This window comes from Chelonia mydas, chromosome 24 (assembly GCF_015237465.2).
Source record: "Chelonia mydas isolate rCheMyd1 chromosome 24, rCheMyd1.pri.v2, whole genome shotgun sequence".
NCBI lineage: Eukaryota > Metazoa > Chordata > Testudines > Cheloniidae > Chelonia > Chelonia mydas.
Genome location: NC_051264.2, coordinates 2,380,882 through 2,452,970, shown reverse-complemented (window position 1 = coordinate 2,452,970; position 72,089 = coordinate 2,380,882). Strand labels below are relative to the sequence as shown.

The 72,089-nt window shown below is 42.8% G+C and overlaps 2 protein-coding genes, 2 long non-coding RNA genes and 1 other non-coding gene across 5 annotated transcripts; 2 read left to right on the top strand and 3 right to left on the bottom strand.

Annotated features, from left to right (window-relative positions):
* The first annotated feature begins 37,814 nt into the window (after positions 1 to 37,814).
* LOC114019046 lies at positions 37,815 to 42,037 on the top strand. Its single transcript, XR_003564194.3, has 2 exons — positions 37,815 to 37,860; positions 41,143 to 42,037. It is a non-coding gene; the product is annotated as an uncharacterized LOC114019046 (transcript).
* On the bottom strand, positions 39,015 to 40,251 carry LOC122463775. Its single transcript, XR_006287403.1, has 2 exons — positions 40,177 to 40,251; positions 39,015 to 39,173 (listed from the first exon to the last, which is right to left on the bottom strand). It is a non-coding gene; the product is annotated as an uncharacterized LOC122463775 (long non-coding RNA).
* A 2,712-nt stretch (positions 42,038 to 44,749) lies between the features above and the next one.
* LOC122463774 lies at positions 44,750 to 51,558 on the top strand. Its single transcript, XR_006287402.1, has 3 exons — positions 44,750 to 44,858; positions 49,402 to 49,476; positions 50,685 to 51,558. It is a non-coding gene; the product is annotated as an uncharacterized LOC122463774 (long non-coding RNA).
* An 8,934-nt stretch (positions 51,559 to 60,492) lies between these two features.
* LOC119564171 (claw keratin-like) lies at positions 60,493 to 62,171 on the bottom strand. The gene is made up of 2 exons (XM_037883133.2): positions 62,148 to 62,171; positions 60,493 to 61,286 (listed from the first exon to the last, which is right to left on the bottom strand). The coding sequence occupies exon 2, from the start codon at positions 61,263 to 61,265 to the stop codon at positions 60,765 to 60,767; it is 501 nt and encodes a 166-aa protein (XP_037739061.1). The 5' UTR covers positions 61,266 to 61,286; positions 62,148 to 62,171; the 3' UTR covers positions 60,493 to 60,764.
* A 4,683-nt stretch (positions 62,172 to 66,854) lies between these two features.
* LOC119564269 (claw keratin-like) lies at positions 66,855 to 68,533 on the bottom strand. The gene is made up of 2 exons (XM_037883614.2): positions 68,510 to 68,533; positions 66,855 to 67,648 (listed from the first exon to the last, which is right to left on the bottom strand). Exon 2 carries the CDS (start codon positions 67,625 to 67,627, stop codon positions 67,127 to 67,129), a length of 501 nt encoding a protein of 166 aa, XP_037739542.1. The 5' UTR covers positions 67,628 to 67,648; positions 68,510 to 68,533; the 3' UTR covers positions 66,855 to 67,126.
* Positions 68,534 to 72,089: the final 3,556 nt, after the last annotated feature.

The following is a 72,089-nucleotide window of genomic DNA, read 5'->3' as shown; positions in this document are numbered from 1 at the left end:
GCTAAAAAGAAAGTGCTTGGGTGGCTAATTTATTTGCTAATAGACCACTTCAGGGTTCTTCTACTTTCCTATGAAATACTTGGTGCTCGACATTGTCACAGAGAGGGTACTGGGCTAGAAAGACAGATGGTGTTATCTCATATGGCAACTCCTGAGTTATATGTAGATCTGGTGTTTTTAAATCCAGATCAATTTTAAAAAGGCTGATGGCACCACTGAATTAAAAGGGACTCTACAGATGATGTACACATGATGACTGTGTAGCCCTTAGAGGGTTTGCCCTCCCCCCGCCACACACACACAGATGTCAAATAATCTTTTTCTTCATTTTTTTAAAATCAATTAGCCATCCTAAAACAAGTTTTTTGTCCCCACTACTCCCCTTTGAAGGCTGTTCCAGAACTTTTCTCCTTTGACAGTTAGAAACATTGAGCTAATTACAAGCCTAAACTTGTTGATGGCCAGTTTATATCCATTTGTTCTTAGCCAACATTGTCCCTTAACTTAAATAGCTCCTCTCCCTCTCTGCTGTTTATCACTCAGATATATTTATAGAGACCAATCATATCTCCCCTCGGCCTTCATTTGGAGAGGCTAAACAAGCAAAGCTCCTTGAGCCTCCTCTCGTAAGGCAGGTTTTCCATTCCTCAGATCATCCTGGTCGCCCTTCTCTGCACAGGTTCCAGTTTGAATTAATCTTTCTTAAACATGGGAGACCAGAACTGCACACAGTCTTCCAGAGGAGGTCTCACCAGCGCCTTGTATAATGGTACTAACACTTCCTTCTCTCTGTTGAAAATACCTCGCTTGCTATATTCCAGATTGCATTAGCCTTTTTCGCGGCCACATCACATTGGCAGCTCATAGTCCTCCTGTGATCAACCAATAAACCCAGGTCTTTCTCCTCCTCCATCACTTCCAGCTGATCTGGAAGCAATTTTCATTTTTTTCTATGTTCTAAAAGGGCAGTTGATCTCCAAAGGTGTGTCTACGAATGTATTCATGCAGTGGCCTAGTTAAATATCCTGTGACCTTCCATTATAGCCCACCTCCCCATGGATGTAGCTCTGGTACATAAAGGAAAGGTATAGAAGATAGTCTCATGTTTCAGTCATGTGGCTAGGACAATTGAAGGCCAACATTTCAAAAATGATTTTGGAGTAGTAGAAACTGGATGAAATTACACAGATCTGATCTGTTCCTGTCTTGCAGCTAACAGAATACTCTGTGAGCCTCTGCAACCACCAGCACTCCAAGATGTAATAGGCTTTGAGATGGCTGAAGATGACTCTTAGAAAGTTACTGTAAAACTTGCTGTTCCAGGGTCTGAATCACAGTCTGAAACACTCAAGAGGGATCCTCCCTGGACAGGACTCTGAATTGAAGATCATCCAGGAAAGGATACATCGGCATCCCCTCCTGCCTGAGAAAAGCCACCAAAATGACGAGGACTTTCGTGAACATTCAAGGTGCGGACGACAGTCTGAAAGGCAGAAAATGATCTGTCCCATGAGCCAATGAAAGAAATCCCACATGTGCCTGGTAAAATGGTTCGTGAAGATAGCTCCCCGTCAAGTTGATTGACGTAAAGTAATGCCCTGTCAGATTACTGCCACTATCGACTTCGGGGTCTTCACCTTGAATCTTGTCCTCCTTGTGAACCTGCTCAATTGTTTTAAGTCCAACACTGCTCTGTCCTCCCCGAAACTCTTGGGTACCGGAAACAAGATGGAGGAATGGCCAGAGAACATCTCCGCCTCTGGAGCTCACCCTCTTGCACTGATTCACGAAGGACGATCTATAGCCTGCCTCTTTGGAAGACTTGAGGATAGTGGTGATGGGCCAAAACGACAGTTCGGAATCTTTGAAAATTTTAGGACTTGCCCTTGACGAACCACATCTAGGACCCATCTGTCCGACGCTGAATTTTAATAGCCTGCCCACACAAGCGTTGCTCATCAGACTTCTCCTGGCTGCAGTCCGGGGTTGTTTCTTGTGTTGGAATTTGCATGGGAGGAAGACTGGTCTTTCCCTTTTCCTGGCTTAGACGTGTTCCATCTGCTTTTACTGTAGCCTTGCCTTCCGTACTTAGAGGAGTAGCCACAAAAAGGATACTTAGGCCTGTAATTAGAAGCCACTCTATTTACCTGTCAGTGGACCCCTTAACGAGCCAGGTCATGATACGCACCAGTCTCTTGGCACAGCCCTTTGTCTCATTGGAGCCCCTAGTGAGCCAGACACTGATGCAGAAGTGCCGCTCGGCATAGCTGTGTTGCCTCACTGAATCCTAGAGTGAGCAAGGCAGGCTTCTGTAAGGGCTGACTCAGACCTGCTAAAGCAGGCAGAGTAAATTTGTCAGAAATCAGTGATGGGCCAACAGGACCCTCACTGCCTGCTTCTTCCTCCACAGCTGGGCTGCTCTCCCTCTCCGCCCTTCAGGGCTGTCTGTCCAGCACATGGTCAACCCTCAATGAGCAAGGTCCCATAAGCCCCTGCAGGTGTGGTGTGGCTGGCCTTTCACAAAAGCAGGGTTCGGTTAAGCCCAGGTATTTTTATATCCTTTTTCTTCCAAATTCCTTGTTCCTCTGATTGCCTGGGAGGTGTTCCGCCAGAGAGGCCTGCCCAGATGCACTACCCAGGAAGCTGCTTTTTCATTGTGTTTTTCTTTCTATGCATGAGAACCTTGTGAGCAGGGCCTATAGCTCTGGCACCCTCTGGGGATGAGTCAGAGGAACGGCTGTCCCCTCAAGAAGAACAGACCAGTTTTCTCCTAATTTTCTTGGGCAACCCCTTGAACATTTTCCTTCAGTTACTCCTTAGGGGAGGTGGGGATTGTGAACCTGAGTCGGATGAGGCGTTTTGTGAACTGCTTCGGCTAACAGACATTTCTTTACCTTTGCCCTTTTGAGAAAGGATAGGCGGCCAGTGAAGGCATACTGCAGCTGCTGCCTGGGGTTCGCAAGATTTCACCTCAGAGGCTGCCAGCACTTTTGGCCCCAAATTCAGGAGCCTCCTGTCCCATAAGGGATTTTTTTCCTTGAGGGCTATTCCCTCCTTCTCCTCCCCATGAAGAATTCCTGACTTCCCCTGGGGCGGAGGGTTAGAGATCGAATTGCCCGATGAGGAAAGAGAGCGGGAGATGATGCGACCTATGCATCAGCAGTGCACACATCAAAATGGTCTGACCTGAAGGGTGGGGAGAGAATCCCAGATTGGTTTTACCAGCCACTTCTTGCTCTGTCTGTGGTGGATTTGTCTGGTCCCACTAATGGTTTTCCTATGCCGGGCTGCTGCCCTTTGACATAATAGCCTTCAATGGCAGAACAGCTCCCTTAATTTTTCCACCATCCTTTGGGACATCCATGGCCTGGCTCTCAGTCTCCCTGCTGGTGGGGATCTCCTAGGGAACCAGCTCCTGGGTCGGGGAAGGTGGCTGAAGTGAACCCTTTCATCCGGTGGATGACGGGGGCTAGAATGCACAAGGCAAACATCTCCTTCTGCAAAGATACAGAGCCGGATGGACACAGCAGTGCAGTGGGGGATGGCAGGAGATATATATATATAATTCTCTCTTGCTGATTCTGGACTCTTCTGCCCTCCCAATAGCTCCAAGAGGCAGAACAAAATGGAGAGGGACCTTCAGAAAGGGGAAGCTAGTCCCTTGTCTGCCCCCTCCACCTACAAACAGGTGACGACCCACTGAGGATCTGGGAACTTGGCTCTGAGAGAGAATACATTCTTTTCCTATCTTCCTTTTATTATTTCTTTGTTGTTTGTTTACTCAGGGAATTTGCAAACTTATTTTCACATCTATTTTCATAAATTTCCATACATTTCGCGGTGTCTTTGTGGAGATCCCTTGGGCAATAACACTCATCAGGGAAGTTCTCAAGCTTTCCTGTCATGAAGGATTTCAAAACACTTCAAAAACATTCATGCATTCTGTATACATGCAAAGTGCTGTGTTATTAACATCTTAATGATGTGTTATTTCTTTGGGATGCACAAGTACTGAGTGATAACATCACTTTACACACATCAGAGTCCTCTGATCTCGTTCCCCTCTTCAGATCACATTTCATAATCTTGGAGTTCATTTGATTTTCATTCAAAAGTAACTACACATTCGTTTTTAGAGAAATTCTTTTTAAAGCTGATAGGTAAGATCCTCAGCTGGTGTAAATCAGCACAGCTTCATTGGTCCTTTTTGGTCATGTAGCTATGAATTTATGAAGAGATTTCACTGTCAAGACACAGATGAATATTTGCCCCTGTATGCCAAATCGTATTTTCCAAGGGTACTCCCAATTTACCTCTGTAAGGGTTATAAAGGACTGGCCTCTCTCTTGTATGGCATGTCTGCAAATGTATTTAGCAGGTGGCTTGTTACTTGGTTAAGATGCCCGTGCCCTTTAGCCATTTCCCATTCCCTGTGAATTTAGTCCTCATACGTGGAGGAGAGGATGGATAGTCTGATTAAAGCATCATGTTCAGAGATTTTACGACCAAGATTTTCAAAACTGACGCAGTGATTTTTGGGCGCCTGACCTGAGATCCATTAAAGGGGCCAGATTTTCAGAGGCTGGGTGCTCAGCACTGTCTGGAAAACAGTCCTGTTTTAAGCTGCGGGGGGGGGGGCTCTAGTTGTGTGCTCAGAAGTTGACACACCTCACACTGCAAATCATGGATGAAAGTCTTGGCTGTGGGTTTAGACACAGAATGAAGGAACCTGGCTAAATCAATAAGCTCTCTCTCCACTGCAGTCCCTGTATTGGTTGCATTCTGCTCAGATGTTCCTCTCCTTAACCCCCTTTTCCTCCACATAGACTCATAGAGGAGCAGAGCAGTGACCTGGTGTGGGGGTTTGATGCGGGGTTTCCTGGATAAATTTTCAGGGGCTCCCTGCCCCACAAGACCAATCACAGCTCAGCTTTGTGCTGGACGGTGCCGAAGGATCCTCCTTTGACACTGAGGAACCCTGTTGCTGACCAACTGCGAAGAAGCAGCAGCCCCGGACACTTAGCATGAGCTATGGAAGAAGCACAGGGCTACTCATTCTTTCCTTCCGTTGCACCCACCCGTGCACCGGGGGCAGAGCTCAGGGCAAGCAAATGATTGTTATCCTTAGTGGATCCTTTGGGCACATAGCTGCTGTCCTTGCGATGCTGACAGACCGTTGCATTTTCTTTCCTCTTTGGATCAAAACTGCGTTCGGGTTTCTGCTTGTTCTCACATGGTCTTTGAAGGAGGTGAATCTATTTTTTTTTTATTATTTATTTATTGTGTGGATCGGGGCAATGAGGGTGGAGAGGAACACACCTATCAAAATTGTGGGCTTCCTGTCGAGCTGGGATAAAAAGATTTACCAGCAGACTCCGCTCAGAACCTATTTCTATGGTGGCTCGAACCCTCTGCGTGGGGGTGAAGAGTAACCTGGTACAACCAATGATCCAGACCTCGGTAACCGTGATGGATTCTCTGACTGGGCAGCCAGTTTGACTTTTGGGGTCTGCCACTCAGAGCAAAGGGTGACTCATCTGCACCCACCCTTCGATAGAAAACATGATTATTTCCCTCCTGAAGCTGTTTACAGTCTTGTTTAATAAAGTTCTGCTTTTTACACCACAACTTATTCCTCAATGAGGAGGTGTGGTTTGGTGTATTCCCTGGGAAATAACACTCGTTGGAGAACGTAACGAGGATTCAAAGATTTCTAACCGCTTTACAAACACTCATTAAAGGTTTATACAAGCAAAGTACTGTATAATTTGAATATTAAATAGATATAAATGGCTTTTGACACTCATGCATTGAGTAATAGCATTGCCTTCGAATGAGCATGCAAGGCCACTAATCTCGTTCCCCTAATCAGGTCATGATTTATAGCATTAAAAGGCAGGGTTATTTTATTTTAACTAAAAAGTAGCTTTGCATTTGTTTTCATATAGCTCACGGGCGAGATTCTCCGCTAGTGCAAATCAGCACAACTCCAGCTCCTTTGATGGTACCACAATAATTTACAACAATTTATTTTAAATAATGTATTTTAGGAAGCTCCAGTGCGATCAACAAGTTGTTAAAGCTTTTTTCTATGTTCTGACTCTTCTGTCTACCAGTGGCAGACTTAGTTAAATATCCTGTGACCTTCCATTATAGCCCACCTCCCCATGCATGTAGCTCTGGTACATAAAGGAAAGGTATAGAAGATAGTCTCATGTTTAAGTCATGTGGCTAGGACAACTGAAGGCCAACATCTCAAAAATGATTTTGGAGTAGCAGAAACAGGATGAAATTACACTGATCTGATCTTTTCCTGTCTTGCAGCTAACAGAATACTCTGTGGGCCTCTGCAACCACTGTTTACAGTCTTGTTTAATAAAGTTCAGCTCTTTATGCCACAACTTATTCCTCAATGAGGAGGTGTGGTTTGGTGTATTCCCTGGGAAATAACACTCGTTGGAGAACGTAACGAGGATTCAAAGATTTCTAACCGCTTTACAAACATTCATTAAAGGTTTATACATGCAAAGTGCTGTATAATTTGAATATTAAATAGATATAAATGGCTTTTGACACCCATGCATTGAGTAATAGCATTGCCTTCAAATGTGTATGCAAGGCCACTAATCTCATTCCCCTAATCAGGTCATGATTTATAGCATTAAAATGCAGGGTTATTTTATTTTAACTAAAAAGTAGCTTTGCATTTGTTTTCATATAGCTCACGGGTGAGATTCTCCGCTAGTGCAAATCAGCACAACTCCACCTCCTTTGATGGTACCACAAGAATTTACAACAATTTATTTTAAATAATGTATTTTAGGAAGCTCCAGTGCGATCAACAAGTTGTTAAAGCTTTTTTCTATGTTCTGAAAGACTCTTCTGTCTACCAGTGGCAGACTTAGTTAAATATCCCACAACATTTCATTATATCCCACCTCCTGGTGCATATAGCTCTGGTACATAAAGGAAAGGTGAAGGAGGATTGTCTGGGGTTTAAATCATGAGGCTAGGACTACTGAAGGCCAAAAAATTTTTAAAACGATTTTGGGTGCCCCTCTTGTCTTCATCCACCAATATATTAAATTTGTGATGACAACACTCTGCTATCTTTTGAGGGGTATTTATTCTAGATCTTAGGGTTTTTTTTTTTCATAGCTGCCTGCTTCTGTTCTACATAAGTATCTCCAAGTAAACCTCTGTGAAGCAGCAAGTACTGATCACTCTGACGATTCCTATATCCCTACATCTGCACAGAGAGGTCCATGGGGGACTTCATAGAGTGTCCCTTTCTTCCTTTCTCTCAGTTTATAGGAAGCTCCACTTGGAGTGCAAAACTAGTCCAGTGATGGCGGAGTGGCTTTCTCAAAGAGGTGCTCCCCCAACGTGGTCAGACTCTTTGTCACATTTGCTATGTTGTATTGATGTGTCACGGATGGAGTTGTAGGTGCAAGAGCTGTTAAAAAAAAAACAACCCGCAACAATTTTCTTTCACCCACTGCGGACTTTCATGTCAAGTCAGTCTGAAATCTACAACAGGCAGCCCTCTTTTGCTGTATGATGACCCCCAAAACATTTCAGTATAACTAAGGTCACTTCAGAGCATAATTCCTTCTCATCACTGAGTGAAATACACCATATGGAAAGGGCCTATGGAGAATGTTAAGTTCCACATAAGCCATATTTTGAAGGCTAATGTAGCAGTTAAATGGCCCATGAAAGTCTTGCAGTGGCTTTCTTTCCAGGAGTGGATTACAACCCCTAGGACCTCATTCAAAGATTCACTGAAGTCACAGGACAGATGTCTGTAAATTGTTATGGATATTGTATTGAACACATAGTGAACAGATAGAGGGTGCAGATGCTAAGTATCCAGAATCCCCATCCTCTTAGGAAATCCCCACTTTCTCCCCAACTAGCTAGTAGCCTGGATTTAAAAGACTAAAATAGAATCCTGGACATAATGGCAAATTGTGCTACTGAACCATCTCTGAGCTCTCTTCATGTAGTAAAGATGGCCAAAAAAACCCAAAACCCACCAACTAACCAACTCTACATCAATGGAGCCAGCTTAATTCCTCTTTTATCTCAAATGAGGTCAACGGAATGATACCAGAAATTCATTTCGTACATACAGTTTTTAAGAAGAAAAAAACATGTAGGGTGTAATGTAGGGTGTAACAGGCGTGCCACCCAGTGTAGGACTGATCATGTCCTGATAATCACAGGCAGAGAACAAAGCAATAAGCTGGAGGAAGTACATGCGCAACAAATTTTGCAAATAGAGGGCACAAAGAATGTCTCACTTCCTCCAGGATGTCTGAGGAATAGTATAAAAGTGTTCGCCACTCAAGGCTGTTCCAACCACTTCTCTTGACTGAATCTCCTTGGTGAACAGGTAAGTCTGATACTTACTTACTTGGAACTGAATCCTGCAAAAATTCCTTGTGATTTTAGCAATCAACAGGGTTTATTTTGTGGGGGGGGGTTCCCCCTATTTTTATTGATATATTTATATTTTCATTATTTAACTGTAAGGGTTGGTTTTGGAGACTTTAGAAGTTAAGTCTGTGGATTTCAAAAAGACAAAGGTGTTTGGGACACCTGATTCTTATTAACTTTAATTTGGGAATGCAAATCCATTAAGTGACTTTGCAAACCTCATCCTCAAGGTACTTTAATACTGCAGAGTATTAATCATTTAAAGAAAAAATAACATATAGGTATATATTATATGTGTGTTTGTATGTGTGTATATGGCCACATCCTCCACTCTCTTCAAAGGAGCTAAACCCATCTTTGAAAACTGAGGATCTAGCCCATTTTTTTAAATAAAACAATGATATTTGATTTCATATATAACTTTTGAAGTGTAAATGTATTGTTCCCTTCAATTTAGTTTTCACTGATAAATTAGATAAAAACATAACAGTCAGACTGGGTCAAGACTAATGGTCCACCTAGCCTAGTATCCTGTCTTCAGATAGTGGCCAGTGACAGATGTTTCAGAGGGAATGAACAGAACTGGGCAATTATTGAATGATCCACCGCCCTGTTGTCCAGTCCCAGCTTCTGGCAGTGAAAGGCTTCAGGACACCCAGAGCATGGGGTTGTATCACTGACCATCTTGGCTAACAGCCATTCATGGACCAATCCCCCACGAGCTTATCTAATTCTTTTTTCGAACCCAGTCATATTTTGGCCTTCACAACGTTCCTTGGCAATGAGTTCCACAGGCTGAGTGTGAGTTGTGTGAAGAAATACTTCCTTTTGTTTGTTTTAAACCTGCTGCCTATTAATTTCACTGGGTGATCCTTGGTTCATAGAATCAGAGGACTGGAAGGGACCTCGAGAGTTCATCTAGTCCAGTCGCCTGCACTCATGGCAGGACTAAGTATTATCTAGACCGTCCCTGGCAGGTGTTTGTCCAACCTGCTCTTAAAAATCCCCAATGATGGAGATTCCACAACCTCCCTCGGCAATTTATTCCAGTGCTTCACCGCCCTGACAGTTAGGAAGTTTTTTCTAATGTCCAACCTAAACCTCCCTTGCTGCAATTTAAGCCCACTGCTTCTTGTCCTATACTCAGAGGTTAAGAAGAACAATTCTTCTCCCTCCTCCTTGTAACAACCTTTTATGTACTCACATGTGTTATGGGAAAATAACACTTCCCTCTTCGCTTTCTCCACACCATTCATGAATTAATAGACCTCTGTCATATCCCCCCTTAGTGGTATTTCGATATTTTCTGTTTTATGATCTATCCCTTTCCTAAAGGTTCCTCAACAACAAATCAATAGTTTGGGAGTAATAGAAATCAATTCTCCTTCTTCAGAGCAAAAACCAGGCTCTACCTTAGGGATGTCAGAAAAAAAACATCCTGTATGTGTAGTTTATTCCCTAGTAGACCACTTGAGGGGTTACTGCTTTCCTATGAAATATCTGTTACTGAAAGCTTTCACAAAAAGTACGGGATGGGGCTAGGACAGCTGGTGCTACCGAATATGGCAATGGCTAAGTTATATGTTGAACTGGGTGTTCTTAAATGCAGATAAATTGTAAACAGGATAAATTACAAAGGGACTGTACAGATTTTCCTAGCCCTCATTGTCTCTATGAATCAGCTCTTCATACATAAAACAGGGATAGCCAACCTTTCCTCCCTCCCCTTGTCTCTCTTGTTTAGTTTGTTTTTATGCACTGCAGGGCAGAGAATGTCTGTTACTCTGTCTCTCTACAATGTACAGTACAATGAGGCATGGATCGGAGAGCTTTTCTACACGGTACAACAGTCTAGACAATGGTGGTGTGAATTATAGACCGCTTGAAGGTGTTCTGCCCTGTGCGGAACCCACTGGCACGAACTGAAATGGACCTAGTGCATGTTAACATAGTCCTGAAACAGGACTACATTGATGCAAATTAGGTACCTTTTAGTTTGTGCCAGCAAGTTGTACACAGGGGAATTAGAGTGTGACATGCTGGCACACTCTACAGTTGAGACCCCCGTAGTCTGCATTGCAGCACAGTATCGATGAGAACTCAGATGCTGCTTCTAGAAGCGACTGGAATTCAAATATTAACAAGAAGATTAACAGGTGGGTGTGCCTGAATTCTAGTCCTAGCTCTTCCCTTCATTCAACGTGTGACCTTAGGCAAGTCATTTGGCCTCTCTGTTGCAACTTCCCTTCTAGTGAAACAGGGGTAATAATTACCTAATTCACATGGATTGTATGACAGCAAATGGGTGCTTAGAGCTGTGAAGATATTCTATGTAAGTGCTAAGTAGGATTATAATGATTTTCTGTGTTTGAAATAATTGATTTAGTTTGATTTAGCACTTGTGGGAGACGGGGCTCAAGAAACAGGGAGAGAATTAAAATGAATGGATGCAGATGGTGCAAGGATGAAGCGGTTGTGAGCGCTAGAAAGATCATCAATGAAGGCTTTACTCACCAAGGGATTAAGTCATCATTTTCTTCATTATATATCAATCTATCCCGGTTCCTACATGATACCCCTTACCACAATAGCTGAGCGTTGTACCTCTTATTCCACTGGCAGTTTGCCTTTTGTTTACTCCCTACTTTATATTTCAGGCTCAACTCTATTGCAGAAAGATGTATTCCAGTGAGGAGTTCTATAACAAAGGTCAGAAGCAACATCCACAACAGAAACACCCAGAACCATGTCTGCCGCAGAAAGGCCAAAAACCATGTCCGAAGCCGTGTCCGAAGCCGTATCCGAAGCAGTGTCCGAGGCCATATCCGAGGCCATGTCCTCCGTGTCCGCAGCCATGCCCACCAATGTGTCCACCAATATGCCCACAACCATGTATTGATGTCCACAACGAGCCGTGTGTCGCACAATGCGGTGACTCGACTGCAGTAGTCTATGCACCACCGGTTGTCGTGAGATTCCCAGGCCCAACTCTTGCCACTTGCCCTCAGTATAGCGTAGTGGGATCCTCACTACCAGATGGAATTTTAGTCCCATATGGTTCTGGGGGCTCCTTTGGTTCCGGGGGCTCATCCTTTGGTTTCGGGGGCTCATCCTTTGGTTTCGGGGGCTCATCCTTCGGTTCCGGGGGCTGCTCCTTCGGTTCCGGGGGCTGCTCCTTCGGTTCCGGGGGCTCGTACCCATGCCAGTATGGAAAATGTGGGCCATGTTAAACCCAGCAGGAATAACCATGGAAGAAAGAGCAACAAGGAAATGACAAACAGGACACAGATTCATGGCTGAGCTTATGGGATTTAGAAGTGATGGGCATCCACAACTCCTACTGAACTCAGTCGGAGCTATGAGAGCTCAGCACCTCCTAAAAATCAAGCATACGTGTGTCTCTCTCATGTTATGCTTTATCTTAGATTTCTGACCCAGGGGCTTCCCATCTTTTCTTTCCCCTTCATATATTGTCCTTTGTGCTATTAGATGCTGGTAGGGATAAAGCAAGTAACATAAAAAATGTATAAAAGAGCATATGATTGCCAAACTGTACAGCTGCAACAAAGAAAGAAGAATATCTTGTGTAAAATGCATCGCCTTGCAGAAGGTGATTGGTTGTAGGCCTTATTGAAATGCTAAACACGCTACTTTATTTGCATTCTGCAAGTGTTTACTGTACTTCTCACTCTCATTAAAATTATCTTGCATCATATTATTGGGCTTCTGGTTTTTCTTTCACTTCCATTCTTTGTTTACATACCACTCTGTGTGAAAGTCAAGTTTGTGGAGAGGACAAATGCCAGGTCTCTGCCGTACTCAGATTCTGAAGTTAGATGCTAATCAAGTACCTTAAAACAGTGGCTCTCAACCTTTCCAAACTACTGTCCCCCTTTCAGGAGTCTGATATGTCTTGTGTACCGCCAAGTATCACCTCGTTTAAAAACTACTTGCCTACACAATCAGACATCAAAATACGAAAGCGTCACAGCTCACTATTACTGAAAAATTGCTCACTTTCTCATTTTTACCATATAATTATAAAATAAAGCAATTGGAATGTAATATTGTACTTACATTTCAGTGTATAGTATATAAAGCAGTATACATTAATCATTCTCTGTATGAAATTTTAGTTTGTACTGACTTCGCTAGGGCTTTTTATGTAGCCTGTTGTAAAACTAGGCAAATATGAAGTTCGTGTACCCCCTGGAAGACCTCTGTGTACCCCCAGGGTATGTGTACCCATGGTTGTGAACCACTGCCTTAAGAGGTCAATAGAAATATGCAGGTCTCCTGCCATGTGGAGAATTTTACCCTCTTTACACGTGTTTCAGAACTCACTTTATTGTGTAACAATTTTCCTTCCTTGGAGAGGCTTGGTTATACCTTCTTCTAGCTACAGAGTGGGAGAAGTATAGGTAAAAAATATGCCTGGAAAGGTTAATCATTATTAATTCATCCTGCCACTCAAAAATCAGAGAAACTATATACCTCTGATGACTCCAAAATGGGTACCTCCACATAGTCAACTCCACCTAGAAAGTCAACAAAATAAGAAAACATTGATTCATATAAGAACAACCATATTAGGTCAAACCAATGGCCCAACTAGCCCAGCATCCAGTCTTCCAACAGTGGCTGATGCCAGATGCTTTCGAGGGAATGAACAGAACAGGGCAGTTTTGTGTTATCCATCCCATGTTGTCCAATCCCAGCTTGTTGGAGTTGGAGGTTTAGGGACACCCACAGCATGGGGTTCTGTCACTTAGGTAGCCTTGGTAGGCCTGATGGAATATCTGGCTTGGAAGACAGTTTGACTTTTGGGCTCTGCCACTCAGAGCAAAGGGTGACTTATCTGCACCAGACCTTTACTGGAAAATATATCATTATTTCCTCCTTATGATATTTACATTCTCTCTCTCTCTTTTTCAACAAGGTCGCAGCCTGCATGCCATAAATTATCCCTAAATGTTGAGGTGTGGTTTGGGAGATCTCCTGGCCAATAACACTCAATAGGGATATTCTGAGGCTCAAAAGAAGGGCTTTCAAAGCATTTCACAACTTGTTCATGGTATATAGAATCATAGAATATCAGGGTTGGAAGGGACCTCAGGAGGTCATCTAGTCCAACCCCCTGCTCAAAGCAGGACCAATCCCCAACTAAATCATCCCAGCCAGGGCTTTGTCAAGCCTGACCTTAGAAACGTCTAAGGAAAGAGATTCCACCACCTCCCTAGGTAACCCATTCCAGTGCTTTACCACCCTCCTAGTGAAAAAGTTTTCCCTAATATCCAACCTAAACTTCCCCCACTGCAACTTGTGACCATTACTCCTCATTCTGTCATCTGCTACCATTGAGAACAGTCTAGATCCATTTTCTTTGGAACCCCCTTTCAGGTAGTTGATAGCAGCTATCAAATCCCCCCTCATTCTTCTCTTCTGCAGACTAAACAGAATAATAGAATATCAGGGTTAGAAGGGACCTCAGGAGGTCATCTAGTCCAACCCCCTGCTCAAAGCAGGACCAATCCCCAATTTTTGCCTCAGATCCCTAAATGGCCCCCTCAGGGATTGAACTCACAACCCTGGGTTTAGCAAGCCAATGCTCAAACCACTGAGCTATCCCTCCCCCCCATAATAATCCCAGTTCCCTCAGCTTCTCCTCATAAGTCATGTGCTCCAGCCCCCTAATCATTTTTATTGCCCTCCGCTAGACTCTTTCCAATTTTTTCCACATCCTTCTTGTAGTGTGGGGTCCAAAACTGGACACAGTACTCTAGATGAGGCCTCACCAATGTCGAATAGAGGGGAACGATCACGTTCCTCGATCTGCTGGCAGTGCTCCTACTTATACAGCCCAAAATGCTGTTAGCCTTCTTGGCAACAAGGGCACACTGTTGACTTATATCCAGCTTCTCATCCACTGTAACCCCTAGGTCCTTTTCTGCAGAACTGCTGCCTAGCCATTCGGTCCCTAGTCTGTAGTGGTGCATGGGATTCTTCTGTCCTAAGTGCAGGACTCTGCACTTGTCCTTGTTGAACCTCATCAGATTTTTTTTGGCCCAATCTAGGTCCCTCTGTATCCTATCCCTACCCTCCAGCATATCTACCACTCCTCCCAGTTTAGTGTCATCTGCAAACTTGCTGAGGGTGCAATCCATGCCATCCTCCAAATCATTAATGAAGATATTGAACAAAACCAGCCCAGGACCAACCCTTAGGGCACTCCACTTGACACCGGCTGCCAACTAGACATGGAGCCATTGATCACTACCCGTTGAGTCTGATGATCTAGCCAGCTTTCTATCCACCTTATAGTACATTCATCCAGCCCATACTTATTTAACTTGCTGGCAAGAATACTGTGGGAGACCATATCAAAAGCTTTATAAATGCAAAGTTTTGTATTATTTGTATATTAAATGTATGTGACCTATTTCAGAAGCCAAAGCACTGAGTAATAGTAAACCTCCCCTAATGAGGAGAATGTCATTCCCTTAAGGAGGCTGTGATTTATAGCTAGTTATTTATTTGGAATGAAAAGGAATTTTGCATTTGTTTTCATAAAAAATCCTTTTTAAAGCTTACGGTATCAGACCCATGGTGAATAATTAGGAGGTAGTGTTGCTAAGCCTGAAGAACTCCCTTCGTCTTAGGAGCTGCAAGGAGAGACTGCACGTTTCCTCCATCAAGACACTACCCAGGAGTTAAAGGACTGAAATAAAACCCTGTGCATAACAACAAACTGTGCAGCTGAAACATCTCTGAACTACTGTAAAGTTGGGGGCAGGAAGCTAAATAAATGGAGCCCGTTTATTCCTGCTGTAACTCAAATGAAGTCAATAGAATGATACCAGACATTAAGCTGTTAAACCAAGTTTTAAAATGGAAGAAATATGTAGCGGGGAATGCACATGTCATACTGCACAGGACTGATAATTGACTTAATAACCACAAGCAGTGAGCAGCACAGTAATTTGGAGCCATTATATCTGCAATAAAATTTGCTTTATAACTAATTAGGACCTCATGCAACTAATTAGGACCTTTCAGCTCCTTCAGGCTGTCTGAGAAATTGTATAAAAGCACTTGCCTCTCAGGGTTGTTCTAACCACTTCGCTTGCGTTATTCTCCTTGGTGAACTGGGTAAGTCATATACCTGAGTCAACTCTTCTCTTTCTAACTGTCAAAACTGAAGTTTTCACATTGAACTGAATACTCCAAAAATACTGTGATTTTAGTAATTTTAAGTGTTCTGGGGGAGTCAGGGGGGAGAGCAGGGGAAGTGGCCCACACACTTGTTTTTGTTTTTTAATTCAGTTACACACTCAGGTGTGGGCGAACTTGAGAAGTTAAGGCTGGGGTTTTCAAAAACACATTGGTTTTTGAAGCATCCAAATCTTATTAATTTCAATTTGGAAATGCAAATACATTGAGTGACTTTCAAAATATCAGCCTGAAAGTACTTTGATACTGAAGAGTATTAACCTTTTAACACACTACGAGTCTACTATTCTGTCTTTCTACAATAGCCAGCACAATGTGGCCTTGATCTCAGAGCTTGTCTATACGGCACCACAGGCCAGACTATGGGGATGTGAATTGTAGAGCAGTCCATTGCACGCTAACTGCCCTGGGTAGACCCTGCTGGCATGAACTAAAAGATACCTAGTGCATATTAACATAGTACTTTGACTTAAGCTAGATACCTTTTAGTTCATAGACAGGGTCTACAGGGGGCATTTAGAGAGCAACGTATTAGAGGTATTTGCAATTCACACCCTGTAGTCTGGACTGCAGAGCCACGTAGAGAAGCCCTGAGATCAAGCTCCCATTGTGCTGGGTATTGTACAGAGTAATGCAAGTCCTCAGATGACACTTCTCAGAGCAAATTGAATTCTAATTATAAATAATAAGATTAACAATGGGTAGGTGTGCCTGGGTTGTGGTCCCAGTTCCATGAGACCAGCGACAGCAATATTCAAGCTTCGAAACTCTTATTTCACGGGCAGTGGGGCTTATGTTTACTGACTCCTCAGTGTGTTTCAGGTTTCTCTCTGTTGCAGAAAGATGTCTTGCTATGACAGGTGTGACACACCCTGTGAAGGCCATGCCCAGCACCCTGTGCTGAGAGCTGCACAGAGCCATACGCCAGACGGTGTCCTGGCTCTAGAATTGACACTGCGAGGCCCAAGCTCTTGCCTGCAGGATAGTGAGGTGGGATCCTCCGGACCAGCTGGAATCAGGAGTCTTATACAGTTCCAAGGACTCTCTCTTTCTTGGAGGTTTATACAGTTCCAGGAGTTTCCAAAATTACCAGAGGTTCATCCTTGGGTACTGGATACTGTAGCCCTTATTCTTACTGGCAGTACAATAGATATCGCTATGGAAGCTGTGGGTCATGTGAAGCCCAGCAGGAATTACTGTGGAAGAAGGATTAATCAGGAAATGAAAAACAAGATACAGATTGCTCTGCATACCTTATTCAGGCACATGTGTTTCTTTCTCTCGTTATACTTTATCTTCAATTTCCGTTCTAGTGGCTTCCCACCTTACTTTTCCTCTTATGTTGTGTATTGTTGTATTTGACATTGACCAGGATTTTTTAAAACGTATTTTGGACACCATGGCAGGAGCTCACTTCCACATCTGTCCATCCCTTGATTAGCTATTAATTCTGCCCCCAACCTCCAAATCAATCCTGTTCCCCCGATCCCTGCATCAGTTGGTGCACCACCAATTCAGACCATCCTCCTGCACCCCAGCCGTTCAGCCCCCACCCAGCCTGTCCCCCAGCAGTAGTGCCCCCATGTGTTCAGCCTCCCCATCAGTTCAGCCGTCTACTCTCCCTCTGCTCCTTACTGCATCCTGCATCCTCCTTTCCAAGTCCTGTGGGGAAGCTGCAGTGGGGCTCCTCCCCATGAGGGTAATTGCTGATCTGATTTTGTCCTGTCTTGCAGCTAACATAAAAATTTTGTGGGCCTCTGCAACTATCTGCACTAGATGAACTAGGCACTGAGATGGTTGAAGATGACTTTTAGAAATTTGCTGTAAAATCCTGCTGTTGTCATGGTCTGAGTCACTCAAGAGGACCTTTCCTTGGATGAGACTACGCCTTGAACATCATCCAGGAAAAGCAACACCAGTACCCCCTTCTGCCTGAGAAGAGCCACCAAAATAACAAGGACTTCCGTGAATGCACAAGGTGCGGATGAGAGTCCAAAAGGCAGCACTTTGTGTTGGAAATGATTGTCCCCATTGTTAATGGCAGAAATCCCATGAGAGTCTGGTGAATTGACACATGAAGGTCAGTATTCCTCAAGTCGATTGCTATAAGGTAAACCCCGGGGCAGATTGCCACCACTATCAACTTCAAGGACTCCATCTTGAATCTGGTTATCCTGATAAACTTTTTCAGGTGACTTAAGCCCAACACCACAAGGGGCATGGTCAAACTGCAAAAAGCAGGGTCCCATTAACCCGGCAGGTGTCGACACGCAGCATAAGCTGGATTTGCTCAGTCTGGCAGTTGTCACATGGCTGATTCGCAGCATAACTTCTCTCTTCCTCTGATTGCCCATGCAGTGTTCTGCCCGAGAAGCCTGCCCCCACACGCTACGCTGGAAGCTGCCCTTTTATTATGTTTTTTCTTTCTATGCATGAAAACCTTGTGAGCAGGGCCTATAACTCTAGCGCCCTCTGGGGACAAGTCAGAGAAATGGCTATCACCTCAAGAAGAGACCAGTTTTCTCCTAATTTTCTCGGGCAACTTCTTGAATGCCTGTTCTCAATTTACTGCGTTGGGGAGGTGGGGATTGTGAACATGAGTTGGATGAGGAGACATATGAACTGCTTCTGCTAACAGGCGTCTCTTTTTCTTTGCCCTTTTGAGCAAGGCTAGAAGGCCTGTAAAGGGACACTGCAACTGCTGCCTGGGGCTCACAAGATGGCAGCCTCTGAGGTGAAGGGACTTTTGGCACCAAATCCAGAAGCCTCTTATCCCACGAGGGATTTATTTCCTTGGAGGAGATTCCTTTCTTCTCCCCGCTCCCCACCCCCCATGCAGATTTCCTGACTTCCCCTGTGGCTGAGTGTTGGAGACCGAACTGTCCAATGAGGGAAGGGAATGTAGCCCTTACTGAAATTCTTCATACTCTCCTGTGTGTCATTCTGCAAGCATACATGGCACTTCTCATTCGCATTAAAATCATCCTGCATCATACTGTTGGCCTTCTGGTTTTTCTTTAGCTTCCATTCCTTATTTATGAACCTCCATTCATTATTGATGAATTTAGCTTTGTGCAGAGTGCTACTCAAACTCTGAAGTCAGATGCTAATCAGGTCCCTTAAATGGTCAATAGTATTATGTAGGCCCCCTGACTGGGGTGAATTTCACCTTCATTACACATTTCAGAACTCATGTTATTGTGCAGCAATTCTCCTACCTGGAGAGCTTTGGTTACACCCTCTTCTGGCTACAAAGTGGGAGAGGTATAGGTAACAAATATTCCTAGAATGATTAATAATTATTAATTCTTCCTGCTCCTCAAATAACAGAAAAAACTATACACCTCTGTTTAATCCAACATAGGGTCCCACCCAGTACTCAACTCCACCTAAAAAGAAAAGAAAATAAGAAAACAGTGAGTCACATCATGTGAGACACTTTGTCTAAGGAACCACAGATGAGCTAAGGTTAGGAGATCCCACGCTCCGAAGAACAGAAACTAAGTATGTTTAAATATCAGTATTCTTAATTGCCTAGGCAAGAATCTCTCAATTTGCATGTGGATAAAATGTCTCTCTCTCTCTCCTGGCTTATAAAGTACCCAAAAAGAGGGACATCTTGCTTTCTTATATAAAGTGGATCATGTGGCTTGTTCTAGTGTTAGCCCTGGAAGATGGGAATGCTTATATGCAATCTGAGAATGCATAGACTAGGTCCACTTGAATTAGAAGACAAAGAGATTTGGTTTGTTCTCGTTTTAAATGATTGTTGCACTGCAAAGGTGATATGAATGATATAGCTCAAGAAGGAGAAAGGCGTAATTAAGGTTATAAGCACCTACCCAAGGTATAACTTTGAAATATTCAAGGCAATTGCTTAAAAGCAGGAATACCAATTGGTAGTCGGAGTCAATAATGAGAAATACAGTCATTACAATGAATAACCATAAAAAACCTGCTAGAAGAAAAGGTTTGCAGAAATTTGTTGTCATACACCATCGCCATCTGCTGGACATCAGAGAAACTAAAGGCTGAAAGAAGAGAGCAATTTGGAAAGTGTAGAGACCAGAGGGTGGCCACCTTCAGTGAACACTGAAACCCGGGTCTGAAACACAACGTCACTTGTGGCACTCCAGAATTCCTGGAAATATTCCACTCATATCCAGAAGTCTTTGAAAACAATGTTCCCCCTCTCTTGGGGTCTAATTTGTTAAACATTGCTCAGCTCCCCAGAAAGAGTCAGCTTTTCACTCACCCCTTAGGTCCTGGGCCCCTCAGGCCTCCTTCCTGGGGCTGTGTGGGTCAAGCCCTGGCTTCTCAGTCTGCAAACTCTCTTCTTTAGTTCAAAGTTTTTCACAGCCCTCCTTCTGGGACTATATCATGGCAGAGTCTCAAGCTTTCCATGACCCACTTTAGGTGGTGTAAAAACCACCCACATGATCAGTTTGGATCTGCCATACAGGGTCAGACCATGGTCCATTTAACCCACTATCCTGTCTCCAAGAGTGGCCCATACCAAGGGGAATATACAGAATAGGGCAATTATGGATTGATCCACCCCTGTCTTCCACTCCCAGCTTCTGGCAGTCAGAGGTATAGGATTGCCCCGAGCATGGGGTTGCATCCCTAACCACCTTAGCTAATAACCATTAATGGACCCATCCTCCATGAACTTATCCAGTTTGAACCTAGTTATACTTTTGGCCAACATAATATCCCATGGCAATGAGTTCCACAGGTTGACTGTGAAATGTGTGGAAAAAGTACTTCCTCTTGTTTGTGTTGAATCTTCTGCCAATTAATTTCATTGGATGAGCTCTGATTTTTGTATTGTGTGAAAGGGTAAATAACACTTCCCTATTTCATTTTTCACAACAGTCATGATTTTATAGATCTCTGTCATATCACCCCTTAGTTGTTTCTTTTCTAAGCTGAACAGTTCTAACTTTTTAGTGTTGGTCCCAAGATATTAGAAACACAAGGTAGGTTAGATAATATCTTTTACCAGGCCAACTTCTGTTAGTGAAAGAGACAAGTTTCAGAAGAGCTCTGTGTAAGCTCAAAAGCTTGTCTCTTTCACCAACAGAAGTTGGTCCAATAAAAGATATTCCCTCACCCACCTTGTGTCTCTAATCTTTTTAGTCTCTTCTCAGATGGAACCTGTTCCATACCCTTGATCATCTTTGTTCCCCTTTTCTGAACCCTTTCCGGTTCCTCTATATCCTTTCTGAGATGGAATGACAAAACCTGGACACAGTATTTAAGGTATGGGTAAACCATAGATTTATATAGTGACATATGAGATATTCTGTCTTATTTTCTATACCTTTCCTAATAGTTCCTAACATACTGCCAGTTTTTTTGGTGGTTGTTGTGCATTGAGTGGAAGTTATCAGAGAACTATCCACAGTAACTACAAGATCTCTTTCTTGGGTGGTAACAGCTAACGTAGAACCTATCATTGTATATGTGTAGTTGGGATTATGTTTTCCAACGTGCATTACTTTGCATTTATCAATTCTGAAATTAATCTGCCATTGTGTTGCCCAGTCAACCAGTTTTGTGAGATTCCCCTGTAATTCCTCACAGTATCTCTTTGGAATTAGCTATCTTGAATCATTTTATATCACCTACAAACCACCTCAATTGTTCACTCCCCTTTCCAGATCATTAATGAACATGCACTGGTCCCACAACAGATCATTGGGGGATCCCATTATTTACCTCTCTCCATTGTGAAACCTGACCATTTATTCGTACCCTTAGATCAGGACAGGCATGGCCCCATGCAAAGCTGCTCTTAACCATTGGCTCCAGTTACCCAGTGACAGGTGAGGAACTGATTCCCCTTTTTGGCCTTCCCCCTTCCCCCAGCTCTGGCATGTTTTCCCAGGGTGTTTCTCCAGACCCCAAAGATATGCATAGACCGGGAGAACATTTCCTCTCCTAGCAGTGAAACCTCTAACATTCCTCAGCGCTGACTACCTCTCTCCACAAGATCAAGAATTGAGAACCCTGTGCCAATACTCCCTGGTAAAAGGAATCAGTAGAGGGATTCTCTTCCCAATAGTTTGCCACTCAGAGTGATTACGCTGGCGCACCGTTCTCCCCACACATCCTGATGGGAGCTGAGCAGTGGGTTTCGCCCCTCACCTCTCAGAGACATTTACATTTTCAAAGAGCATCAGAAACCTACCAGCAGGAAGAAGTCCTCCTTCTTCATAGTGGCTTCGACTTCTGCATTCTCCCAAGCAGCTGCTGAATACTTGTCTTTGCTTTTCCGCAACTTCCAGCAAGTATCAAAGGCTGGCAGTAGTCTTTAACTCCTCATTTTCCTCACATCCCATGGGGATTTGATTCCCATCAGCGCTCAGCTGTGCCTCGGTTTCCCCATTTTCAGCTCAGGTTTTATCTGTAGCAACACCCAGATGAGCTCTAGGCACAGCAGTGCTCTGCTCTGCCTCAGTTTTTCTGGTAAGGGAACAGAGTAGCAGCCGGGTTAGTCTGTATCCGCAAAAAGAAAAGGAGGACTTGTGGCACCTTAGAGACTAACCAATTTATTTGAGCATAAGCTTTCGTGAGCTACAGCTCACTTCATCGGATGCATGCAGTGGAAAATACAGTGGGGAGATTTTTGATCTAGCCTCACTTTTCTATTTCTGTTTTCTATTGGACAAAACTGAAATCTTCCAAAGTTTTTTGTGAAAGGAGAGAGAGAGAGAGAGAGAACAAGCGCACCCGCAAGAATAGAGGGTTGTTAGAGTCCCTCCCGCAAGTTCAAGTCCCTGATCTAACATGATCACACTTGCCAGTCTTCGTCTGGCTCTCTAGTTTTGACCAAAAGTTATGTCTTGTGCCTGAAAAACCTTTTGCAATTAAAGTTTAATCAAAACTGGTACATTTCCCCCAAACAAATTTTGTTTTTAATGAATAGGTATTTTCCTACAAAAAAAACCATTTGTTGAACAATTCCCGACCAACTCTAGTCACAAACTTTCTTGAACAAGTTTGTTCTCCACACATATATACCAATTACATGCCAAGAAACAAAACCCCTGCTTTCGGAAATGTGGGTTCAGTCCTACGGTCAGTTCATATCCTTGGGAGGTTATACAGACATATACCTGCAGAATGTATGTTGGTGTCGTGATGTTGGCTATCCATTGGCTTTTTTTTTTTTTCTGTTCAGGTCAAGCCAGAATTGCATGCATACTTCCATGTGTTCCCATAAATTCTATTGCAATTTTGCAGCTGACATAGTCTTAGCACAAAGTTAAATTCACTCGGCTGAGAGGGCAGGGACAGTGATTCGGGATGAAATACATCTCCCAGAATTGTGTGATTCATGTGTGTCTAGGACCAAAAGACTCACCAGCAAAGACTGCCATGGTGGCAACTCTAGCCATCTCTACAGGAGTGGAGAGTAATTTGGGTAAGCCTGGTGCCCAGCCTTGGGTGGGCCAGATGCTCTCTCTGGGAGGAGTAACATTTTTTACCTTAGTTTCTGCCGGTCAGGACGATGGGTTTCTCATGCTTGGATTTAGCAGCTACAGCCACCCTTGACTACAAACGTGTATTCATTTCCCAGCATAATTTGGTAACTTTCTTATTATTTATTTAATAATAGCTTTGGCTTTTTTGCTATAAATTATCACTAGCATGTGAGGTAGCCTGAGGGAATGACACTCAAAAGGTGATTCATGTTCTCTCTGAGGCGCTAAAGTCACCCTTTCCTACAAAGTCTACTTGGCTTTTCTCCTCAATATGATTACACTCATATTGCTCGCTCATTTAATAAACCTGCAACCATTTTCACATAAATTATCCTTAAATTATGAGGTGTGTTTCTGGGGATCCCCTGGGCAATGACACTTAATGGGGATGTTCTCTGGTTTCCTAAGAACAAAATTTCAAAGCGCTTCACAAACATTCATTAATGCCTTACACACGCAAAGTGTTCTATTATTATAATATTGAAAATACATTATTGAATTTAGACTCGCCAGTCCTGAGTAATAGCATCACTTTAAATATGTGGGTCAAGGTAATTTATGTCATTCCTTGAACTTCCCCATACATTTGTATCCCTCTTTTGTCTTATAGATTATAAACTCTTTGGGACAGCGACTGTCTTTTAGTTCTGTGTTTGTACAGCTCCTAGCACCAAGTGTCCTGCTCCATAATTAAGGACTGTATGTGCTATGGTAAAATATTAATAATAAATGTATAAATTTTTGTCATTTTATTTGGGAGCGTGAATTGGCACACCATGCTGAATGTATATTGTAGCTGTGATGTTGACTAGCCATTGCTTTTTCTTTGCTGTTTGTGTCATGCTAGAATTGCATGCTGATTTTCACCTGTGTCCATACTTGTGTTGCAGGTTTTGGGTGGACGTCATCTTCAGAGAGTGGTAAATTCATTCAACTGTTTGGTGCAGGATAGTGAGGAGGAACAGAGACCTATCTCCCAGAATTTTTGTTTCATGTGTACCTGGGACCAAAGGACTTACCAGCAGCGACCATGTGAAGCCTGTCCTGCAGTGGTGTCTCTCATCATCACTACAGGGGGATGCCGTGTGACTTTGGGCAAACAGACCTGGGTGGGCCAAATGGTACCTGTGGCTGAGGAACCATGTTGACCTTGGCCTCTGCCTGTTAGGACAAAAGGTGGTTCATACTCAGAGGAGGAGCTAAAATTATCCTTTGTTGCAAAATCTTTGTTTCTTTACATGCTTGTTGTCTGCTCATTAGACAAAGTTGCAAACTTTTCCACAAATTATCCCTAAATTATTATGTCTTTGTCAGGATCATCTGGACAATTACTCTTATTGGGAAATTCTGAGGTTTCTCCAGAACAAAGGATTTCAAAGTGTATCAGAAACATTCATTAATGGTTGATGCATGCAAAGGTTTGTATTACACTAATAGTCAAAGCAGGTGAGTGGAGTTAGAGGCTCAAGGACAACTGCGTAATAGCGTCACATTAAAATGTGTGTCAAGGTCACGCATGTCATTCCTCTAATCAGTCATGAGCTCAGAACTCAGAATTCTTGTTTTTTTCCCATAAAAAATAGCTTTGCATTTGTTTTAATAAATATTCCTTTTAAAAATGTATAGCCCAGACCTCAGCTGGTGCCAACTGGCAATACTCCATTGACTTCAATGACCCTATCCTGATTTATGCTATTTCAGGATCTGGCCCTATGTTTGATATATCTTCCTGCGGGACTTCAGCTTTATCAGGGACTTATTGTATTTTTATGTTATAAAAGGATGGTGTCTTACTTTTGTAGAATAGCTGCACTTTTATTTAACAGTCTGCCAGTCGTCTGCTTGAGGTTACCTTTGCCTTCAACCACCTTTCACCGCCTATGGATTTAAATCTGGTACATAAAGGAAGGAAGAGGTGGCTAAGACCTGAGACTTGCAGAAATGAAAGCCAAAGTTTTAAAAAATTGACTAGTAACTTTGGCCTCTCTTTGAAACACCGTATAGAGGCCTGGTTTTCAAAGGGTAGGTCTGAACAAAACAGGATCTTTAAGGGTGTCTCCACTTTGGTAGCCAAAATCTCTGGCCACTTTTGAAAATCTTGGCTTAGGCTTAAGCCATAGAACTCATGAGTGATCTTGGTCAAATCAGTAAACTCTCTCCTCTTCCCTCTCCCCATAGATACCATTAAACTCAGCTGTTCTCCCCCTTAGCTCCCTTGTGCTCTACACAGACGTGCATGGAAGTGGGGGCAAAGGCCAACAAGCCCTGACAGCCTCCTTGGATGGATGCCAGATGCTCCAGGCCTCTCCCAAATTTGATGGAGCTGCATACCTTCCGCCCCAGAGCCTGAGATGATGGAGGCGTAAAGGTCTTCACAAGGGACTATATTTATTTGGACCAGAATAGTGAGTAGGGAAGGGTATATTTCTCCCAGAATAATGGGATTCATGTGTATCCAGGACCAAAATACTCACTGGTAGAGACTACCCGGAATCTATCCCCGTGGTGGCTCTAATTCTTTCTATTAGAGTTGAGGATAATACGGTGCAAGGAATGTGCCCAGATTTCTGTTAGCTCAGTTCACAGCCTTCCCCCTTGACAAAAACACCTTATTTCTATCTCTCATGAGCAGTGTATCTAATCCGATAGGGTGAAATTAACCCTATGCGGAAGGCTTACACAAGGTTTATGCACCACTTAAACTCTACTTAAGCACTATTTTTCAAGGCTACAGTGGGACTTAAATAGCACATTGACCACATGCTGGCCCTCTGTGTAGGAATGAATTGCTACTCGTATAGCTGAGTTCAAAGACAATTGACCTCACTGGAGAGATGCCCATGCATTTCCATGGGTATTCTACTAGATCAATAATAAATAGTTAGGGGCAGAGATAATAAAACACAGATGAAAGTCAGCCTCTACCTTCAGAGTTGCAAGGGTGAACTCCACTTTGTCCCCAACTAGACTGTAACCGGGATTTAAAAAACTAAAGTAGAACCCTGTGTATTACAGTAGATTATACTATTGATGTTCCCCTGAACCATTCATGTTTTAAAGCTCATAAAAGAAGAACAAAATAAATGAAATCTGCTTAATTCCTGGCATAACTGAAATGTGGTTAATGGATGTCAGGAATTAATTTGACACATAAAATTTTAAGATCAAAGAAACTTGCAGATCATAATGCGCAAGCCATACTGTGTGAGGCTGAGAATACACTAGCAGACAACAAACAGTAAGCAAGACAATTCCATCAGTGGTTGGAGTTAAGCATAGAGCATGATTTGTTTTGAAACTAATTAGGGCCTCTTATGGAAAGTGCGTCACAGATCCTCCAGGCTGTCTGGGAAACAGAATAAAAGCACTTGTCAGCCAGGCTCTTTTCTCCTCTTCTCGTCTGTTTTCCTTGGTGAACCTGGTAAGTCCATTTTGGTGAATTGTTCAATTCTATTTAAATGTTAATTTAGTGATGGCTCTCAGTTTACAATTGAATCCTGCACAAACACTATGTGAGTCTCGAAAATGTTACAGGATTTCCTTCCATAACAGAATCTTTTTTGTAGCCATTCAGTTTCAAGCAGTGGTGCCTGCAGGCTTCAAAAATTAAGACGGGGGTTTTCAAAGCTACTGAAGTGTTTGGGACATTCATTTTAACATCCCATTCATTTTAACTGGGCATTAGGTATCCAACCCCCTTAAACAGCTTTGTAGAATCTCAGTACTTTAATACTGGGAAGTACTGTTTTTATATTTTAAAAATACTTATATATATCCAGATCCTCAGATGTCTTCAATGAAGGTATGATGTTGGCTTTCAGTTTCTGAGGAACTTGCCCTAAATATTTCCATAAAACTAGAGATTGGCATTCTCTAGCGTTGAGATGCAACTCTATTGCTATTTTCAATGGAGGAGACTACATCTATCAATAGCTAGCTACTAGGCAGATAGATATGCACCCAGAGTTTGGACAGAATATATTTAAATCCTCCTTCATCTGGTCAAAGGCAACTTTTACCTTAGGAGTGTTAGGAAGAAAATCCCCCTATGGATATTTTACTCCATAATGAACCAAGTTAGCTCTGAAATGACAGACTCTATCTGAGACAGGATACTGGCCTTGATGGACCACAGCACTGATTCTGTATAGCAATTCTTTAATTCTCATATGCAGAACTAGCAATTTCAGATCCAGATCCTCAGCTTGTATAATTTGGTGTGGTTCCACTGAAGCAAAGTGCCCTTACTGGACATGCATATGAGGGTCTTGTGGTTACAGCTCTCTGTTGTGTCTCAGGAAATCTGCCTTTAGGTCTTGGCTCTGTAGAGATTTCCTGGGGAACCTTTGGCAAGTTATTTGGGGCCAGATTTCTAAGGACTCAAAATGCTTTGAAAAGCTAGCTCTTAATCTTTGTGCATCAGCATCCCATCTGTAAAACGGAGATAATGAATACATCTCCCATCCTTTGCCTGTCTCAGCTAATTAGTCTGTGCAGAGCTGGGACTCGCTCTTAATTTGTGTTTGTAAATGGCCAGGAGCAGCCGTTACATCTTCAAAGAGCTACTGGAATTCAAATTAGAAATAATAATACAACAACTAGAAGTGCCTGGGTTCTATCCAGGCTGTTCCATGGGCTCACGAAGTGACCTGGGGCAATCCTCTGTGTTTGGGTTCCTCCTTTTATTAAGCATGGATAATAGCTACCCACCATTTCATATGAGTGTTGTTTTAAAATTAAGGTTTGCATAGAGCAGGGGAAAGGTAAATTGTTCTGGTAAGTGATCGGTAGCTTTTTTTAATAGTGTCTGAAGCAGTAAAAGGAATGGTAAGGAGTGACCAGGGAACAGAGTGGGAGGATAAGAGAGAGCAAAGGTTAATGAAAAAGAGGACTAGAATGAGCAAATGGGAGATACCTGTCAGTAGGAACTAAGGAACCAAGTCATCTTTGCGCACCACTTTCGTCCTATCTACATGGTCCCATAATCATAGTATCTGAGCTTTGAATCTCTTACTCCAAAGCCTTTTGTGCATTTTGTATATTCAATTTGAGATTGTGTGTTTCAGGTGTAATCTCCATCACAGAAAGATGTCTTGCTATAGCCTAAGCAACATACCATGTGAGGTTCCACGCTCAACGCCAGATGCTGTCACCTACAAGGAGCCTTGTGTCATTCAGTGCCCTGAGTCAATATTTGAGAGTGACTCATCGCCGGGCATTGCTATAATCCCTGGGCCAATTCTCACCACTTTCCCTTATTACTCTCTAGTGGAACATTCAGCACTATTTGACATTGAGAGATCATTCTGCTCCAAAAGATCTCTCGGTTCTGAGGGTTTCATGAACTTGTATAATTAGAGTTTTCCATCCTTTGACACCAGATCTTAGAATCTTTATTCTTCCCAGCTGCCCAATAAATTCTGCTCTGTGAACTGTGAGCATGTTGAACCCAGTAGGAATATCCAGGGTACAAGTAACCTGGAAATGAAAAGTAAGATACAGATTCATGGCTGAGCTCAGCACAAGGAGTTTCAGAACTGCTGAGCACCCACAACTCCTATTCAAGTCAATAGAAGTTGCAACTGCTCAGAACTACAGCTGTGTGGGAACCAGAATTTCCACTGCAGTGAAATAGTCACAATTTCAAAAAACTTGTTTTTGTTCCAAATTAGAATTAGAATTTTCAAATTTAAAATGGAATTTTTGAAAAAAAAAATCAGAAAATGTTTTGTCTTGACTTTTTACAGATTTTATACTATAAAATTAAATTAAAAAACAACATTGTTTTAAATGAAAAATCAAACGTTCTATTCCTATGACATCTGATTATGACATAATCAAAACACTGCCCCCCACACCTCCCAAATGAAATTTCATTGAAATTAATAAGCTCCTATAGAAAGTTTCAATTTAGCTGAAATTTACATTTTCCTATGTAAAAACTTTCCATTGTAAATTTTTTAACCGATTCTACTTGGTACCTCTTAAAATTAGGCCTAAATAAGTTTCTCTCATATTATGCTTTACTTTAGATCTATAATATAATGGGTTTCCAACTTAGTTATCTGCTTGCAATGTGCTTTGTCCTAATTGACACTGTCTGGGATAAATCAAATAACTAGAAATATATGAAAATAGGACTTGATTGTCAAACTCTATAGTTATAACAAAGAAAGAACAACATCTTGTGTGAAATTTAAACCTTGGAATGGGTGATTAGTTGTAGCTTTTCTTGAATCCCTGGAAATGTTTTCTTTATATACTGAATGATTTCATTTGGCAAGCATACACTCCATTTGTCATTCTCATTAAAAATTATGCTCCCACATAGTATTGGTCTTCTAGTTTTCCTTTTTCCTCCTTTCCTTATTTACAAACCATTCTGGGTGAAATTCACCCCAGTACAGATGGTGAATACTGAGCCTATGAACTATTTAACATCTACCGAAGCTAAAGTGACTGGGTAACCATGCCCCATACATGGTCTTTAGAATTTTGCTGGCCCTCTGCAAAGAGATGATTTTCACCCTTGATACACATTTCAGAACTCATCCTACTGTATAGCAATTCTACTTCCTGGAGGGGTTTGTTTACATCTGCTAGCTACAAAGTAACAAAAAAGAGTAGCAATGAAATAAATAAATTATTTTTCAATATGAAAATATTTCTGTGCTCTAAATAACATTTACTTGGAGCTCAGAAACACTCATCTTTCACTAATGAGTTAATACATATTTCATTTACTTTGAATAACCTGTGAGGATTAGTGGTAATCTTTGAAAAAGAAATTTTTCATTTCCAACTTTTTGGTCCCAAATTGGAATAATTTCCCCCCCACCCCCCCAAGATATGTGAAAGTTACCATGGGTTGGAAATTCCAGTTCCCACCCATCTCTAGTTGTATATTTCTGCTGCGCCCCAATTTGAACTTGGTGTAAGCAATTAGGCTCGTGCTGAGTCCGTGTGGATACAACTATCCTTCGCTGCAAAGACTACATTCATTTTGGTTAGATATGAGGGAGCTGCAGACCCCCCACCCACCCAAGCTTGAGCTGTGACAGAAGTAAAAGTCCTATCAGCCTATGCTCCTGCTGCATTAAGGTTTTCCCTGCCACTAACCCCTGGACATGGAATCTGGGTTTAGGGCAAGCAGTCAGTTCTTATCCTCAGGATTATTAGCATATTATTAGCATATCAATATTAGCATATGACTGCTAAGTGTAATTCTGCAACTAATGTAGTGTTTGCGACGGTGGGGGAGAGGTTATATTTATTCAGTATCTTAGATCTGGATGCTGTATAGGAAGGGGTATATTTCTCCTAGAACTATGGGATTGCTGCATAACTGGGAATTAAAGGCTGACTGTCAGAGACAACCTGGAATCTATCCCTCTATGTGGTATGGTACAAAGCGCATAACCAGGCCTGGCTAGGGAACCATTCTGACCTTTTTTATCTGCCAGTCAGGACACAGAGCGGTTCATGCTCAGACCCACCTTTGCTACGAAGCCTATGCAGGGAAATGAGTACAATTCACTTGCATTTTCATGGTTATTTGATTTAGGCAAGTTGTGGTCTTAATGCTATTCATTATCCCTAGCATGTGACCCACTTCTGTGAGACCGCCTGAGCAATAATGCTGATTGGGGATGTTTTGAGGAAACCTCAGGGGACCTCAGGATTTCAAAACATTTCACAAATACTCATGATTTCTATAGACATGCAAAAGGATGCCTGAGGATAATCTCACTATGATGTCACTCAATGTAGATACCCCATGTTGAATAGTAGCATCACTTTAAAATACACACCTCAAGGTCAAGCATGTCCACCCTTTATTTACATAATGAGGTACAGCTTCTGAATTCAGGATTATTTGATATTCACTATAAAAGTAGTTTGGGCTTATTTGTTATCAATTTTTTTTTCAAATTGATAAGACAAGCCAAGTCCTCAGCTAGTGTCCATTAGAATGTCTCAATAGATGTCAATGGCTCTCTACCATCTACATCAGTTGAGGATAGGACCCTATATTTCTAATAAGATACCCCCTATCATATTATGGATGAGTAGGACAAAATTCTAAGTTAAAATCATCACTGAAGTAGAATTTCAATAGTAATGAAGAAATTGAGGCCCAGAACCCCACAGTATTTAGGCACCTAACTCCCATTGATTTCCTTGGGAGTTAAGCATCGAAATAGCTTTTGAGGGTCTGGGCCTGAGTCAAAAAGGATTTAGCCACTTCATCGAAGAGAAGAAGTCAGGGGAAGTGGAGTGAAGAGTCCTTGAGTTGCAAGAACTTTGGGACGGATAGAGCTGAAAACAGCCTTCATGCACCTGAGGTCCTAATTAGTTACCAATCAGTTTGTTGCACACATAATTCCTCCAACTCATGACATTATTTTGCTCCCTGTGTTTGAGTCTATTCTCAGCCCCATGTGGCCTACATTGCACATTGCACCCTGCAGGTTTATTTAATCTCTCATACAGGGAATTAACACATGGCCATGAAAAAGGGAATTCAAACTCACAATCCCTTTAAAAGGATTAAAAGGCCAACAGCTCTTTACAAAGTCACTGAAAGGAGATGATCCTAAAGGGGAAAAAGTAGCTTGAAGAAGTGTGAAATGTCTGTAGGCAGAGTTGATAAATCTTCTGTAGGTCATTAACTTTGCAAAAAAAGGGGGGGGGCGGGGTTATAAAATATCTATAGCGCCTTTCAATACCTAATCTCTGGAGCAATGACATATTTTATGAAGATCAAAGTCATTATTTTTTTCTTGTTCTGTGTAAATAAATGTATGTGAATATAATAAAAACAGATCATTTTTGGATGTCACTCAAACTTCATGACGAGATGATGTCAAATTTGCACCATAAAAAGTCTGCTGACATGACTTACCATTTTTAAAGATGATTTCATTATTTTCCTGGAACTTCTAAGGCATTTTGTATTCTGTCCGGACACAGATATATTTCTAAAATGTTTTTAAAATACCAGCTGGGCATGTCATTATTATTCTATACACAATATCTTCAGCTCAGCCTCACCTAAGAAGACAAAGAAACCATGTACTTTGTCTTCAGTGTGAGATCCTATTCAGAGGGGTGGTCAGCCATCTTGCTGGAAGAAGCGTGTGCTAAGAATCTTACCCAATACCTGAATAACAGTTTGTTCAAGTTTTAGCACCAGAAAGCATGTTTTTACTTGTGTGTGTTTGTCACCCTTTCTAACTCTATCCTTTATAATTGAACTGACTTAAAATCTTATCTCCTTTTGTTAATAAACTTGGTTTACCTTTAACCTAAACCAACCAGTTCGGTGTTTGAATTAAAGTGATTGTTAAGTTGGGCTACTGTGGCAAGCTGCTGGGTATTGACTGTTTGAAGGAGCAAACAAACCTTCTTATTCCTCTCAATGGTCCAGGAAGGGGCTCGACATTGCAGAGCACACAGCTTTGAGAAAATTCGAGACTGGGAATGTGTTGAAGAAGTCACTTGGTTAGTAGTAACCAAGGTTGGTGGATACCATGACTGTGGCTGGGGTATAACAAACAGGCTGCTGGACACCAAGTTGCTGAATGAAAGCTCCTCAACACACAGACACTCAGCGCATGCTTGTTGACTGGCTGTTGGTGTCCACGCTGTGAGCCACAGTAGCGGAGCTTACCAGGGTTACAAGGCAGGCAATAACACAACCCTTCACTGGTCTGGACTGCACCCTTTCCCTGAAGAAGAGTTCTGTGTGGCTCGAAAGCTTGTCTCTATCAGCAGTTGGTCCAATAAAAGATATTACCCCACCCACATTGTCTCTCTGTACACAATATAGTCAGTGTTTTCTTTGTTCATATTTTAACCCACCTTTTGTCCTTCATTGTTCTGTTGCTTCTATTGTGAACCATTCAAAGGTAGAACAGGACATACAGCTGAAAGGAGAATAATAGACTATGTCGTGTTGTCGTGTCCAATATCGTTTTCAGAGTAACAGCCGTGTTAGTCTGTATTCGCAAAAAGAAAAGGAGTACTTGTGGCACCTTAGAGACTAACCAATTTATTTGAGCATAAGCTTTTGTGAGCTACAGCTCAGTTCATCAGATGCATACTGTGGAAAATACTGAAGATGTTTGTTTTTATACACACAAATCATGAAAAAACGGGTGTTTACCACTACAAAAGGTTTTCTCTCCCTGCACCCCACTCTCCTGCTGGTAATAGATTATGTAAAATGATCACTCTCCTTACAATGTGTATGATAATCAAGGTGGGCCATTTCCAGCACAAATCCAGATTTTCTCCCCCCCGCCCCCCCGCCAAACAAACCCACTCTCCTGTTGGTAATAGCTTATCTAAAGTGATCACGCTCCTTACAATGTGTATGATAATCAAGGTGGGCCATTTCCAGCACAAATCCAGGGTTTAACAAGAACATCTGAGGAAGGGGGCTGGGGGGTTAGGAAAACAAGGGGAAATAGGTTACCTTGCATAATGACTTAGCCACTCCCAGTCTCTATTCAAGCCTAAGTTAATTGTATCCAATTTGCAAATGAATTCCAATTCAGCAATCTCTCTCTGGAGTCTGGATTTGAAGTTTTTCTGTTGTAATATCGCAACTTTCATGTCTGTAATCTCGTGATCAGAGAGATTGAAGTGTTCTCCAACTGGTTTATGAATGTTATAATTCTTGACATCTGATTTGTGTCCATTTATTCTTTTACGTAGAGACTGTCCAGTTTGACCAATGTACATGGCAGAGGGGCATTGCTGGCACATGATGGCATATATCACATTGGTAGATGTGCAGGTGAACGAACCTCTGATAGTGTGGCTGATGTTATTAGGCCCTGTGATGGTGTCCCTTGAATAGATATGTGGGCACAGTTGGCAACGGGCTTTGTTGCAAGGATAGGTTCCTGGGTTAGTGGTTCTGTTGCGTGGTATGTGGTTGCTGGTGAGTATTCGCTTCAGGTTGGGGAGCTGTCTGTAGGCAAGGACTGGCCTGTCTCCCAAGATTTGTGAGAGTGTTGGGTCATCCTTCAGGATAGGTTGTAGATCCTTGATAATACGTTGGAGGGGTTTTAGTTAGGGGCTGAAGGTGACGGCTAGTGGCGTTCTGTTATTTTTTTTGTTAGGCCTGTCCTGTAGTAGGTGACTTCTGGGAACTCTTCCGGCTCTATCAATCTGTTTTCAATATCGTTTTGTTATAGGCACTGTATCAATGAAACTCTTCACCAAGTGGGTCCAAGGTTCCACCACTAATCATGCCCCAGGACCCGATGAGTAATTTTCAAGAAAATTCAAGTATTCATATGGATATTAGAGTACTTGGAAGCATTGAGTCTGAAAAACAGAAAGCTCTGCTCACCAGCACTGCTCCATACTGTCTCTTTTCCATTCTATTCTTTTGTTTGTTTGTTTGTTTTTTGCCTTCTTCCAGGATATGCACCAATATACAGGGGTTAGAAACCAGGCAAAGGATAGTCGTTTACACCACTGCAAAGTGCTCACAGCATGCTACTGGATCGGGTAGTCTACATCCATTGTGCTTTCACTTTATACTGATGAAGATGGCAGTCTGAGGTACAGGGTTAAGTATTTCAGCTTAATTATGAGATTTTGCACCCCAGTCCACTTTGAAGTGATGCAAACTGGACTGCAACGCTGCCTAGTCTTTCATCCTGTGATCAAAAGATGGGGTAAGACGATGACTCATCAAGGATGTTGCAAGCAAATCTGAATAAGTCTGTTCTCACATATTAATTTACACACCAACAAATACAACCCAGGCCCTGAGAGACAGGGCTGTGGACTCGGGGTAGATGTTTATCCTTGAGAGACTGTATTCATTTATATCCAGAGATTACTATAATTAATGAGACAAGGCGGGTGAGGAATTATCTTTTATTGGGCCAACTTCTGTTGGTGAGAGAAAAGCTTTGAAGGTTACACAGAGCTCTTCTGATTAAGAGTTGCATATTATTTTCTGTTTGGCTCCAGCCTGAATTGTGTTTGGGTTCCCACATTTAATCGCAGTTTTGAACAGGATGTCATCTTTCGCTGAGATGGTGAGTGGGCAGGGGCATGTGTCTCAGAATTGCAGGATTCATGTGCTAGGAGCAGAAGTCCCTTCTGGAGAGATGGCCCAGAGACTGTCCCATTGGTGGCTCTAATCCTTTCTACAGCAGTGCAATGAGGCTTGATTCAAGCAGCATAACCAGACCTGGTTGGGCCAGATATTTCTGTCTGTGCAGAGAATTTGACTTTGGCGGCTGCCAGCCTGGACAAAGTGTAGCTCAGGCCCAAGCTATGGACACCCTTTGCTGCAAAGACTATGTTTATTTCTGTTCATTTCTGTTCTTATTGTTGGTTTATTTTGTTAAGTTTTTGTTAGGCTATCAAGGATCCCTAGCTTATGGATAGGTTGGAAGGATGCAATTTTTATTGGTAAACGTCAGTGAACACTGATTTCATGTACACAAACCTTACAAAAACATTTACATCTATAATCGTTAAAATTTACAGACTGGCAAAGTAATAAAAATGCTGCTTGGAAACAGAGTTTGAATTAAGGTTATTTATTTGGTATATTTTGGCTTGTGATGCTGACTCTGTGTTCTAATGGTCAGAAAGCTTTAACGTTTTGAATCTCAATGCCTACTCTCGTTAAATAATTATTGCCTGACCACCCCATCATTTTCTGTAGCTGTGAACATTTAAATCAATAAAGATAAAGAAATGCTTAAAAACAAACACTAATATTATCCACTGATATTATAAATTGAATGCTGACATGTTCACTTAAGAAGTGTCTTTCACCTGAGCAACAAGACTTATGAGGGATAGTCCGTGGATTCCTGAGAACAAAGGATTTCAAAGAGTTTCACCAACATTCATTAACATGTTACATATGCAAAGTGTTTTTACTCTAATATTAAGAGTTTATAGACGCCCCAGCGTTGAGTAATAGCATTACTTTCAAATGTGTGGCAAGATCTCGTCACTCCCCTAATCAAGTACTAATTTACACCCTCATAAGTTGAGGCCACTTGATTTTTCATTAAAAGGTAGCCTTGCATTTGTTTTCCTACTTAGAGTTCACTGCTCAGATCCTCATCTGATGTAAAGGCAGCACAAGTCCATACAATTCAATGAGGCTACATCAGTTTACACCAACTGAGGAACTGGTCCAGGTAACATTTTCCTAGGACAACCCTGCACAATTCATGATTCGGTTTCCCTATTGTGTTGTGAAAGGATGAGCTGCCTTTTTAGACATATTTGTAAACTTGACCCCAGCTTCAGGCTCCCTTGGCCTTCAGTAGGAAACTTAGAAAATTGAAAGCCAAGATTTTCAGTGAAGACTTGCCATTTTACAGTGCCCAACTTGAGACATCATAAAAGGGGACACACTTTCAGAGGGCAGTGGCTTAATGCTTTTGATATTAAAGCCCCCTTAAGGTATTTCAACTTTTGAAAATCGTCACCTTGTATTTAGCAAAAGACATCCTGAGTGATCTTGAGTAAATCAATAATCTCTTTCCTCTTCAGTATACTCATCGGTTAAATAAGGCACGATGATATTTTCCTGACAGTCTTTGGTATCAAGCTATTCATCTATTTTAGGATTTTCCATAGCTCCCACTAGCATAGTATTTACATGGCCCAGGTAGCTATCTCTGAAGGAGCTGGTACTGTTGGAGACAATATATATAACATTGAAATGTAAGGCTGGAAAAAGACCTTGAGAGGTTATCTAGTCCAGCCCCCTGTGCCAACACAGGACCAAGAATACCTAGACCACCCCGACAGGTGTTTGTCCAACCTGTTCTTAAAAACCTCCAATGATGGGGATTCCACAACCCCCCTTGGAAGCCTATTCCAGTGCTTAACTATCCTTAGAGTTAGAACGTTTTTCCTAATAGCTAACCTAAATCTCCAATTACTTCTTGTCCCACCTTCAATGGACATGGAGAACAATTGATCACCATCCTCTTTATAATAGCCCTTAACATAGCTGAAGACTCAGAGACCAGAGGGATCATGGTTCTAATCCAATTTGGCAATTTCTAAGTGGTGACATGACAGCAAGGCCCTTCAGACCTGAAGTTTAAGTTGCTATAGGATAAAATTTACCCCTGGGCCTCAGAGCAGAAGGCCAGAACAAGGTCCTATATACCATGTAAGTCCCAATTAAGCACCATTTTGAAGGCTTAAGTGAAACTTAAAAGGTGCATATGCCTTGGTGCTTGCCCTTAGTCCAGAAATGAACCACAACCCCTAGGGTCTAATTCATAGTCAATTGAACTCATTGTTGGAAAGATACCCATGGACTCCAGTGAGTACGGACATCATAGGAGTAAAATGGCATTAGATTAATTCTCACTGTAACTCAAAAGGAATCAGTAGAATGACATTAGAATTGAATTTGCCCCCTAAAATGCTGAGAGAGAAGAAACTTGTAGGTTGCAACATGCATTTCAAATGATCTGATTCTGGGAATTGAGTAATAATAAAACAGTGAGCAAAACAATTGTAGCCACTTGAGGAGTCACAAAGTTCGGTTTATAAGTGATTAGGACTTCATGCACAAAGGGTGTCTCATGTCCTCCAGGCAATCTAAGAAAGCATATAAAAGCTCTCCCAACTGAGGGCTAGTCTTAAGGCTTCTCTTGACTCATTCTCCTCGGTGAACTGAGTAAGTCCAATTCGACTCAATTGGTTTTATAACTATCTTTTGGTAACTAATTATTTTAGAGAGAGTTTTATTAACCTAGAGCCAAGTCCTACACATAAAACTTTTTGATTTTCACCAGTGCTAGGGAGGTTCTTTCTATAAAACTGTTTCTGTAGTGATTCACTTCACAGGCATTGGTGGATGCAGACTTTAAAAAAAAAAAAGTTTGTCCCAAATCCATATGAGGTTTTGGAAATCTCACCTTGTCAATTTTTTGGGGGTATTGAGACTGTAGATACCTTATATAACTATGAGAGAAATTACTTCTGATACTAGTCATGTACATTGTTTTGGCATATGTATGTGAAACACCAGATGAGAATTCAGCCTTTTGCTTTCTATTAAAAATGATTGAGATGAGCTTTCATATATCTATTGAGTGAATTTCACTGCTGTTTTCAAGTTGGTTTATCTATAGATATAAATATGCAGTAGTGGTTTGGAACTTAATATATTAAACAATCTCCACACCTTCTGCTGCTTTATTTGGTTATCATGGCAAATTACACCAGCTGAGGATCTGATCCTATTACCACGTTACTATGGAGATCAGCTTTTATATATCACTATTGAAGTGAAACTTTATGGCTGTTTAATTTATTTTATCTCTGAAGCTAAAAATTTGAAAGATATTTATGGAAGTTCTCCTTCTTGAAGTCAAAGCCAACTCCTAATTTAGGAAGAAATGCCCTTTATGTTTAGGTTTTTCCATTATGGAGCATTTCAGCCTTCTTATACTTTCCTCTGAAGCAGCTGGGAGCCCACCCTCTTAGAGACAGGACAATGGATTAAATGGGCCACAGATTTAATCCAGGATGGCCATTTCTATGTTTTATGTGAGCAACTAGCAATTTTAGAGCCACATCCTCACCTACAGTAAGGTAGCACAGCTCTGTTGAAGTCAGGGGAACTGAGTTTAACAGTGTAGTCCTCAAGGTTTTGTTTTGACAAAAGGATTATTTTCTGTTCCTCCATTAGCAAGTGTTGTTGACTCACAAGCTTTACAAACAAGAGTACCCTGGCGATGCTGGAGAACTGGTTCACAGGGGAAGATAAAAATCTTAGCAAGGCCATGGTTATGATTAACGGTGTTCCCACCCTACTCTATGCTATAATTTTCTAGGGTAGTTTGAAAACACCCATGCATCCTACACTAGATGGAAACATTCTGCATTCACTTATTAGAGTCAGCATTTTTCACTCAGCTGCCTCCTTAGCATTCACTCTTCTGTGAGGGTGATGAAACCAGTTCTAGACCATTGCTGCTCATAGGTCTGAAAATGTAATGAAATAATATTTTGTTTATTCATCATGTATTGTTGATTTTCCAGTTTAAAACAAAAAACAAACAGTCACACTGTGGTGCTGAACTGAACCAGTTTGCATATTAAGATTTAATCTGGAGGAGGGAAATAGCATTATTAGCCTTTTCCCAATCCTAAACCACTCTATAGTTTTCTGAACTGGTTTGAAAACACCAGCTGCCCATGGTCCAAATTTTCTGTAGTGTTTGTTTTGATTATTATAATCTTTTTGCTTTTTAACCCATCCCACCTCATTTTGTGGGTTTTAGCAGAACAATTCCAGTGTTGACTTTTAAAATATCCTGTAATTTCCTGAGATTGTTCTGCTAAAACCCACAAAATATGAGGTGGGATGGGTTAAAAAGCAAAAAGATTATAATAAGCAAAACAAACACTGCAGAAAATCTGGACCATGGGCAGCTGGTGTTTTACAAGCCCCTAACACCCTCTGTCTTTGCCTCATCGAGCACCAAGCCTCCGGTCACTCTTTGCCTCAGCAGTACCCACTTATAAAACTAGGGTAATAATCCTTCCTCCCACCTTTGGTCAGCTTTGCCAGTTGAGTAGATAAGCTCTTTAGAGAAGGGACTGTCTCTTACTCTGTTTTCGTACAGCTCAGCCCCACCCACTCTCCATTGCAACATCTCAGAGACACTGGAAATGGAGTTTAGATAAAAAGACAAACAACCAGCAGTGCCCAAGTTCTAGTTCCAGCTCTTACAGAGCCCCCACGTGACAGAGGATAGCCCAGCAGCCACCCCACCCTCTGCTATCTGTCCACACCTGCTTGTTTGGCTAATGAGACTCTGGCTCATTAACCCAGACCATTCACAATGAAACCCTCAGCCAATCTAGTCATCTTGCTGCTTTGTCAAAGCCCTCTCAGCCCCTCCTGCCTGGATTATTTTGAGCCACTCCAAGGCATTTCTGCCTAAAGCCTTTCTCAGTATTGGTAAGCCACTTCTAGCCCTACCTCGCTAGAGTCTTTACTCCTCTGGCATCTTAGCTGGGCCTGCAGGAGCCTTTTGCTTCCTACAGCCCTCAGCTGAAGTCTTTATCTCTGCAAGTGTCTCACTCACCCAGCCTCTTCCTTATATAACCATCCCAGATTGAGTCATATGACCATTTTCCCCCACCTGGGGAGTCAAGTGAAGTATTATCACAGGTGGGACTGAGACTCGGCTCCCCTTAAAGAGCCAGCCACCCTGTGACACTGTGAAAGTATTAGGGGAATTTGTTTTGTTTTCGTTTTGGTATTTGGGTCTGAAGCTTGGGTCCAAGAGGTTGTCTGGGAGCTGGCTCAAGCAACAGAGTGTGGGAGGACAAGAGGGGTGAAAAGATGGGGATGATGCAGCTCAAAACAGTGTTTATCAGATCATCAGTGCAGACTTTACAGATGAGATGCATTTTGTGGACGGCACCCACGTGAACAGGAAGGTTTCTTGCTGTCTAAGTAAGAGAGACAGAGGGCTTGTCTACACAAGAAACTAGTGGCAGGCAAGCCAGGGTGTGAATTTACAACATACCAACTTGCTATGCAATCACTCTCTGTATGGACCCTGCTACCACGCACTAACAGTTCTGTAGCACTATGGAACTTTTAGTGCACATTACTGGTGTCCCCATAGCCACTTAGTGTGTGGCAGACTAGTGAGCTGCAGATGCACACCCTGGCTTGTGAGCACTAACCCACTGTGCGGAGAAGCCCAGAGAGAGTGAGAAGGGCACAGTGGGGCTGGTTAGGAAGGAGGATAAGGGTGAATGGAGCAAGTAGACAAGGACAAGTAAGTGGGAGCAGATTTGTAGCCAGGAACTACAGCTAGCCTGTATCTATCTTCCCATCCATCTGGGTTCCTACGCAGTCCCCATTACCTTTGTATCTATTTTTCCACTAGCACTTGTGCCTCATGTTTACTCTATCCCCTCCTATGTGCTTCAGGTTTATCTCCATCCCAGAAAAATGTCTTTCAATGGACCACAGACTGGTGCCCAGGGCTCCCTACCATGTGGGGTAAAATGCTCAGAACCATGTATTGTCACAGCCAATGAGCCATGTGTGGTGAAGTGTAAAGACTCACAAGTGATAATCTACCCACCACCCGTTGTCGTGACGTTCCCTGGACCAATCCTCACCACTTGCCCTCAAGAGAGCATAGTGGCATCCTCAGGACCACCTGACATTGGTGTGGCTGAGTCAGCTGTGAGGATATCTGCAGCACCAGGAGTCACTGGAAGCTTGGGGCCACATCTCGATAGATGCCCTCCAAGCGTCAATACAATACATGAGCCTCAGTACACTCCAAAATACTCCTACACTTATTCTTCCCGATGGTCATATCCTCACAAGTCCCTGGAAACTGCTGGTTATAGTCAAATCACAAGGAACATCCACAGAACAAAATAAAAAACAGGAAATAAAAGGCCAGGTAGAGTTTTGCAGCTGAGCTTATGGACATGGCTTACAGAAGTGCTGAGCACCCACAACTCCAACTGAAATCAGCAGTGGGAGTGAGAGCACAGCACCTCTGAAAATCAGATCCGTAAATGTCTTTGTCATGTTACCCTTCACCTTAGATTTCCTATCTAATGGCTTCCCAGCTTAGCTCTCTGCTTATAATGTGCATTGTCAGCTCAAATGGTTGAAAATGGGAACTTGACTGTCAAACTCTGCAGCTACAACAAAGATAGAAATACGTGCAAAATGCATCACCTTGGAGTGGGTGATTGGTTGCAGCCGTTATTGAACACTGTATAATCTTTATACTTTGTATTGTTTTGTTCTGCAATTTTATACCCTCCTTCTTATTTTCATTAAAAATTGTACTGCATCATGACATTGACCTTCTGATGTTCTTTTGTCCTCTATTATTTATTTACAAACCACTATGGATATTTGCCCTGAGCAGAGGAATTGAGCTGTGAACTCTTTTGGTCCCACGCAAGCCATGTAGTGAAAGGACAATCAGGCCTTTTAATGGGTCAATAACACTGTGCATCTGAAGAAGTGGGTTTTTTTACCCACAAAAGCTTATGCCCAAATAAATCTGTTAGTCTTTAAGGTGCCACCGGACTCCTTGTTGTTACAGTGTAGGCTGCTGTACAAGGATGCACTCAGTTCGTTTCAGTACCCACGCTATTGAATGGAATTTTTCTTCCTGGCTTGGTGAGGTTACAACTAATGCTGGGTGACTAACCGATTTTTCAGTCCAGTGACAATTCTGGGAGGGCGCGGGGATGCGGGGGGGGGGTTGAAAAATTTCAGCAAATCAAAAAAAGTCAACAATTGTGTTTCAGTCAAATGAAACATTTCATCTGCCAACATTTTAAAATACAAACAAAGGAAGTAAAGGGCTAGATTCACAAAACGGGGGTGAGGAGGAGCTTTCCTGATCATCTCTAAACACAGTGGTTAAGACACCCACATAGGATGTGGGAAACCTATTTCAATTCCTCCCTGTCCCCCGCCTCATGTGGAGAAGGAATTTGCACTTGGGGCTCTGGCCACTGGCCTATAGGGCAGGGCACTCTCAATCTTTCCTGTTGAAGCTGTTCCTCTTTGTATTAAATGGTCAATGGCACAGGGACCTCAATGTTTGCCTCCCACCTCCTAGAGTGCGTACCCCAAACATCAGGTTATAGAGTCATTCCCATACTTTCTTTTTACTCAGTATCTATTAATGTATTTTATACACAGTGGAGTACCATCAGTGGAGACACTAAGAGACAACTGCCTCAGAATATCCTCTGGTTATAGAGTCATAGATTTGAAAGTCAGAAAATCTTCCGGTCTGACCTCCTGTACATCACAGGCCACCACCACCCAGCATTGGCACACTAAATCCAACAACTGAAATGAGACCAAAGTATCACAGCCCACCGGAGACCAAGCAATTATGTGCCACAGGCAGAGAATAGAAGGGACCAAGGTGTACTAGTGCCAGAGGCCCCTGCAATGGCCAGGAAATGATTAAGTGAGATGCACCCAGTTAATGCTGCTAGGGACCTCCACCCACCTGCTGCAGAGGAAGGTGAAACCCTCCAAGGTCCCTGCCAGTATGACCTGGGGGCCAATTCCTTCCCCACCCCACACATGACAATCCAGAACCAGCAAGAACCAACCAGCCACACACCTGAGAAGAGAGACTGCTCAGAACCAGCTCAGAGCCCTGGCCCGCCCCGTCCAATGTCTCATTTCCAGCCATGGCTATTCCTGATGTTTCAGAGGAAAGGAGAAAAAAAGAATACATTGGGGGTGGTGGGAAATCCCTTCTTCTCCCTTGAAGATGGCTGGCTGAATACCTGAAGCATGAGCTTTAGGAACATAAGACATAAACCAGAAGTGAGTCCCAAGCTGCTGAGCTGTGTCCCCCACCATCACAAGTAAACCCATCACAAAATCGCACTCAGAAATGTGTCCAGCTCTCTCTTAAAGCTAATTAGGTCCCGTCTCCCCGCCCCCCGTTTGCTATTGGAGGCTGTTCCAGAAACTCACCCCTCTGGTGGTTAGAAACTTTCTTCTCATTTGCAGCCTGAATTGATTCATGGCTAGTTTATCCCCATTTGTTCCTGTGACAACATTGTCCTCTAGCTTAAATATCTCTTTGCCCCTCCCAGGTGCTTAGCCCCTTGACGTATTTCTAGAGAACAGTCAAATCCCCCATATTGCCTTTCTTAAATATATATGGAGAGAGAGAGAGAGAGAGATGTCAAGAGGGAAAGGGAAGATAAGAGCACATCGCCCCATTTTAACAACAGAAAGAATTCCCCAAGAATATCTCATGGCCCAGTGAGAGGCCTAACTTCAAATGCCTTCTCCACATCAAGCAGAGAGGAGAGCAGAATGTGGGTCTCCCGTGCCCCAGGTGAGTAACACAGAGCTAAATGTTATAAGGAAGGCACTACTGCTACTATTCAGCAAACCGGTGAATCGTTTCAAGCCTGACACTGTCTTTTTGGCAACCTCGTCATCCAAAAACTTTCACCCCCGTGCTAGGGACACCATCTTCCAACGACAAAGCAACAAAGTGATAGAAATGAAAGAAAGAAATGGCTTCCAACTTGTAAATATTTCCCTGCTCAAAATATGATTGGCCTGAAGCTCAGAAATTATTACCCTCTCCACTGAGGTTTTAATAAATTGTGATGCTTTGGGGGAAACTGCCTCTGTACAGCTTATGCATTCTGTTTGATATTGGAGAGGCTTTTATGTATATCTGGGTAGAATGCAGACTCCATTTTGAATGTGCGGTTCGTTTGTCCTCTCGGGGGGGAGGCGGGGGCCTGGAATTCCAAGGGATAGCGCCACAAGGCTAACAATGAAGGGCTGGTAAGTTAGGAGCTGCTTCCCCTCTGAAATGGAGCAACCGTTGACAGAGGCCTAGTCTCTTCCCAGGTGTGTTGGTTTATCAGGTTGCCTGGCAACACAAGCAGTTGCTAGGGCTCTGTGCTCTTGTGTGTTGAAACTGAGCAAGAGGTCGCAGGCCAGAGGAGCCTGGGAAGGTATAAAAGGGCAGGAGCTGCTCTGTTCTGGCTCTGTAGCCATTTTCTGCTGCTCAAGCTGAGGGGAGCTGCTGCAGGAGCAGGCACTTGAGGTGGCAGAGGGCAGCCCGGCCTACCTCAACACAGGACCTCCCCACACGCCCAGGGACTCTCAAGGTCATATAAGGGGGCTGTTGGCCTTATAGGGAAACTTTAGTGGGGATATGTTTTTTGGTTGGCCCTCTCCCATTAGCAAAAGAAAGGGGGAGAGAAATCAGGTTTGTGAGATTGACAGTCCGCAGGGCCAATGGGGAGAGGCCAACACTCCAAGTCAGTCCGATTGACAGGGCAGGCAGGCCAATGAGGGAGTCAGGAACCCAGGGGCCCGTCCTCCAAGCGAGCTGCTGCTGCTTGAGCCAGAGTCGGGTCAGAGCTAAGGGGAGCCCAGCAGCCCTGAGCCGGGCTGGGGAGTGAGCAGCAGCCTGGGGCCAGAGCTTGGGAGCAGGAGCAGCGCAGAGGCCCGGTCTGAGCTGCAGCCGGACGCTGTGGGGCCAGAGCCGGCATGGCGGATGCTGGCCGTACCACACACGATAGCGAAGCCGAGTGGGGTGAGCAGCTGGGGAGAGCGAGGCGGGCACCCTGGGCGCGGGGGCGGGCACTGGGAGACTGACTTGGCGGAGGGACATGAACCCGACGGGAGGGACGATACCAGGAAGAAGGGTCCTGCCACCCAGAGCCTGAGGGCGTGTGCCCGACCCCCGGTATCACCACAGCGCAGCCAGGGCCTGGGCGGGAGGCCTAGGGAGTGTGAGGAAGAGACTGAACTTCCCTTACATCCCAGAGACCACTGTTTATGCCCACAGGGTAGGGTTCCTTGTTCCCTTTTTTTTGGCTTTCTTTCCCCTTATTTTTTCTTACTGTTTCTTGCCGTTTTTAATAAGTTGTATGTGGTTTGAACTTAATGGAGTGCTCACTGGGCCAGGGAGAGAGCACCCTGGAGTGGGGACACCCTAGCTCCTGTCCTGAGACCCACAACGAGACAGCGGGTTCAGCCTCCCAGGAATCCTGGGCCCAGCCTTATTGGGGTTACGAGGACTCTGCCACATGGGAGAGTGGAAGGGGCGTCCTCAAGGTCAGGCAGGCCCCTAGGTAAAGGGTAGGAGCGAGGACTTGGATCCTTTCGCTACCCAATTCACAGGGATCGTGCAGAAGTCAGGAAAGTTTCCCCACAATAGCGGGGCTGTTCCCCTGTTTACAATAAAGGTAAGCTGGAGGGAGGGTGTTTGTTGTTTTTCAGATGATCGGTACTCTCTTGTGTTTTATCTCTTCAGAGGAATTGCACTAGAGACTTTTGGCTAAGCCTGTGTCTGATTGCTTCTGCTACCACATGTCCTCGAAGAGGTGAACTGTAAACCAGGAGCCTCATGCCTTTGGGGGGGATTTTTGGGGAGCATCCAAGAGCTGCAGGGAGGGTTGGGAGAAAAGCACCACTAGTCTCAGGGCCTGGACAATTGGACCTCATGAACCCCACTCTTAAGAGGGGTATCAGACAGGAGGTCTGCAACTGAAGTTTGTGTCTAGTGGCCTGAAGCCTGGGACAGGGCCTAGACAAGTCCCAGCTACACAAGCTCAGGGCAAGTAGGATTCAGTGTTTGGATCCCCTCACAGTAGTCTGGTGAGCGTCCAGTAGGGGGAGCACAACCAGACCCATGACCCGAGTCTTTCATGCTGTGTAGCTGTGTCGGTCCCAGGATATTAGAGAGATGAAGTGGATGAGGTAATATCTTTTATTGGGCCAGCTTCTGTTGGGGAGAGAGCCAAGCTTTTGAGCTACACAGCACTCATCTTCAGGTCTGGGAAATGGACTCTGGGAGTGTCATGGCTAAATAGAAGGTGAAACAGGTTCCTTAGCATAAGTAATTAGCACATATTTCAAGGGCCCATTCAATGTGAAGTGACTTTCAGGTTTTTTTGAATAACCTCTAATAGTGTGTGAGTGCTACTCTTAGAAAAATCTGCAAGGGTTGGTTGGGTTGTTTTTTAACTTGTATTGTGAATTTCTTCCGATAATGCGTTAGTATGTTGTAACACTTGGCTTTTTTCACTGTCTACACTGTCTCAAGCCCAGCTGCTATAAACACTTATGTACATGCTTCACTTCTAGCATGTGAGTTTTCCTTTTCTACTCAATGAGACTATTCCGAACACATGCAGGACAAAGGTGTGGCACCTCTGGTTCCTTCATGCAATCTGGCTGGGTGTGGGACTCCACCTGCTGTTGTGCTGAGCGATGACAGCTCCTGGGGCTGTTGGTTGTTGCTTGTCACTCGCAAAGGGTTGCGAGAGACACCCAGCCCAGGCTGGAGAGTTAAGGGGGCACAGCGGTACTCCAGTTCCAGATAGTACCCCAGGGATCCTGTCACAAAAGGGTAGAGTGAAAAAGTAGTGTGAGGAGAAGAGCTTGACTCAGCTCTCAACTATCTAACTTCTAAATACTTTCCCTGCTTCCCTGGTAAAACAAATCCCCAAAGACTGTGCAATATTTCAGTATTTGCAATTAGCAAGAAATCCATCCTGGGATGTCACTTGGGCCACTCCTGCCTGAGCATGGTGAGGTCTGCTAACTGCTAACACACTGCTCGTTCTCTCCAGAGCAACAGGTTTCAGAGTACAGCACCCAGGATAGGCACTGAGCAGTGTGGAAATTCCAGTGCAGGTGTGGAGTTCTGGGAATATGCCAGGAAATATGGCTAAAATGAGGCTATGTATTTCACTTTCCCCCGGACATCCCTCCTGGACTGTTAGCCTCTGAATGTGACATGAGAGCCATGCTAATCACCTGCAAGTTCACCTGGGATCAATAATACTAAACATAGCATCCTGAGGGATGGTGCAACTGTGTGATTGGGATTAGTGATGTGAATTTATGCTGAGCTCTTCCATATTTTCAGTCCCTATTGCCATGCCCAGGGGCAGAGTTAAGAGTGGAGAGACAGATAATAAAGACCATATTTTAAATATAGCTAATGATTTTGGGTGTTGAGGTCTTCTTGAAAATTTGACCCCAATTAGTACAAATTCATACATTAAACCTATGGCAGAGCCAGGAATTAAATGCAAATCTCAGTTTCTATCCTTTCCTTTCATCACAAAATCATCCATTCACACCAAGGTATGCATATCTTTGTTTGTGGTGCAATCCTGTCTTCATTTGTCCATGGATACCAAATAAAGGAAAATGTCAGCAAAATGTTCCCATTCTTGTAGGCATAGATCTTTCTGGGCATAAGTAAACTTGCATATAGCTTGATGAGTGCAAGGTTAAACTGTAAGCAAGGGTGTGATAGGCTGTGTGCTGGAGTCTGTTTTCTGGCTAGTTGGGATAAGTGGGAACACTCTGAACTGATAGGCTTGAATGAGGGTGTAACAACCAATCACTTATATCCTCACCTTATCTGCAAAGTGGTTGGTCCTTATGCGAGCCATATCAAGTCCAAACTAATTGGATTGAAGTATAGATGTTAGTAGCTAGGAAAAAAGTATATAAACTGGATAGTGTGTGACATAGTTTGGACTTGTCACATAACCGTGTACCTAAACTCCCTGTGTCTGGGCCTGGACAGTATATGCAGAGAGCTGTTCTATGCCTAATAAAGTAACCTGAGTGACAAGCTAGAGTTTTTGGATCCCAGAGAGCAGCCTGAAGTATTCTCCCAGATCTGGACAAGGTGTTCTGGATAAGCTGAGTGGAAACCGTCTCAGAGGGAATCCCAACAATTCTTACACATCTTGCACACTCCCAGTAACTCAAAACTATGTCATGATCTCCAGTAAGCTGAAATTACCCAATTGGATTTGACATCAGGATCAATAATTAGTTTGTCTAACTCTATCAATTGCAAACATCTGGGATGCACGCCAGGGAATTATTTGTGGAAGTGTACAAGGCTGATTTCGCCCAGAATAATATGTGAATAGGGAACAATAAGAAAGGAAAACCAGAAGGCCAATGTCATATTGCAATGTAATTTTAATGCAAAAGAAAAGTAAAATATGTAGTTGTAGATGGAAATAGTGCAGAGAAGAAAATATATTTCCAGGGTTTCAAGAAGGACTGCAACCAATTACTCATTCCAAAATGATGCACTGCCCAATAACAGGTATGAAACATTTATGCTGATCATTTTGTTGGAGAATTATACTCACATAGAAGACAAAGGAAACATGGTTCACAATATTTGTCTATTGTTTAGGCTCAGATAAGATGACTCATCCAGAATGTCAGAAAAAAATCCACCAAATGAATCTTTATAACAATATTTTTGTTTTTGACACATTTGGAATTGAAGAATGTTATCTTCTAATGCAATAGAGGTTAGGACTGGTGTTTGAAATGTCACATGAGGAGGCAGGATTCCTGGATTCTGTTTCTGACACTCAGTAGCTCCCGGTGTGACATTCACCTCAATGTTCCTCTTTTAGCTACATATAAAACAAGGGTAACCGTCATCGTGACTTCTGAGTCTTCCTCAGAACTAAGGATTTCAAAAGTTCTTCACGAACATTCATTAATGCTTTATAAGCACAAAGCATACTATTATAGTATGTCCTGCTGTAAAGCCTGCTAAACGACTCCCACTGATTTCAGTATGCATTGTATCAGACCCACTGGGGATGGAGGTGCTGAGCGTTCAGAATAACAACTCTAAATCCTTCCTAGGAACTGCCAGGGCAAATGCCTCTAACCAGTTCCAGTGTGGATCTGAAGAACCAGAATGAATTCCTGTGCTTGACAGTAGATTGTGCTACTAATATACTATTGTATTCCCATGACATTCATTCCCACTGTAACTTCAATGAAATCAATGTAATAATTTGGCCTATAAAATTTTAAGATGAGTCCTGCAAGATGTAATGTACATGTCATACCATATGGGGCTAAAAATAGACTAATAACCACCAGCAGTGAGGAAAACAGAGGAGTTCTGGCGACTACAAAGTGTATTTTAGGAACTAATTAGGTCTTAGAAATTGTATAAAAGCGCTCATGATTTAGGTTAGCTTCTAACCACTTCTCTAGACTTGTACTCTTTGGTGAATTGGGTAAGTCTGAGTTGATTCAATCTCTGTATTGCTATCCATGTCATGTTAATCTTTGTTTAAATTAAAGCTTAAATTTTGCTAATACATTCTGTGAGTTTTAGGAATATAGAGGGGTTATATTAAGTTACAGGCATAGGTTGATTTCAGCTTTAGAGGGCAAGCCTGAGACTTTTAAAACATACACATTTGGGAAACCTATTTCCTGTTAAATTTTAGTTGGAAACTGCACTTTCAGGTCCTTGAATTTGAAATATCACACCCAACTTATAGTTCACAGGTGTTAGGAAAGTAGCAAATGGGTAGTAGTAATTTTAGATTTAGATCCTAAGATGGTGTAAGTTAGTGCATCTGTATTGGGGTCAATGAAAATGCATGGATTTGCGCCAGCTGACATTCTGCTTCATAGTGCTTTATTTTCACAAAAGCATATTTTGCATTCATTCATTAGCAAGTTTGGTTTAGAAACCAAAATGCCAATCTGTGATGCTGGACAGAACTGATTTCAGAGGTTAAATCATAAAAAGGAAATCAACATTAATGTTGTCCCCTCTGTACAACATGTTAAAATTTTCTGAAATGGATTGAAAACTCCAGGTGTCCATGATAAAAATACTCTGTATTGTGGGATTACTTATTACAGCCTGTGTTGTAAAGGCAAAGAGTGAGAGACTGGTTTAAGGGTGTGTGGCTAAAGATGAGTGAAGCAAGAGAATAGAAGGAGGAACTGGGAGCAGAGGTGAAGCTAGGGACTGAGGGACTAAGTCATTGCCTTATTCCATCTACATAGCCCCCGTTACAATGTGCATTACAATCAACCTATGCCTGTGACTGTGCTTTAACCTTTCTAATTCCACTGGCACTTACACCTCCTGTTTACTTTCTCCCTGCTCTGTGTTTCAGGTTTACATCCATCGCAGAAAATGACTTGGAGCGGCTACGGGTGCAATGATGGGTGCTACTCACCCTGTGGCTATGGGGGCCAATGGGCTTGTGAGAGCCCTTGTGGCTACAGGGGCCTGTGTGGCTATGGAGGCCGTAGTGGTCATGGTGGCTCATGTGGTTATAGGGGTTCTTATGGTTACAGGGGATCATACGATTCCGGACATTGCTACCCATTTGCTTTCCAGCGGGGCCATAGGTACAGCTATGGAAACTGTGGGCCATGTTAAACCCAGAAGGAACATGCACAGAACAATGAAAAGCAAGATACGGATTCACAACTGAGCTTATGGGCAAGGCTTTTGGAAGTGCTGAGCTCCCACGACTTAAATTTAGTCAATGAGAGCTGTGACTGCACAGCACCTCTAAAGTTGCCCACTAGATGTATTTCCTATGTTATACTTTCTGACTTTCTTCTTATGCCTTCCCAGCTATCTGCTGATTAACACCAAAGGCCTGATTCCTGATTACTATCTTGTTACACCCAGCCCTCTGGCAGTGTAGAGGAAGCAGGGCCTTAAGGTGAATATAAATTACATTTATACTCTTTAAGGATCCTTTCACTGCCAGAGTCCTGCAAAGAGGTCTTAGTGTCAATGCAGATTAGGTACTCTGTGCTCTAGCCTTTCCATGAATATGTACCATTTGTTTCTTGCTTTTAACTTTGCTACAGCAGATTAGTCTTGCTTATACCATGCTTTTGTCTCTGTCACTGACTGGGGTGAAACATGTGGCTTGAGATGGTTGAAAACAGGCTTCATTATCTAACTTAAGAGCTGCAAGAAAGAAAGTCATTCACACTGGAGTGGGTGATGGGTTTGGAGCCCTTCTTGAACCTCTGGAAAACATTCTTTATACTGTTTCTTTCTACCACTGTATATTCTACTTCTTAGTCTCATTAAAAATTTGCTGCATCATAATACTGCCTTCTGTTTTTTCTTTCTCATCCATTCCTTATGAGCAAACCAATCTGGGTGAAATTCATCCTGTACAGAGAACCAAAGCCAGGCCTATGCACTTCTTAAATACTATGTAAGCCCTGAACTGAATGGAAAATCAGGCCCCTTTTGTGGTGACAAGCATTGGGTGGGCCTTTCTTCATGTGGGTCAATTTTCCTTAGGGTCAGAGATCTTTCAGTAAAGACCCTGCCCCTCAACACTTATGCACATACTTGACTTTAATCATATGAACTGTCTCTTTGAATGTAATAAGGCTGATCACATAATTTATGTGAAGCACCTGTGTACGTCTTCACAGGACAGTGGTCCAGTTTTTCACAAATAAAATAATTCACCTCCAAAAATGCTTCGTTAATGCAGGGTAAATTCTACCCCAACCCCTCTGTACTGTCTTTTTCAAGACAATCTGAGGATGCTCTTGGTATCAGAGCATTTTCAATAATTGGTTCTTAAACAGAAAGCTCTGATCAACCTGCAGTATACACTTTACAGCCACTCTTCCCTAAGCTCCCCGTAGAGTTTTCATGTGCCTCAGCAGAGATGATTAGTATAAACTAATGCTGGGGAAATTTTAACGACAGCGTTTTTTGGGTTTTTTTTTTTTTTTTCTACTCTGGGGTGCTGGTCATCAAACCAAGTTTCCGCAGCTATCCCTGTTCCAGGCCCTGATGAAGCATAACAATGCCAATGCAGTTTGCACAGGTGAATGTTAGAGCATTTTGAATAATTGGCTCTAAATCAGAAATCTCTGCTCTCCTTCTACCTATAGACTCACTACCACTCTTCCACACTATTTGTCCATTTTGCATTACTATACATTCTTCCTTTCTTCTGCTTCTGTGCCGTATACTGCCACACAGAGGAATGTAACTGGTGAATGCGGAGAGTAGTCATTTGTGTCAATCTTAAGTATGTGCAAAGTTCTACCAGATCAGATGCTCCACCTTCGCTTAGCTCTGGTGTAGGTGACAGGATTCTGGGTGGTGGTGAATCTGACCCAGATATCTTATTTTCATGTAGTGAATTTGGGTTTCAGTTCACTAGAAAACTCAAACTAATCCACTAGTGTGTGATGTGTTCAGAAACTGGGTTACAACAATTTCCAGTCTTTCCAGCTCTGGACAAATATAGTGATTGACAGTCAAGTCATGGATTCACCAAGGGAAGGTCATGCTTGACTAATCTAATCGCCTTTTATGATGAGATTACTGGTTCTGTGGATGAAGGGAAAGCAGTGGATGTATTGTTTCCTGACTTTAGCAAAGCTTTTGACATGGTCTCCCACAGTATTCTTGTCAGCAAGTTAAGGAAGTATGGGCTGGATGAATGCACTATAAGGTGGGTAGAAAGTTGGCTAGATTGTCGGGCTCAACGGGTAGTGATCAATGGCTCCATGTCTAGTTGGCAGCCGGTGTCAAGTGGAGTGCCCCAGGGGTCGGTCCTGGGGCCGGTTTTGTTCAATATCTTCATAAATGATCTGGAGGATGGTGTGGATTGCACTCTCAGCAAATTTGCGGATGATACTAAACTGGGAGGAGTGGTAGATACGCTGGAGGGGAGGGATAGGATACAGAAGGACCTAGACAAATTGGAGGATTGGGCCAAAAGAAATCTGATGAGGTTCAATAAGGATAAGTGCAGGGTCCTGCACTTAGGACGGAAGAATCCAATGCACCGCTACAGACTAGGGACCGAATGGCTAGGCAGCAGTTCTGCGGAAAAGGACCTAGGGGTGACAGTGGACGAGAAGCTGGATATGAGTCAGCAGTGTGCCCTTGTTGCCAAGAAGGCCAATGGCATTTTGGGATGTATAAGTAGGGGCATAGCGAGCAGATCGAGGGACGTGATCGTTCCCCTCTATTCGACATTGGTGAGGCCTCATCTGGAGTACTGTGTCCAGTTTTGCGCCCCACACTACAAGAAGGATGTGGATAAATTGGAGAGAGTCCAGCGAAGGGCAACAAAAATGATTAGGGGTCTAGAACACATGACTTATGAGGAGAGGCTGAGGGAGCTGGGATTGTTTAGTCTACGGAAGAGAAGAATGAGGGGGGATTTGATAGCTGCTTTCAACTACCTGAAAGGGGGTTCCAAAGAGGATGGCTCTAGACTGTTCTCAATGGTAGCAGATGACAGAACGAGGAGTAATGGTCTCAAGTTGCAGTGGGGGAGGTTTAGATTGGATATTAGGAAAAACTTTTTCACTAAGAGGGTGGTGAAACACTGGAATGCGTTACCTAGGGAGGTGGTAGAATCTCCTTCCTTAGAGGTTTTTAAGGTCAGGCTTGACAAAGCCCTGGCTGGGATGATTTAACTGGGACTTGGTCCTGCTTCGAGCAGGGGGTTGGACTAGATGACCTTCTGAGGTCCCTTCCAACCCTGACATTCTATGATTCATCAAGAATGTTGCAAACACCTGCATATATCCATTTCCCACACATACAACAAACACCTCTGCAGGGTCAGGAATCTCCTGTGTGTTTATAAATAGTTCTTCTTAGTGTAAACGTGCCTCAGGTGGCATGTGACCAGGATTCATCACAAATTTGGTCCGCTGATTGGATCATTCGCTTCGCTGGCTTGAGCTGGGTACTGATGGGGAGTGTGACGTGAATGCTGATTCATGGTCCCCTATAAATAGTTTAACCATTAGGAATGAATTCAGTAATGAAATGCAATCGTTTCTAAGGGAGGTGGGTTACACAGCGCTACAGCTTGCCAATGTTTAATAAAATGGCCTTGGGATACCATGACTCAACACAGCAGGAACGGTGACATTTGCTATGCTGAATAGCTCTCATAGGGTGACCAGACAGCAAGTGTGAAAAATCGGGACAGAGGGTGGGGGATAATAGGAGCCTATATAAGAAAAAGCCCCAAATATCGGGACTGTCCCTATAAAATCGGGACATCTGGTCACCCTAAGTTCTCACCATGTTGCACTTGCACCAGATGCACTGGTATAAATAGGAACACAGATTTCAAAGTAGTGTAGAATAAGGCTGATTTTTCATTGGGCAGTGTTATCTGAGCATGTGGATCCGGAGGTCCTTGGTGAGCAGATGGCAGACCGTGGCAGTTGTCCTGTGGGGCCATCAGTTTTCAAATTACAGCGCTGTATAATATAACCTTATAGAAGAGGGGTGTGGAAGGAAAATTTAGTGAGAAAATGTCTGCTTCTGTTGGAATTCCCTTGACCTTCAGCCATCTGCCAATGTCTTTCAGGGTTTTTTTCCCCCTAAATAGTGCTTCCCCTCAGGGTAGTGAGGGACAACTTGGACTAAATTCTGATATCTCAGTTGCATACTAGTATAAATCTGGAATAATTTTATAGAAGTTAAATAGCTACCCTAGAGTTCCACATGTGTAAATGAGAACAGAATCCTGATCTGTTTCTTGTACCAGATGGAGGGCAAGGCCAAGGTTTTCATCTGTCTAGATCAAGATTTTTCAAAGTGATTGATATTGGGGGCCCTGAATAACCCTTTCTCTATTTCAGCCTCCTTATATGTAACATTCAGCTCTGCTGTCCACACACACACACACACACATACACACACACACACACACACACACACACACACACACTGCCCTTAGTAGAGCTGGTCAAATTTTAGTTCATTGGCAATTTGGAAAAGATGAAGAAAAATCAATTTGGGTCAGACTCAAAACAATTTTTTAAAAATTCTCAACGAATTGAAAAGTCAAAAAAATTGTCTTCGGTTCTACTAAATGTTTTGCTTGAAAAAAATAGAAATGTTCCATTTTGATTTAGACAATTTCTAAATGTTTTGTTGGAAATTTTCTAATGAAATCAAAGCACTTCTAAAAGAAAAGTTGTTTCAAACAAAAACCAGTGTTTCAGTATTTTGGGAATTTTTTTTTTGTGAATGAAGAATGGGTAACATGGACATAAATTCATGAAATGTTTTGTGTTGCACAATATGCATTTTTGACCAAAAGTATCGGCCAAAGAATCTTACCCAGTTCTGCTGCGCCAGTTCACAGGGTAGTGGGCTGGTGGCTGGCATGCTATGCTTGCTAATAGAAAAGGAGTACTTGTGGCACCTTTCCTTGGATGGTTGCCCAAGGCCTCCTTGTCTCTTCACCTATCACAGTCCAACTATTGGAACTGAAATGTGTGAAAGCCCTTAGTGCAGGGGAAATCTCAGAACACCCAGTGGAATTGCTATTCTCCTCCTACTACTTGCAGATTTATAGAGGCACATTGAGATGAATGCCACTACTGCATATCAAAGGCAGAAATAAAATGTAATTGTCTTAACCTCTGGTGCCACATACTAACCACTAGTCCTGACCCATATTAGACTGTAAAAAGAAAAGGAGTACTTGTGGCACCTTAGAGACTAACCAATTTATTTGAACATAAGCTTTTGTGAGCTATAGCTCACTTCATCGGATGCAGACTAACACGGCTGCTACTCTGAAACTCTGCTACTCTGAAACCTGTCATTATATTAGACAGTGTTACACAAGACAACATTAATAACATATCTTGTTAAGTAACATTTACCATTCTTGGCTTCCAAATATGTCACTTACATGAGAGTAATTGGTAATTCTCTTTTTTTAAACAATGACCACCTAGATCAGATCTCAATATTATCTAACTTTGCCTTTTTGGAGGCATGTTATTTTGCCTACATAAGGAAAATAATTCTCCAAAAAAATCACAAACATGTAAATGTCATGCTTGTTCAGGTGTGGTGTAGGACTGTAAATCTCCGTATAAAATTCAAGTGTCCAAACTTCATTACAAGACCCGTTTGGTTGCTCAAGTGTAAATTAATCTGAGTGTTGCTAAAAGGAAAACCTTTGCTCCAACTCCGTATTTTCCTCATGATATTTTTCTGTCTCTTCCAGCAATCCAGACCCTGGAACTGTTCCATGCACAAGCCAATTTTGTGTAGTCAAAGTTAAGCACCTGTCAGAATTAATGTGCAGAGTTGTGTAGCCCTTTCTTTAAATAGAAAGACTTCTGTGTTTTCCGATCACAGTAGCCCAATGAAAGTGTATAATTTCAGGTATTTGTACCAAGATATAGGAAAGCCTTTCACCTAGACTAGGAATATTTTCCCTTTTAACTTTCTAGGTAAGTAGTGGGAAATTGCATTTAAGCAACTGGGTTGTCTTTTGAGTTTTTTGCTATTTGAATTATACATTGAAATTTAACTCTACTCCACCCACTAACATGTTTGAAATTTGTAACCACTTCAATCATTTGGGTAATTATTATCCTTCTAATTGTAGTAGGTAGACCAACTGTTCTGAGGCCCTTAGCACCATTTGCTTTGGGGAATATGGCAGTAAACTTTCACCCCAGGCACAATGGCTGTGAGTTCCAGGCCTGCCAGTGGCAGGCTTCTGAAAACCTCTGCTTTGGATATGACTATTTGTGTTCTGTTTCCCCTGAGGTGCTGCAAAGTAGCTCTGTTTTGAAATTTGTTGCAAGAGTAACCATTATTATACTAAGGCTTTCTCTGACCCTTAGGTACAATTCAGTGCCTTTTTGTGTTAATCATCTCTGCTGACACACAGAAAGACATTCAGAGAAAGGCTTTATGGGAGAGTGACAGGGAATTGCATCAATCAGGCTAAGCAGAGTAAACTTAAGGCACAACTGTCAGTGGAATAAAAATTCGGAAGTTCAGCTACTATTCTTACGGGAACAGAGAACTGACGTAGTCTCTCAGTTTCTGGCGACGTACTCCCTCCTTCTAGATCTCTTCCCCTCCACCCTTTTTTTTTTTTTAACCTTCCCTCTTTTCCAACCCCTTTGAACTCTTCTCTTTGTCTTTCTATCCTGGACACCTGGAATTTTCTGTCCATTTCCCATAATTATAACCGAGAGTATGGAGAGTACAATGTTAGTAATGCTTGTTTCCTTGTTTAACCTCTCCACGTAAACCAGTTGTGTCCCACATGTTCTGGCCAGCATGCTTGTGCATCTATATCCTAATAGTCTTTTTATAAAAAAACTATACTAAGGAATAGATCCTCAGCTGTTGTAAATGTGTCCAATTCTTCTGATTTCAGTGGAGCCACAGTAACTTACACCACCTGATCTGACTCTAAAATTGCTTCTTACATACAAAAGATAAAAACAGTTCCAAATCAGGCCTGTGGTCCTTGTAATGTATTGTCTCATTTCAAATAAAGTTGAGTACCGTTGTTTCAGATATTGAGAACGCTGCAATGATCCATTATGGAATAAATCATAGGCGATTCTTCCTTACAGCCTTAAATTAAAACTTAGGGCTGAGATTTTTCAGAGCTTTTTAAGGGATTTGAATATCCAATTCCCAGTAAAAATTAATGGGAACTGGGTGTCTCAAATAACTATGTACCTTTCAACATTCCAGCTTTAACTTTTATCGGGTGTGTCCACTTATGCAGGCAACATAATATATATATATGGAAATCCGACCTTAACATGTTAAGAATTACAGAATGCCTGTGCAAGATCCAGTTAGTACATACACATGACATCTGAATAGCTTTAAAGACAGTGAGTCAAATCAGACTTACCAAGTTCACCAGGCAGAATAATGCAAGATAAGTGATCTCAAAAGTCCAAAGTTGCAGATGTTTACCATAAACCATGACACTTCTTGAAACCAGAAGAAAAAAATACATTCTTAAAGTGACAATCTTTATTTATCTTTCCAGGTAAGGACTCTTTGCTCAACCAGGCAATGCAAGCAGGAACTCCAGCCCTGTGCGGAGGGCTTGCAGAATCCCATGGACCACTTCAAGAGCCGGTTTCACTCCATAGCCTTCAAAGTTGCAATGTGAGAAGTACCCAGTGCTGCCTGCTCCACAGGGATGAATTTCATCCGGCACGATTTTTAAACAAGGAGGGAGGAACAAGGAGAACCACAAGACTGATATTACGATACAGCATAGTTTTTAATGCGAATGAAATTTGCAGTACACACTTACAGGAAGAAACAATACAGAGCAAAACAGTTTTAAGTTCCTTGATTTATCCCAGTTGGTGGGAAATGAAGCAATGCATAACAGAGGCAGAGAACTAGCAGCTTCTCCATATCTCTCCATATCTCTATTATATCTGCCATAGTAAATCTCAAAGTGAGATGCTTAAGGAACATAATGATGAAAAGGACAAAACATGTAGGGCCTACTCTCCTTTATTTCATAGATATTCCTGTTGAGATTAACATGGCCCGCAGTATCCACCGCGATAACAACGGCCATATCCCCCGTAACCACACAATCCCCCATAACCACCTGATCCCCCGTAACCGTAACCTCCCCCATGCCCACAGAGTCCCCAATAATCAGTGGAAAGCGCAGATTTGCACGAGCTGAGGAAGTGGTGCTCAGTGTTTTGTTTTGATTTTTAAAAGCCAAATACGTTCCTTTATTCATCAGCAAGTACTGGTGACACACAGAGGGCTGGTCTTCACTACGGGGAGATCAACGCTGCTAGACCTGCTAAATCGACAGCAGAGCACTCTCTGGTCAACCCCAGTACTCAACCTCCCCCAAGAAGAGCGTCTCCCATTGACGCAGTGCAGTGAAAACACCAGGATAAGTCGACCTAAGCTAAGTCACATAACTTAGGTCGACTTACCCCCCTAGTGAAGACAAGCCCTAAGGTTTACAAACCAAAGTACTGCATTCTGATGCTGGACTGAACTAGTTTGTAAGTAGACCTTACATCCTAACAAGGAAACTAGCATTATTAATACTATCCCAGCCATGTTCTTTCTAATCATTTTTTAATGGAGTGAAAATCCAAAGCATTAAATACAGAAATATTGTCACTAAGACACAGGACTTTTTCGGTCAAAGACAGGAACACGGATTCAATAGAGCTGGTTAGGTTGCTGACTGGGGGTAAGTGGAGGAAGAAGACTAAAAGCAGAATACGGGACCAGAGTTCGAAATAAAGAAGAGAGCGACTAGGTCTGTCTTTGTTATTCTCTCTCTCTCTCTTGCTGTCTCTTTAGGTCTCTACGTGACCTCAGTTGAGTATTCTGAAAGTGGGTCGCTGATTTCATACTTCAGTTTCAGCAGAGTTTATGTTTGAGAGTTGATTACTGAAAATGCTCTCAAATTGCCATGCCAGTGATACATTGGTTTGAACATTCTTCCTTAGCCCGTGGAGTAGTGCTAGCGTTGGAAACGGGGATTGGTTTGGTCAAATGCCTCCAGATAAAGCACCCGTATCAAATGGCCCTATAAATAAAGTTTTCCCAGTGTTTGTCATTATCAATAGTCTCTGCTGAAAAACCCAAAGCCTGTGGAAAGGCAGCTCTATAGAACAGCGAGGTTATTTGTGGAGTTAAAGTTGAGAAGAGCTTTCTAGTGAACAGCCAAACCTTCAAAGCGCTCTAGAAGCAAAGGCAGCCTGTCTCGAAAGGTCGAGGCTAGATTGAACCATGCATTAACCAAGCAATTGACTGGCCAATTCTCTTTTCTTTTCTTTCTTGAAACCTGGGTCATTCTCCTGCAGAGGCTCACACAGATGCTTACCATGAACCATGTGCTTGGTCTTCTTGAAACCAAAGGGAAAATGTACATTCTTTAAGTGACCATGCGTATAAATCTTTGCAGGAAAAGACCCTTTGCTCAACCCGGTAATGAAAGGAGGATCTCTGGCCCTGTGCAGAGGGCTTGCATAATCCTATGGACCTCTTCAAGGGCCGGATTCACTCCATGGCTTTCAAAGTTGCACCTTGAGATGTGCCCGGTGCTCCCTCCTCCAGAGAGATGAATTTTTAAACAAGTAGGAGAAACAAGGAGAACCACAAGACTGATATTATGATGCGGCGTAGTTTTTAATGCGAATGGAATTTGCAGTACACAGTTACAGGAAGAAATAATACAGAGCAGAACTTTTTTAAGTTCCTTGTTTTACCCCAGTTGGTGGGAAATAAAAGACAGCATACTAGAGACAGAGGACTAGGCAGCGTCTCCAGTACATATCTGACGTAGCATGATTCCAAGTGAGATGCTGATGATACATATTGGTGGAAAGGCTAGAACATGTAGGGCCTATTCTCCTTTATTTCCTAGATATTCCTGTTGGGATTAACAAGGCCCACAGTATCCACCGCGATACCTACGGCCATATCCCCCATAACGGCATAATCCCCCAAAACCACCTAATCCCCCGTAACCGTAACCTCCCCCGTACCCACACAGTGTCCCGTAACCTCCCCCGTACCCACACAGTCCCCCGTAACCTCCCCCGTACCCACACAGTCCCCCGTAACCTCCCCCGTACCCATACAGTCCCCCATAACCACCTAATCCCCCTAAACCATACAATCCTCCAGAGCTGTACAGTCCCCCCAGACCGAATGAGCCCCCATAGCCGGCGCCGACAACAGGTGCTCCTACGGCTCCCACTTCACTCTGCTGAGGGAAATTGCTGAGAATTGGTCCTGGGATGGTTACGACAACTGGGGATGGTCTAATGACCACTTCAGAGTCAGGGCACTGCCTAACACACGGCTCATTGCAGCTGCCAGAAACTGGACTGGGCCGGGCCACCCCGCATTCTGGGTAGTACAGGCTGGAGCAAGACATCTTTCTGTGATGGAAGTGAACCTGAAACACACAACAGGGAACAGACTAAAGAGAAGGTAGAAGTGTCAGTGGAAGAAAGGCTTCAAAGCTTGGTTACTATGGTAGTGAGGTCTACAAGGGCCTGAGAGAGAGGCGGAGGAGTGGATTCAGTCCCTATGTTCATGGTTATTATTTGTTCCTATTTCCGCTTTCTGCGCCTCTTCTCCTCTCCCACTAAACTTCCCTCCCAACCAGCCTCTTTGAAGCTCTCTCAGTGATTGTGTCTGAAAGGCACCAACTGGAATCAGTGTAACTATTTCTATTACGGACAGCTGGGATTTTGTGTCTATTTTAGACATTTCTCAAAGAGAACATAGCTGGGATAATGGTAATCAAATTCTTTTCCTTTTGGATATTGGCTGTGGCTCTTTGGTTTTCCAAACTTTGTAAATCACCAATACTTGCTGAGAAATGAACAGAAACTTTTCTTTTCTCCAGATAAATCATGAATGAATGACAGCCTCTTCAGAATAACGTAGAAGACCACTGAATTGGCCCTGTATGGACTACACTGGGAAAGTTTCTTCCTAATCTCCCTAAATGAAAAATGGCTAAGGGACGTTCTGAAACGCTTAAAAGATTTAAATGCCCTAATTCAATTTCCAATTCAATGAAACTATATTTCCCAGTTGCATATGTTGCTTCTAAAATCTCCCCTTTAGCTTAACATCATGAATCCACCAGCCCTTGCAACTGAAGAAGTGCACGAGATTATAATGGAAAAACACCCTCATCCCTGATAAAAATCCCTGAGAGTATGTGCACGATTCAGTCTTAAATGTAAATGGATGCTACTAGGATATCTCTATGGTAAGAAAGAGATGGAGTTGGAACTGGACTTACCGTGTTCACCGAGGAAATGAAGTGCAGAGAAGTGTTTAGAAGAGCCTTGAGTCGTGAGCGCTTTTATACAGTTTGTAGGACTGCCTGAAGGATCTGAGATGCCTTTTGTGGAGGAGGTCCTAATTAGTTACCAAACAAACTTGACTGCCTTGCTAAATCCTCCTTTGGATGGAGCTGATTTCCTCAGGGTTTGGGATTATTGGGCTAATTTCAGCCTCAAAGGGCGTGACATTGTTGCACTCTTCAGCTTTCTTTCATCTAAAAATTGTACGAGCCAACTGCTTTCCTCATGGTATTCCACTGGCTTTCTTAGTGCTGCAATGAGAATGCATGTCAAGGTGATTCAGAGCTGCATCAGTAGCACAACTGGCTGTCCTGAAGAGATATCCCCTTTGGTCCTTTCTGTTCATGCTGGTCGTGGTTAGGGCATTGGGCACTGCATTTTGTACCCTCACCACCTCCATCCCCAGTGGGTCAGATCCAGTTCCCATTGTAATCATTGGGAATCATTCCATTGCCTTCAGCGTGTTTCTTGTCAGGAGCTTACGTCTGAAATTCCTCATTTGGCAGGGGGATACTACGATGTCTCTGGACAACTTGAGTCCCACTTGAAACTTTCACACTAGGTCTTAGTAGGGACTCTTGTGGAGCGTGGGCCTTTGGGATGGCCCTCTGCCAAGGGGACAATTTCACTTTATGGGGATTCAAAATTAACCAGAAATCAAACCTCCACTTGTGGCACCAATTCTAAACAATTATCAAAACTAAAACAAACAAACAAACACACACAAAAAACAAGCCCTGGAATGAGCCTCTCTAAGAGTTACTCTCAGGTTCGGGACACATTTGGAAGCCATGAACGGGAAGTATCCAGTAGGGTTCAGGAGATTGAAGTTAGTGTTTGGCATGAGTAGTCCCAACTATTGGGGGCTTTTTCTGACTCTGCCAATCACTCCCTGTCTGACCTTGACTTTAACATACCTCCGTTCACCTCTGTGTAAAACATGTATAATTATAACTTTCTTGATGGAAACTCTGAGGCTTCCACTGATCTAAGCATTTCAAAACACTTCACAAACACTCATGAAGTTTTATACGGCCAAAGAGATGTACTGTATTATTAAAGTAGTAATAACTTTTTACCACAAATTAGAGATTCCAATATTAAAGATTAGATTCACTTTAAAATGCATGTCAAGCTCTCAGATGTAATTCCAGTGCTCGGTTCTTGATTGTGAGCTCCCTCCCCCTCAAATGGAGGCTCTTCGATTTTTTTGAATGTAGCTTTGTTTTCCCTTGTATATATATCTTAAAGTTAAAGGGGTTGAACTTGAGCTCGTGTAGACCAACACAACTCCATCAACTTCAATTGAAGGAAGGCCCTTTACCCAGCCTAGGTTAGAGAAAACCTGGTGTGGAGTGTATCTTTCTGTGCATACTCTGCACCTCCACCCACAACAGTTTGTGTCACATCAGACTTAGCCATTTCACCAAGAAGAATAAGGCAAGGTGAGCGATCTGAAAAGTTCTAAGTTGCAGGTGCTTTCATATGCTTTAGAAAGGACGTGAGATGCCCTTTGCTTCTGATGAGGACCTTATTAGCTACGAAACCAATCTTGTTGCATGCATAACAACTTCAATGAATGTAAATGTTTTCCTCCTTGTTTTTGATTATTAGTGTAAAGCTACAGTTAATGAAATTTTAATACCCAAATTATGAGGCTGTATATCATGGCCTGAGTAGGGAAGGACATGAGAGACCTCGCGTGAATGTTTTGACGTGACTCAAGCACTCAGGACTGGGCGTTTAACACAAAGAGGACACCCTCAATATTATAATACTAAAGCACTTTGCCCTTATAAAATAGTAATGAGTGTTTTTGCAATGCCTTGAAGTTCACAGTTCTGAGGAAGGCTCACATGTAGCATAACTGTTGTTATGCCTGTTTTATATGCAGAGACACAGAAGCACTTTGAGGTGAAGATTGCACACTGAATCCAATTGAAGAATTACACACAAACTGCACATAAATTCCAGGATATGCTGTCAAATAAAGCTTAACTGTAACCTCAGCACATTGACTGGTGCATGGAAAAGTTCCATTGTCCCGGCTGATGGAAGAGATGGGAAAATACCTTGAGGAAAATATAGGCTTTGGAAGTTTCCTTTCATTGGTCACCGTGGCTTTTCTGTACTCTACTCATTGCTGTGTGTTGCAATGCACTTCCGTTGCAAATAGATGTCTTGCTCTAGAAACCCCTGATGGGTGCTACGTAGGCCCTCAGTCAGTTGCTACGCGCTGCAATGAGCCATGGATTAGGCCGTGCCAAGGCTGCAGAGTGGTGTTCTACCCACCATTGGCTGCCGTGACTAACCTGGGACAGATTGTCAGCTCTTTTCCTCAGGAGTGAGGAGTTTTAGGATGAAAGAGAGGTCCAGAGTGTATTGTGTATGTCCTGCCATGTGGAAGTGAGAACAAACTGATCATCAAAAACACAGAGGAAAAACGTACATCAATTGAAGGGGATACAGAAAGTTTGTTTCTTAACTAATTAGACTTACAGGAACAAAGGGCCTCTCTAATCCTCTAGGCTGTCTACAAAACTGTGTAAAAACACTCATGACTCAGAGGTCTTCAAACCACTTTTTTAACTTAAGTTTCAGAGTAGCAGTCGTGTTAGTCTGTATCCACAAAAAGAAAAGGAGGACTTGTGGCACCTTTGAGACTAAATAAATAAATTTGTTAGTCTCCAAGGTGCCCCAAGTCCTCTTCCATGAATTGGATAAGTCCTACTCGACTCACTCTCTCTGTAATCTTTGAGATGACGTGTTCGCAGTGTTAGTGATAGTTTTAGTTTCGGAGTGAATCTTGCACATACACTCTGTGATTCCTAGCAGTGTTAAGGGGTTGGTTTGGTTCTTTTTCAATATCTTTTAGTCCATTTTAAAGTTGCAGGAATTTGTTTCTTCAGGCTTAGAAGCTAAGGCTTGAATTTTCAGAGCAAGACATGCATTTGTAACACTAGTTCTCACTGATTTTAGTTGAAACTTGGGCATACAAATCCCATGGGTAGCTCTGAAAATACCTACCCCCAATTTTTTTATATAGGGTTTAGGAATAAATGCCCTAAGTTTACCCCATAAATGACAAATTAATTGTTCTTGTTCCTTGTGAAGCAGCTGGTAAGTGACACTCATTGCAACGGGCTATTGGATTGGATGGGCCACTCATCTGTTCCAGCATGTCAGTTGCTACATTCTAATGTGCAGAGGTGATTATAGGTGAAGCTTCTCATCTCGTCTAACCTAGTGTAGCTCCAGTGAAGTCAATGGAAAGCGCAGAGGTGCACTAGCTGAGGAAGTGGGGTTCAGTGTTTTGTTTTTATTTTTAAAAAGCCAAACACGTTCCTTTATCCATCAGCAAGTACTGGTGACACACTAAGGTTTACAAACCAAAGTACCACATTCCGACACTGGACTGAACTTTGGTGTAGTCTAATTTGTTCTCTAGGCTGAACAAACTCAGTCAGGTGTGTTTCCAACATCCTTGTGAAATCCACTATCGGTCTAATCATTTCACCAAGGAGTGGAGATTGGTGCTGACCAGTTGATGAACATATCAAGGCAAAGAATGAGAAGAAGATCAATTTAATTGCCTTTTAATGGTGCATTGAAATCCAAAATCACAATCTGAAGCTGAACTATTTCTGCCCTATTGCCCATTGCCTTAGATCTCGTCAGCTCACCTCCAGCATGGCAAAGTGAGTGCAAAGTTGGTGTAAAGGAGAAGACCTGGTTGAATTTACACCTTCCTTAGGTTGTCATAACTGACTGCTGTCTAGATGAATTCTACGCGCTCCATGTCACTGGAGGTCCCAGCAAAGCAAAGGAGAACAATGTCCTGGAAGATGGAGAATTATTCTGAAAGAGGGCCGCTGATTCCATACTTCAGTTTCAGCAGAGTTTCTGTTTGAGAGTTTATTATTCAAAGTGCTCTCAGATTGCCATGCCAGTGATACATTGGTTTGAACATTCTTCCTTAGCCCGTGGAGTAGTGCTAGCGATGGAAACGGGGATTGGTTTGGTCAAATGCCTCCAGATAAAGCACCCGTATCAAATGGCCCTATAAATAAAGTTTTCCCAGTGTTTGTCTTTATCAATAGTCTCTGCTGAAAAACCCAAAGCCTGTGGAAAGGCAGCTCTATAGAACAGCGAGGTTATTTGTGGAGTTAAAGTTGAGAAGAGCTTTCTAGTGAACAGCCAAACCTTCAAAGCGCTCTAGAAGCAAAGGCAGCCTGTCTCGAAAGGTCGAGGCTAGATTGAACCATGCATTAACCAAGCAATTGGCTGGCCAGTTCTCTTTTCTTTTCTTTCTTGAAACCTGGGTCATTCTCCTGCAAAGGCTCACACAGATGCTTACCATGAACCATGTGCTTGGTCTTCTTGAAACCAAAGGGAAAATGTACATTCTTTAAGTGACCATGCGTATAAATCTTTGCAGGAAAAGACCCTTTGCTCAACCCGGTAATGAAAGGAGGATCTCTGGCCCTGTGCAGAGGGCTTGCATAATCCTATGGACCTCTTCAAGGGCCGGATTCACTCCATGGCTTTCAAAGTTGCACCTTGAGATGTGCCCGGTGCTCCCTCCTCCAGAGAGATGAATTTTTAAACAAGTAGGAGAAACAAGGAGAACCACAAGACTGATATTATGATGCGGCGTAGTTTTTAATGCGAATGGAATTTGCAGTACACAGTTACAGGAAGAAATAATACAGAGCAGAACTTTTTTAAGTTCCTTGTTTTACCCCAGTTGGTGGGAAATAAAAGACAGCATACTAGAGACAGAGGACTAGGCAGCGTCTCCAGTACATATCTGACGTAGCATGATTCCAAGTGAGATGCTGATGATACATATTGGTGGAAAGGATAGAACATGTAGGGCCTATTCTCCTTTATTTCCTAGATATTCCTGTTGGGATTAACAAGGCCCACAGTATCCACCGCGATACCTACGGCCATATCCCCCATAACGGCATAATCCCCCAAAACCACCTAATCCCCCGTAACCGTAACCTCCCCCGTACCCACACAGTGTCCCGTAACCTCCCCCGTACCCACACAGTCCCCCGTAACCTCCCCCGTACCCACACAGTCCCCCATAACCTCCCCCGTACCCATACAGTCCCCCATAACCACCTAATCCCCCTAAACCATACAATCCTCCAGAGCTGTACAGTCCCCCCAGACCGAATGAGCCCCCATAGCCGGCTCCGACAACAGGTGCTCCTACGGCTCCCACTTCACTCTGCTGAGGGAAATTGCTGAGAATTGGTCCTGGGATGGTTACGACAACTGGGGATGGTCTAATGACCACTTCAGAGTCAGGGCACTGCCTAACACACGGCTCATTGCAGCTGCCAGAAACTGGACTGGGCCGGGCCACCCCGCATTCTGGGTAGTACAGGCTGGAGCAAGACATCTTTCTGTGATGGAAGTGAACCTGAAACACACAACAGGGAACAGACTAAAGAGAAGGTAGAAGTGTCAGTGGAAGAAAGGCTTCAAAGCTTGGTTACTATGGTAGTGAGGTCTACAAGGGCCTGAGAGAGAGGCGGAGGAGTGGATTCAGTCCCTATGTTCATGGTTATTATTTGTTCCTATTTCCGCTTTCTGCGCCTCTTCTCCTCTCCCACTAAACTTCCCTCCCAACCAGCCTCTTTGAAGCTCTCTCAGTGATTGTGTCTGAAAGGCACCAACTGGAATCAGTGTAACTATTTCTATTACGGACAGCTGGGATTTTGTGTCTATTTTAGACATTTCTCAAAGAGAACATAGCTGGGATAATGGTAATCAAATTCTTTTCCTTTTGGATATTGGCTGTGGCTCTTTGGTTTTCCAAACTTTGTAAATCACCAATACTTGCTGAGAAATGAACAGAAACTTTTCTTTTCTCCAGATAAATCATGAATGAATGACAGCCTCTTCAGAATAACGTAGAAGACCACTGAATTGGCCCTGTATGGACTACACTGGGAAAGTTTCTTCCTAATCTCCCTAAATGAAAAATGGCTAAGGGACGTTCTGAAACGCTTAAAAGATTTAAATGCCCTAATTCAATTTCCAATTCAATGAAACTATATTTCCCAGTTGCATATGTTGCTTCTAAAATCTCCCCTTTAGCTTAACATCATGAATCCACCAGCCCTTGCAACTGAAGAAGTGCACGAGATTATAATGGAAAAACACCCTCATCCCTGATAAAAATCCCTGAGAGTATGTGCACGATTCAGTCTTAAATGTAAATGGATGCTACTAGGATATCTCTATGGTAAGAAAGAGATGGAGTTGGAACTGGACTTACCGTGTTCACCGAGGAAATGAAGTGCAGAGAAGTGTTTAGAAGAGCCTTGAGTCGTGAGCGCTTTTATACAGTTTGTAGGACTGCCTGAAGGATCTGAGATGCCTTTTGTGGAGGAGGTCCTAATTAGTTACCAAACAAACTTGACTGCCTTGCTAAATCCTCCTTTGGATGGAGCTGATTTCCTCAGGGTTTGGGATTATTGGGCTAATTTCAGCCTCAAAGGGCGTGACATTGTTGCACTCTTCAGCTTTCTTTCATCTAAAAATTGTACGAGCCAACTGCTTTCCTCATGGTATTCCACTGGCTTTCTTAGTGCTGCAATGAGAATGCATGTCAAGGTGATTCAGAGCTGCATCAGTAGCACAACTGGCTGTCCTGAAGAGATATCCCCTTTGGTCCTTTCTGTTCATGCTGGTCGTGGTTAGGGCATTGGGCACTGCATTTTGTACCCTCACCACCTCCATCCCCAGTGGGTCAGATCCAGTTCCCATTGTAATCATTGGGAATCATTCCATTGCCTTCAGCGTGTTTCTTGTCAGGAGCTTACGTCTGAAATTCCTCATTTGGCAGGGGGATACTACGATGTCTCTGGACAACTTGAGTCCCACTTGAAACTTTCACACTAGGTCTTAGTAGGGACTCTTGTGGAGCGTGGGCCTTTGGGATGGCCCTCTGCCAAGGGGACAATTTCACTTTATGGGGATTCAAAATTAACCAGAAATCAAACCTCCACTTGTGGCACCAATTCTAAACAATTATCAAAACTAAAACAAACAAACAAACACACACAAAAAACAAGCCCTGGAATGAGCCTCTCTAAGAGTTACTCTCAGGTTCGGGACACATTTGGAAGCCATGAACGGGAAGTATCCAGTAGGGTTCAGGAGATTGAAGTTAGTGTTTGGCATGAGTAGTCCCAACTATTGGGGGCTTTTTCTGACTCTGCCAATCACTCCCTGTCTGACCTTGACTTTAACATACCTCCGTTCACCTCTGTGTAAAACATGTATAATTATAACTTTCTTGATGGAAACTCTGAGGCTTCCACTGATCTAAGCATTTCAAAACACTTCACAAACACTCATGAAGTTTTATACGGCCAAAGAGATGTACTGTATTATTAAAGTAGTAATAACTTTTTACCGCAATTAGAGATTCCAATATTAAAGATTAGATTCACTTTAAAAATGCATGTCAAGCTCTCAGATGTAATTCCAGTGCTCGGTTCTTGATTGTGAGCTCCCTCCCCCTCAAATGGAGGCTCTTCGATTTTTTTGAATGTAGCTTTGTTTTCCCTTGTATATATATCTTAAAGTTAAAGGGGTTGAACTTGAGCTCGTGTAGACCAACACAACTCCATCAACTTCAATTGAAGGAAGGCCCTTTACCCAGCCTAGGTTAGAGAAAACCTGGTGTGGAGTGTATCTTTCTGTGCATACTCTGCACCTCCACCCACAACAGTTTGTGTCACATCAGACTTAGCCATTTCACCAAGAAGAATAAGGCAAGGTGAGCGATCTGAAAAGTTCTAAGTTGCAGGTGCTTTCATATGCTTTAGAAAGGACGTGAGATGCCCTTTGCTTCTGATGAGGACCTTATTAGCTACGAAACCAATCTTGTTGCATGCATAACAACTTCAATGAATGTAAATGTTTTCCTCCTTGTTTTTGATTATTAGTGTAAAGCTACAGTTAATGAAATTTTAATACCCAAATTATGAGGCTGTATATCATGGCCTGAGTAGGGAAGGACATGAGAGACCTCGCGTGAATGTTTTGACGTGACTCAAGCACTCAGGACTGGGCGTTTAACACAAAGAGGACACCCTCAATATTATAATACTAAAGCACTTTGCCCTTATAAAATAGTAATGAGTGTTTTTGCAATGCCTTGAAGTTCACAGTTCTGAGGAAGGCTCACATGTAGCATAACTGTTGTCATGCCTGTTTTATATGCAGAGACACAGAAGCACTTTGAGGTGAAGATTACACACTGAATCCAATTGAAGAATTACACACAAACTGCACATAAATTCCAGGATATGCTGTCAAATAAAGCTTAACTGTAACCTCAGCTCATTGACTGGTGCATGGAAAAGTTCCATTGTCCCGGCTGATGGAAGAGATGGGAAAATACCTTGAGGAAAATATAGGCTTTGGAAGTTTCCTTTCATTGGTCACCGTGGCTTTTCTGTACTCTACTCATTGCTGTGTGTTGCAATGCACTTCCGTTGCAAATAGATGTCTTGCTCTAGAAACCCCTGATGGGTGCTACGTAGGCCCTCAGTCAGTTGCTACGCGCTGCAATGAGCCATGGATTAGGCCGTGCCAAGGCTGCAGAGTGGTGTTCTACCCACCATTGGCTGCCGTGACTAACCTGGGACAGATTGTCAGCTCTTTTCCTCAGGAGTGAGGAGTTTTAGGATGAAAGAGAGGTCCAGAGTGTATTGTGTATGTCCTGCCATGTGGAAGTGAGAACAAACTGATCATCAAAAACACAGAGGAAAAACGTACATCAATTGAAGGGGATACAGAAAGTTTGTTTCTTAACTAATTAGACTTACAGGAACAAAGGGCCTCTCTAATCCTCTAGGCTGTCTACAAAACTGTGTAAAAACACTCATGACTCAGAGGTCTTCAAACCACTTTTTTAACTTAAGTTTCAGAGTAGCAGTCGTGTTAGTCTGTATCCACAAAAAGAAAAGGAGGACTTGTGGCACCTTTGAGACTAAATAAATAAATTTGTTAGTCTCCAAGGTGCCCCAAGTCCTCTTCCATGAATTGGATAAGTCCTACTCGACTCACTCTCTCTGTAATCTTTGAGATGACGTGTTCGCAGTGTTAGTGATAGTTTTAGTTTCGGAGTGAATCTTGCACATACACTCTGTGATTCCTAGCAGTGTTAAGGGGTTGGTTTGGTTCTTTTTCAATATCTTTTAGTCCATTTTAAAGTTGCAGGAATTTGTTTCTTCAGGCTTAGAAGCTAAGGCTTGAATTTTCAGAGCAAGACATGCATTTGTAACACTAGTTCTCACTGATTTTAGTTGAAACTTGGGCATACAAATCCCATGGGTAGCTCTGAAAATACCTACCCCCAATTTTTTTATATAGGGTTTAGGAATAAATGCCCTAAGTTTACCCCATAAATGACAAATTAATTGTTCTTGTTCCTTGTGAAGCAGCTGGTAAGTGACACTCATTGCAACGGGCTATTGGATTGGATGGGCCACTCATCTGTTCCAGCATGTCAGTTGCTACATTCTAATGTGCAGAGGTGATTATAGGTGAAGCTTCTCATCTCGTCTAACCTAGTGTAGCTCCAGTGAAGTCAATGGAAAGCGCAGAGGTGCACTAGCTGAGGAAGTGGGGTTCAGTGTTTTGTTTTTATTTTTAAAAAGCCAAACACGTTCCTTTATCCATCAGCAAGTACTGGTGACACACTAAGGTTTACAAACCAAAGTACCACATTCCGACACTGGACTGAACTTTGGTGTAGTCTAATTTGTTCTCTAGGCTGAACAAACTCAGTCAGGTGTGTTTCCAACATCCTTGTGAAATCCACTATCGGTCTAATCATTTCA

Excerpts from the sequence above, each read along its gene's own strand:
- LOC119564171 (XM_037883133.2), bottom strand. The coding sequence starts at position 61,265 with ATGTCTTGCTCCAGCCTGTACTACCCAGAATGCGGGGTGGCCCGGCCC.
- LOC119564269 (XM_037883614.2), bottom strand. The coding sequence starts at position 67,627 with ATGTCTTGCTCCAGCCTGTACTACCCAGAATGCGGGGTGGCCCGGCCC.